At 44.7% G+C, this 71,387-nt stretch overlaps 6 protein-coding genes and 1 non-coding gene across 7 annotated transcripts in view; 3 read left to right on the forward strand and 4 right to left on the reverse strand.

Annotated features, from left to right (window-relative positions):
* LOC109734061 (HMG1/2-like protein) overlaps positions 1-1,281 on the forward strand; it is a 1,951-nt gene extending 670 nt beyond the window's left edge. The window contains exons 4-8 of the mRNA XM_040395263.3: positions 1-52; positions 235-279; positions 404-484; positions 585-707; positions 942-1,281. The exon at positions 1-52 is cut by the window's left edge and continues 6 nt beyond it. Of these exons, the coding sequence (XP_040251197.1) occupies positions 1-52; positions 235-279; positions 404-484; positions 585-707; positions 942-962 (322 nt within the window). The 3' untranslated portion in view covers positions 963-1,281. The remainder of the gene's footprint in view (positions 53-234; positions 280-403; positions 485-584; positions 708-941) is intronic.
* A 1,267-nt stretch (positions 1,282-2,548) lies between these two features.
* TRNAT-CGU (transfer RNA threonine (anticodon CGU)) lies at positions 2,549-2,620 on the forward strand. Its single transcript has one exon. It is a non-coding gene; the product is annotated as a tRNA-Thr (tRNA).
* Positions 2,621-6,642: 4,022 nt separating this feature from the next.
* On the reverse strand, positions 6,643-8,221 carry LOC109734063 (uncharacterized). Its single transcript, XM_020293288.3, has 3 exons — positions 8,093-8,221; positions 7,719-8,004; positions 6,643-7,558 (listed from the first exon to the last, which is right to left on the reverse strand). The coding sequence occupies exons 2-3, from the start codon at positions 7,884-7,886 to the stop codon at positions 7,358-7,360; spliced, it is 369 nt and encodes a 122-aa protein (XP_020148877.1). The 5' UTR covers positions 7,887-8,004; positions 8,093-8,221; the 3' UTR covers positions 6,643-7,357.
* An 8,387-nt stretch (positions 8,222-16,608) lies between these two features.
* Positions 16,609-18,542, reverse strand: LOC109734064 (probable LRR receptor-like serine/threonine-protein kinase At3g47570). The gene is given in 4 exon segments (XM_073505563.1): positions 16,609-17,200; positions 17,295-17,726; positions 17,798-18,341; positions 18,343-18,542. Coding segments are annotated over 4 exon segments (1,551 nt in total). The 5' UTR covers positions 18,535-18,542; the 3' UTR covers positions 16,609-16,817.
* An 8,594-nt stretch (positions 18,543-27,136) lies between these two features.
* Positions 27,137-31,455, forward strand: LOC109734065 (ent-copalyl diphosphate synthase 1, chloroplastic-like; the record flags this gene model as incomplete). Its single annotated transcript, XM_073504664.1, has 12 exons — positions 27,137-27,551; positions 27,660-27,843; positions 27,996-28,210; positions 28,320-28,440; positions 28,550-28,662; positions 28,778-29,004; positions 29,268-29,383; positions 29,428-29,526; positions 29,604-29,846; positions 30,161-30,287; positions 30,383-30,628; positions 31,092-31,455. Coding segments are annotated over 12 exons (2,331 nt in total), but the record flags the coding sequence as incomplete, so codon positions are not given.
* Positions 31,456-45,352: 13,897 nt separating this feature from the next.
* LOC109734066 (probable flavin-containing monooxygenase 1) lies at positions 45,353-47,917 on the reverse strand. The gene is made up of 5 exons (XM_020293292.3): positions 47,456-47,917; positions 46,821-47,058; positions 46,403-46,578; positions 45,934-46,286; positions 45,353-45,852 (listed from the first exon to the last, which is right to left on the reverse strand). The coding sequence occupies exons 1-5, from the start codon at positions 47,900-47,902 to the stop codon at positions 45,501-45,503; spliced, it is 1,566 nt and encodes a 521-aa protein (XP_020148881.2). The 5' UTR covers positions 47,903-47,917; the 3' UTR covers positions 45,353-45,500.
* Positions 47,918-57,725: 9,808 nt separating this feature from the next.
* LOC109734067 (tryptophan decarboxylase 1) lies at positions 57,726-59,856 on the reverse strand. Its single transcript, XM_020293293.4, has 2 exons — positions 59,570-59,856; positions 57,726-59,276 (listed from the first exon to the last, which is right to left on the reverse strand). The coding sequence occupies exons 1-2, from the start codon at positions 59,771-59,773 to the stop codon at positions 57,924-57,926; spliced, it is 1,557 nt and encodes a 518-aa protein (XP_020148882.1). The 5' UTR covers positions 59,774-59,856; the 3' UTR covers positions 57,726-57,923.
* Positions 59,857-71,387: the final 11,531 nt, after the last annotated feature.

The following is a 71,387-nucleotide window of genomic DNA, read 5'->3' on the forward strand; positions in this document are numbered from 1 at the left end:
GTTCCGCGAGGAGTTCAAGCAGAAGAACCCCAAGAACAAGTCCGTCGCCGCCGTAAGTCCCATCAAAATTCGACCCCCACTCCCGATTTGCTTTGTGTACCAGCATGTAGTAGATATTAATCCGCCAGGTGCTCTAGATAGATTAGTATTCTAGTCTAGAAAAAAAGGGTGCTGTAGATTGGATCATGATCTGGCAACTGACTAGCTGCTCCCGATGTAATTTTTTCTATTCAGGTCGGCAAAGCGGCCGGTGAGAGGTGGAAGAGCTTGAGCGAATCGGTAAGCGCTTGTAGCTGACCCAGCTTCCGGTTAATTAACCCTAGCTTGCTAGGCTTGGCTGATATGTTGCCCGATTTGTCCATGTGTATGCTGACACGCACGTTCTGGTGGGTGTGCTTTGCAGGAGAAGGCCCCCTACGTGGCCAAGGCCAACAAGCTCAAGGGCGAGTACAACAAGGCCATTGCCGCCTACAACAAGGGCGAGGTAGCCATGCTGAACCCACCCTGCGATTTAACCTTGCTGTTTTTGTCTGATTGACTATGTTTGAGTTAGCTAATCTGGGCTCTGTGATTTGTTTGTTCAGAGTGCTGCTGCTGCTGCCCCAAAGAAGGCGGCGGCCAAGGAGGTAGAGGAGGAAGATGAGGAGGAATCCGACAAGTCCAAGTCGGAGATCAATGATGACGATGACGATGAGGGTAGCGACGAGGTATACACCACACAACATCCTGTGTACCGTCTCTTCAATTAGTTTATGGAACTCGCTATGCATGCTAACTGCTTCAGAAGAATGCTGCATTATTCCTTAGCTGTTGATTGTAAGTGTAGATTGATTGTATCGAGTCGAGGGCTTGAGGCTGTAGTTGATTAGATCAACCATCTGTTAAGTAAGATCTGTTGTAGACTTGTATCCTATGTTCTGAACATGAAGTTGCCATTGCAGGACGAGGACGATGACGAGTGAAGCGGACAATGCGGGAGCTGCTGTGCGAGAAGCGACCTGAGCTGTGTGCGGTGGTGTCATAAGGAGCCTATCCATCTCCACTAGAATTATCCCAAGTTTCACTTCACATCGTGATGTTGTTTTACCTTTTTTCTTGTCATTGTCCTGCTATAACGGATAGCGCTCCCTGTTGGCGCCGCCGCCGGCGGGGATGCCCTTGCGGTGGAGGGTGTATGCCCTCTGCCGCGGGCGCCCCTGCTTGTACCTAGATGGTTACTCTTTCCGTCCATTGTCACCGGCTAACATTGTGATAATATCAGTCTGGGTAATGTTAGATTAAGCTGTTGTCGCCCCATGCCATGCATTTGCGTGTATGATTTGTTCCTTGTTATGCTTGCTTTGTTGGTTCTGTGATTGCTGCTTTGTTTCATGAGCTGCGTTTACAAATGTTGGTGGCATAGCTGCCGCGCTGTGCTTGGTACCTGGACAGCTCGTTGGTTAGATTTGTTGCTGTGTATTCCCTGTGCTGGAGTGCCATGCTGCAGTCCGAGTGGTATTACACAATGTATGTTGGAGTGACTGCTGCTAGTACACATAATCATTACAGTAGTTTTGTCTTCCCATGTTGGCTGGTACTAGTTGTAGTACCAATTATAGCGAAATCTTTCCTCTCTGATTGACGGTGGTACTACATGTTTCTCCCCTTGTTTGATTGACTATTGAGCTCGGACCACAGGTTGTTTCAATCAACTCGAAAGAACGTGCTTCCGTCGTGATCCTGTATCCCAAGGCCAAACTCTGAAGACGTTGGAGTGGGATTAGCATGCGCTCATCACAGGAGATTGCTGCTTGCTTGCATTGTTGTTGAGTACTACTGCTACTATCTGCATTTCTATCGCTGTCGCCTCTTTGCATCTCTTCCCTTTTGTGGCCAATCATTGGCAGTGATACCAGACCACCGGAAGGAATCGGACCATATTTTCTCTCAACTTGCAAAGATTCGGCGCCGCGATTTCTCCAGCGCTGGCCGACGTCGTTGCCGTGTTGCGTGGTACGTACGATCGTCAACCGTGCGTCGCCTCCCCAAAGGGCAGATGCCATCATGGCGCCAAGCTCTCGCGTTGAAAACAATGGCGGTGGAATGCCGCTCGCTCGTCAGTGAAGGAAGATATTTGTATAGTTTGGAAATTAATGAACGGAGGAGGAGCGGGGGGGCTGTAGGAGCCGTTGCCGTTGCCGCTGCCTGTATGTCTGCTGCTGCTGCTGCTGGAGGCAGGCATCCATGAATGCGACGCAGACGTACGCTCGGCCTCTGAATCTGGGCCCGGGCCGACATGTCGGCCCGGCCGCATTTACGAGCCGGCGCAGCACGCCTGCCCGCGGGAAGTACGTACGTACTCCTACCAAGGCTTTGCATTTTGATTTTTATTGCCGGTGACTGCTACTTTGGGGCCGTGGATGGATCTGTCCCCTGGTTTCGAATTCGAAACCGCTCCGGATGTGTCTGTCAGTGGTTAACCGTTCCGGTGGGCGGGAAGACTGGTGGTGGAAGGGTTAATCGGGCTGATTAAATTAAGGATGTGTCAGAGGGGTGAAGAGAACAGCGAGCCTCCGTAGCATAGTGGTAGTGCGTTCCCTTCGTAAGGGAAAGGTCGTGAGTTCGATCCTCACCGGGGGCTGTCATTTTTGTTTTCTAGATATGGTTATTATAGGCGCGCGTCATCGGCGGTATCTGCATTTGGGACTCTGATCTTTCCCACCACTTGGCCGATTGTTTTTGACTGAGTGGTGGCCACTTAGAACAATGCCATATGCCGATTGTTCTCCGTCCACTGCTGCCACTTCTAACGAGATGGTGAGCTATGGTTCTCCGTGTCCACTGCTGCCACTTCTCACGAGACGTCAGTGAGGCTGGTTCAGAGCTGGAGCTCAATATTGCAAGGATAACTCAATTCTAACATGGAGGCATCGTCATGGGGTCGTGCCTCTGTCACTTCGACTTTGGGCGTCAAGAGGCCCACTTCCTTCCATGGAGGATTGTCATGGGGTCATGCCTCTACCATTCAGGCTTCGGGCTTGAAGAGCACCACTTCTTTCCATGTAGGCATTCTCATTGGGTCGTGCCTCTACCACTCGGGTTTCGGGCGTGAAGGGCGCCAATTTCCTTCCATGAAGGTTTTGTCATTGTGTCGTGCCACTAGCACTAGGGCTTCGGGCATGAAAAGCCATGGCATGGGTTGCTGAAGTGGGTGTTTTCGGTGCCTTTACATCGTTCCCTCCTCGGAGGCTTATGCTCGGACCCCTGGGTGTGTATCAGCTGGCCATCGTGTGGTTGGTTCGTGGACCACAACAATATCACTCTCTTTGTGATTTACGTTTGTGGCAGATGTATGCCTTGGTCCAGTTATGGTGTCCATTCGACCTGTCAAGTGAGCTTCTTTGTATCCTAAGTGTCGGCGCCCTTCAAGCCAGGGCGAGGGGATCGAGATTTGTCCTCGGCGATAGATGGTGCTACATCGTCACTCCTTGAAGTAGGTGAGTACTTCTTTTGATATAGTTGGCTGACGTCCACTCTTTGGTACTACATCCACTTCACCCTGGGTCAACGATTTACGATGCATGTGATTGTCTTTTTTTTGTTGTTTTCCTGTTTTATTCTTGCTGTTTCCCTCAAACACCTCGTGCTCTATTCGCTACTTTCTGTTTTTTTACTAATATAATTTAGAGTCGGGATAATGGTTTTTTCTTAGCTTTTGTTGATTTGCGCCGGTAACCATAAGTACGTAAAGGATACACTAGTATCTTTGTTTTGCACTAATCAAATTTTCCTTTGCTGCGCAGATTTATCATGGCAAAAATAGTAATTAATACGGTTTTGCTAAATGTAGCGAGACTTGCACTGCAGGTGCCCTCTCTTCCATGCAGCTCCCCCTTCCCAGCGCAGGGTCAGTCGGCTTGCACTGCAGGTGCCCTCTCTTCCATGCAGCTCCCCCTTCCCAGCGCAGGGTCAGTCTGTATGCCGATGACGCTGCCCTCTTCGTCTCATCAACGGCTTCTGATACCAAAGTCACCAGGGAGATTCTACACCGTTTTGGAAGAGCTTCTGGCCTCACAGCTAACTCGGGGAAAAGCGGTGTCTTCCCCATTGCTTGTGATCAGGAGGATCTGCAAGTTCTCCTTCAGCACTTTCCAATCCCTGTATGCAATTCCCGTGCAACTGTGCAAGTGTCTAGGTTTGCTGTTCAACTATAAGAAAATTACCAGAGCTGATCTGCAACACACCCTTGATAAGATGGCCTTGCGTCTGCAGCGTTGGAAGGGCAGGCTCATATCTAACGATGCTCGTCTTTGGTTGGTTAACTCTGTCCTTTCAGCTATTCCTGCACATCTTATATCTGTATTTTGGCTGGACCTTTGGGCTTCCAAGCAAGTTGACAAGCTGCGGCGCAACTTCCTGTGGAGACCCAAACTAGATGCGGATGGTGGCTTGGCCCTGTGAACTGGGCAACGATCTGTCGGCCTAAGAATCTGGGAGGTCTTGAGGTTTTGGGTTTGAGACGTTTTGGGCGCGCTCTTCACCTCAGATGGAAATGGCTGGAGTGGATGGATGATGATAGGCCTTGGAGGGGTTCCCATACCCCTTGTGGTGCCGATGATGTTGCTTGCTTCCATGCTGCGATCACCATTCACCTGGGCAACGGCCGGAAGACCTCATTTTGGCACGATCGTTGGTTATTTGGCCAATCTCCAGCTAGCATGGCTCCGGACCTCCTGCCGGTCTGTACAAGGAAGAACATCTCAGTTCAACGCGCATTCAGCCATCAAACATGGATGTCTGGGCTTCATCGCATATCCAATACTACTCAATTGCGTCAGTTCACCCTCCTGTGGCATTTACTGCAACAGACTGAGCTGCGGCATGATATTGAGGATTCCATCAGTTGGAACTGCTCTGATTCCGGTACTTACTCTGCTCGCTCTGCTTACCTGGTGCAATTCCATGGCTCCTACTCCACCTGCAATTTCTCAAAACTGTGGAAGGCCAAGGTCGAGCTTAAGTGCGGGTTCTTCATGTTGCTCTGGATTTGTGGCCATACTCTCACCAACGATAACCTTGCTGTCAGGGGTTTGGACCATAACCAATACTGCAACGTGTGCAACCAAACGGAGGAGACTCCCCTGCATCTGATCTTCAAGTGCACCTTCGCGCAAGAAGTGTGGCTGCCCTATTCTTGCCTCCAATGCCGCCACTGCTCCCTCTGTTTCTTCCTGGTGGAATGAGCTCACATGCCCTTTTACCTGACCAGCGCATCATCATCACGATATACACCTGCTGGAACCTGTGGAAGGAACGCAACATGCGTGTGCTCAATTATTCTTACATGCTTGCTCCTGCAATTCTTAATCTCATTAAGCAAGATCTCCTTCATCTCCAACCGACTACTTCTGCTCTTTGGCTCCCGGACCGTGAGAACGAACCTCCACCCAAGCCGGATTAATAACTTAATATCTGCACTTAGTCCAGTCCTGGATGCGTTCGGGCAGCCTTAGGCAACTCGCCTTGTAATGTTTCCACGCATGACTTTCTCCTCTTAATATATATATAGGCAGTCATCTGCTAGTTCCTCAACAACAAAAAGTCACTACATCATTACCAATCGAAAATAACCAGTATGTTCGTGCACTAATAACAACGAATCTCGCAAGAAAAAGAGACATGATGATGAGACGAGACTGTCCTGACCAGTTAGTTCGTAGCTGTGAGAGTTTGTTTCCCATGATGTGATCCTAGCTGTCAAACTGGATGAAACACCTCAGGTCTTCACAAGGCAGTGCCTTGGCATCTTTCCTCCCAAGCTCGGTCAGTATGGGACGCTTGCCAACCAGGTCCCACAGTCAGCAAGGGCACTCGGAATCTGGATTAGAACCCTACTTCGGGATATTGGCCCCAAACACAACTGTACTATTAATCTCTTTGTTGGGCACCGGAGGTCTAGCATCAGTCGCGCCACCTGTTCCACACTTCTTTCCCTTGGCTGCATCAACCGCAATGATTCTGACCCCAAACGAATTGAGCTGCTGCATCTCTTGGAATAAGAATAACTCCAGGCTTCAGTACCCTTGTCACAGACAGTGCCATTCCTGGGTTGATAGTTCTTAACAACATATAACATCACAAGTAGCTGTCAACTGAAAAGAACCCAGTGAAAACACCAACTCTGACAAAAAGAAATTTCTGCAAATAATCAAGGCATTTGGAAGGTCATGTGAATATATGTAGACGAAGTATGTTTGAGTATATGAAACTGATACTAGGAAATTAGTTTTGGTTCCTTGCTATTGCAGGTTGTTTATGCCACTAAATTTTTATATACTGAAATTGCAATGCAATATAGGGCATTGCAGCACTGGAAACTAACATGTGATAATTACTAAGAATTATTTTGAAGTTACTAACTACTATGATTGTCATCAGACATTAAATACTTGTGTGCTGTTCTACTGAATACATGACCTGCAAATGGTTACAAGATGTGATAGGAGTAATCAGATATAACCCCATCACTTGAAGTAAGGTTATTGACAAAGTTAATAGCAGTTAAAACCACATTCATTTCAATTGGAGAAGGCCGAGGCCAAAGTTCTTCAGAACACCAACACCAGTTTCAGGAAGAAGCACAAAAGATGGCGAAAACAGAAGTACAGCGGGAAAAAAAATATGTTTGGGGTTATTTATTTTTGCATAATCCACAATCTGACATCGTTCACGGTGTTTCAGCTATGATTAACAGCTTTGTCTACATATCCAGGAAATAAGCCCTAAATTAGTCAACATGAGTGCAGTCTGTTGGCGCAGAGCCCTAGCTTGCTCTTTGCGCCGGTGCCCAGCTCCCTCTCGCTCTCTCTCTCTCGCACGAACGAAGGTAGAAGAAAGAGGAGACACAGGACACGGTGGTGTTTTTCCGGCGCACATACGCCTGCCGCACGAACGGCTTCTTCCTCGAGCACGAACTCAAACCCACACCCACATACGAGCAGTACAACGAAGGGCCTTTTATACCCAGGTGCACACACCATCCGGCCACCACACCGGCCACTAACTCCACGCACGCACACACGTCGGCCACTAACCAGCTAACCCATGCACACGCATGCACTAACTAACCATGACTCTACCTTACCTGGACTAACCAGATCACAACGGAACTAGCAAACCATGCACGCGAGTGACTCGGTCTCCAGTGAATGTGAGCCGCTGCTCACGCGAGACCTGGGCCTCCACACCTCGCTCTGCAACACACACAACCCGGCTAACTGACCACGGCTATGGACGCGGCCACGCACCGGCGTCTGTACTCGACCTACACGCACACACATGTTGGTCACCACCGTGGCGTGGCTTATTCCTAACACAGTCATGGCTTGGGATTCTCCCTGTTGAGCTCCCTCCTGGGCCTCTGCGGCGCATTCTTGGGGTTGGTGAACCATGTCGTGTAGAGGAATTGTTTGTGAGGTCCGTCATGGTCGCAAATGAGCCTGAGCTTCTGCTTCTCCCTCATCCACCGCAGCATGATCTTCATCTGCCTCTTGCTTGTCAAACCCCTCAGCCCTACGTCCTGAAGAAAATCAACACACGTTCTAAATGACAAGGAATCCAAAATGACGTTGCAAGAACAGAGAAGACACTGTCCGTCCAGCCAAGTTGCCAGAAAGACATTCCGTCGAACAGGTTGCGTGCGGAGATGAATCTTGCACAAGTTTCAGCAGCAGCAGTACCTTGACGTGCTCCCAAACATCGGAGATGGTGAGGGGGCCGTGCTCCTTGACGACATCGAAGATGGTGCGGGTGATGGACTGCGCCTGCTCCGGCGCCGTCGTGAGCTCGATCGGCGCCATCTTGGGCTTCCCCTTCTTCGCCGCCCACCGCGCCGCCGTCGCAAACATCTCGGCGCCCACACCCGCGTTTGCTTCGAGACTCGAGAGGGGCCTCCGCGAGTTCACCCACGCCGCGCCACAAGGCGTGAGAAGACAAGAACAGCTCGCCTCGGCAAATCGAAGTATTCTGAAGGTACTGTGAGTGTCAGCAATGATGTTTTGCGGAATGCATGGACCGAACCCAGGGAGGTGGCGGGAGAAGAGAGAGGACGCACCCACAGACGAGAGGAGTCGCCGTCGCCGCCGCCGGTTCCTAGGCCCCGTCGCCGCCGCCGCCGCCGGGAGGGTGAGGAGGTCGCGCCGGGAGGGTGAGGAGGTCGCGTGCCGATCCAAGATTTTTTAGGCAAGCGTACACATCAGTAACGGTGAGGGCCCATGGCGCGAGATGGGGCCTCGCAGCGAGGGAGTGCACGTCTATTTTTCTTTTTTCCTTTCTCCTCATTTCATCTTTTGTTTGTCAGTTTATTATTAATTTATAATTAAAAATCAAAAATATTTTTTTTCAATTTCTAAAACAATCATGTGTATTTAAGAAAGTTCATAATTCGAAAAATATCACCGACTTTCAAAAAATGTTACTGAATTAAAAGAATATTCAAAATTTCAAACAATATTCATGACTTCAAAAATTGCTCGTCGATTATAAAAACTGTTTCAGAATATACAACATATTCTTGAATTCCTCATTAATTCAATAAAAACAACAAAGTTACAAATTGTTCATGGATTTGAAATAATGTTTTTGAATTCATGTTCACAATTGCAAAAATTCTTCGTGAATTTAAAAGATGCCCATGAATTCAAAGAATGTTCGCGAATTCAAACAATTCTTATCCTGAAAAAATACCTGTGAATTAAAATATTGTTCATAGATTTGAAAATATGTTCACGGATGAAAAAATGTTCTTCATTTCAGAAGATGTTAGCAAATTCAAAAAATGTTCGCAAATCCAAAACATGTTAATGAAATGGAAAAAGGGTTCATGAATTCAAAGATTGTTTGTTTCAAAAAAATGATCGTGAATCTAGAAAATGTCTGCCAATCCAAAAAATGTTTACGAATAGAAAAACTGTCTGCAAATTAAAACTCACGAGTTTAAAAATTGGTTGCAATTATAAAAAATTGCGAATTTGGAAAAATGTTCATGAATTATAAAAAAATTGTGAGTTAGAAAAAGGTTCACATATTAAAAAGTAAAAAAAAGTAAAGTAAAAATGGAGAATGAAAAAGAAAAATAACAAAAAAGGGTGAAAAAGTAATAAGAAATAAAGGAAGAAACAAAAAACGTACGCTGCTTCATTCACACATGCTCACGAGACCAGGTAGTGGACCGGCGACGTCAGTGAGGCTGGTTCAGAGCTGGAGCTCAATGTTGCAAGGATAACTCAATTCTAACATGGAGGCATCGTCATGGGGTCATGCCTCTGTCACTTCGACTTTGGGCGTGAAGAGGCCCACTTCCTTCCATGGAGGATTGTCATGGGGTCATGCCTCTACCACTCAGGCTTCGGGCTTGAAGAGCACCACTTTTTTCCATGTAGGCATTCTCATTGGGTCGTGCCTCTACCACTCGGGTTTCGGGCGTGATGGTCGCCAATTTCCTTCCATGGAGGTTTTGTCATTGTGTCGTGCCACTAGCACTAGGGCTTCGGGCATGAAAAGCCATGGCATGGGTTGCTGAAGTGGGTGTTTTCGGTGCCTTTACATCGTTCCCTCCTCGGAGGCTTATGCTCGGACCCCTGGGTGTGTATCAGCTGGCCATCGTGTGGTTGGTTCAGTTATGGTGTCCATTCTCTTTGTGATTTACGTTTGTGGCAGATGTATGCCTTGGTCCAGTTATGGTGTCCATTCGACCTCTCAAGTGAGCTTCTTTGTATCCTAAGTGTCGGCGCCCTTCAAGCCAGGGCGAGGGGATCGAGATTTGTCCTCGGCGATAGATGGTGCTACATCGTCACTCCTTGAAGTAGGTGAGTACTTCTTTTGATATAGTTGGCTGACGTCCACTCTTTGGTACTACATCCGCTTCACCCTGGGTCAACGATTTACGATGCATGTGATTGTCTTTTTTTGTTGTTTTCCTGTTTTATTCTTGCTGTTTCCCTCAAACACCTCGTGCTCTATTCGCTACTTTCTGTTTTTTTACTAATATAATTTAGAGTCGGGATAATGGTTTTTTCTTAGCTTTTGTTGATTTGCGCCGGTAACCATAAGTACGTAAAGGATACACTAGTATCTTTGTTTTGCACTAATCAAATTTTCCTTTGCTGTGCAGATTTTTCATGGCAAAAATAGTAATTAATACGGTTTTGCTAAATGTAGCGTGTCTTCAATTTTTTCTTAGCTGATTTTCGAGACGTGAATGTATTCACGACAAGCAAGCAATGAAGCTTTAATAGATCAGAAGATTCTTTCGCAAGAAAGAGTAAATAATATGGCTTGTTGTTGCGGATCAACCTGTGGTTGAGTTGGTTAGGTGGACAGTGGTATCCCCAACCCATCAAAGTTCAAATCCTGGTGCTTGCATTATTGTTGAGTGTATAGGGGTAGGGTGTGCGTTCATAGGGGTGAATGTATGCACGTGTATACGAGCGCTTGTGTCTGTACTGATGCTAAAAAAAAATGGCTTGTTGTTTCGCCAATAAAATAAAAAGAGAGAAAATTTTCTTATGCCCAAGTCGTAGGCTGAGCCATCTGGCATCCAAGCATTGAGATTCGTGCAAAGGCTGCGGGGTCAAGATTCGATCGAATGGCTTTGACTCGGGCATATGAAATCCAAGCCGATGCTGGTGAGTTACAACTTACAGATGAACAAATGAAATGCAAAGCGATGGACGTGCTAGGATCAAACTGTCGACGTGAAATAAGCTTCTCGTAGTTTTTGTTGCCGCCCACCCAACTAATCCAAATGTTTGGTCGTGCGCGGGACGACTCCCCCCTCCCAGAATTCCATTTGGTGCCATTGCTGACACAGCCGGCGATCGAGCTGAACCAGAAACCCCAATCCTCCTCCTCCATCAACAGCCAGCACGGCCGCCACGCCCCAAGAATCCGATCGATCGATGCTCGGCCAGCCGAGCGTCATCGCCCGCCTCATGGGCATGGAGGACCACCACCACCACCACCACACGACGTTGCCGGCGACGGCGATCGTCCACGCCCCGGAGCGAACCACGACGATCAGCCTGCTGAGACCGTCGTCGTCCCAGGGCGAGCAGCCCAAGTGCGGCCCGCTCGGCGCCCACCACGGCCGCCGCATCGGCGGGGAGTACTACCGGTACTGCCTCAACAAGATGAAGCCGCGGCGGAGGCGAGCCCGGCGCGATCGCCGCCGCCGCGAGCATCCGCAGGAGGAGCTGCTGGAGAAGATCAAGGAGGACTTCCGCGCGTCCTGGCAGCTGGCCTCCACGGCCACGCCGCCAATGGGGACGGAGGAGGAGGAGGGGGTAGTGACGTCGGGGAGGAGGAGCGGTGGTCGGGTGGCCGGGCTGTTGGACGGCCGGTGCATCCAGAGGATCGCGCAGGAGAACCTGCGCCGGGAGAAGATGGCCAGGTACGGCTATGGCGGCCGTCAGAGCACCGTGGAGGTGGAGGAAGACGAAGGTATCAAGGCGCTGGTGGTTGGCCTGAAGAAGAATGATGAAGAGGCAGAGCAGCGCCATGGTGGTTCAGAAGTTGCAGCGTCTGAAGAATTCTCGGGTGAACATGATGAGATGAGCAACACGTCGGAGAAGCTGCGCGGCATGCCGGCGACACGGATAGCGATCCTCAGGCCGGCCACTGGTGCTACTCTCGGTGCCGCCGGGGATCATCGGAACGCCGTTCCGACGCCGTCATGGAAGGCGGTGCGGGACGGGGGCATGGACATGGAGGACTTCCTCCGGGAGGTGAAGGAGAGGGCCGAGAGGCTCAAGGCCGCAACGAAGGCCAAGACCGACGGCCCAGGCGACGTCGTCGCGAAGGCGAGGCGAGGCTGGGGAAGCGTCGGCGACGGCCCGGAGCGAACGGCACAGGACACGGCGAGGCAGATCAGGGAGGCCGTCGGCAAGAGGCTGAGCCGGCTGGAGTCCTTCCGCGTCTTCCGAGGCGACCGCGGCCGGCGCGACGGCTCGCCGTCCCCGGAGCACCGGATGCTGAGGAGCGTCATGGCGAGGACCGAGGCCATGTCGCCGACGAAGGTCACGGGCAGAGGACCGAGGGGCAGCAGGTGGTCACCGTTGCGGGCAGGCGCTGGCGTAAACGGCCGGCAGAGCCCTGACCGCGACCCGCGTCGGAGTCCGGCGAAGCTGCACGACGACGGCGTTGACTTTATTGCTGCGTCGCCGCGGGCGCTGCTCCGGTCGTTCTCTGCCCCGGCGGCGGGGTGTTCTTCGGACGCGTCGTCTGAAGGCGAGCAGAAGATGGTGGGCCGGAGCAGAAGCTTCAGCATTTTCAGAGGGACGGTGGCGAGTATGAGGCAGAGCCTCTGCCTGGGCGGAGGAGCAGGGAAGCTGCTGCTGATGCATCTGTCCAGGAAGAAGCCTTCCTCTCCGGCGCCTCCTAGCCCGGTGTCGCCGTTGGAGGTCCACGGCGGGCGACATTTCTCCGGCGATCTCAACTGCACGTTCCTCCCAGGTACCGTACCACAAAATGTTTTGCTGCGTTCCATATGATCTCTTTGCTGCAGCAATGCGTTTTGCTGATTCTTCTTTTGCAGAGTCGAGCCCGAGGTGGAGTCCCAGGTGTTCGTCGGAATTCGAGGCGTCCGTGGGCGGCGAGTCGCCGTGGGAATGGAAGGCCGACGCCGCGGCCGAGAGCGAGGACCCTGACACGGCGTACGTCAGGGAAGTGCTCGTCGCCGCGGGGCTGTTCGACGACGACGACGACGCGGCGGTTGCGAGGACGGACTCGATCGCCATCTCCGACGACGTCTTCGAGGAGGTCGAGGACGGGTACTACTACCGCCGCCTCCGGCGCCGCGACGACGGCGCAGGAGAGGAGGAGGAACTCGGAGCGGCGGACCGCCGCAGGCTGCTCTTCGACCTGGCCAACGAGGCGCTGCAGGCGGGCGCGAGGAGTGCCGTCTCTTCCTCGTCGCCGTCGTGTCTGCGCCGGTGGGTCGTCGAGTGCAACAACGGCTCGCCGCCGTCGTCGCGGGTGCGAGGGAGGGAGCTGGAAGACGAGGTGTGGCGGCACGTGGCGCGGGCGACGGGGGACGGCACGGCGGAGCGCGAGGTCGGGAGGTCGCCGTGGGTGCCGGAGGCGCTGTGCGGGGACGCCTGCGCCGTCGGGAGGAAGATCGAGCGCGCCATCTTCGACGAGCTGGTCGGCGACGTCGTGCGTCAGCTGTTTGTCTGACTGCACTTATTTTTTCCAACAGTTTTTTTTGGAGAAAATTTTCGAACAGGTTTTGCAGGAAAAAAAGGCTTGTAAGTGGGCTGGAGCCTGCATGAGTTGCAAGCAGAGCCCAACAATGTTCTCCACAAGAGGCCCAATTGTACAGTCCAAGTGTCAGTAAGCATATGCATTCCACTTTATCTAAAAAAATGCATTCCACTATTCCCTTAATTAAAAAAAAACACATTCACTTAAAAGGAATTGGTGTACGGTATTCTTTCTGGCATTTTTATATGCTTTCCCGATACTTTTTGTTGTATCAATTTTTATTTTCATCTTTAATTTTATTTTCTTCCTCTTACTTATGTCTATTTTCATTTTTATTTGAAAATTACCAGATCATTTATTAAAAAAAAATGACGACTTTTGAAATTTATATGAACATTCTTTAAAATGCATAAAACATTTTGAATTACATGAATCTTTCCACTCAAATACGTGATGGACAATTATTTCGTACATGATCCAATTTTGATACTGCATGACTTTTTTAATTACAATATCAACAATTTTTAGAATGAACAATTTTTCAATACACGTGAACATGTTTTTTGATATGCAATGACCATTTTTTCAAAGACGATGCTTTTGAAAATAACAATGCATATAGTTTTGTAGGATAAAAACATATTTTAATACGTTAAGAAATTATTTGGTATGTAATTTTTTTTATACACGACGAACATATTTGTCTTGTACGGTGATTTTTTTAGAAAACACAAAGAACAATTTACAATATGAGAGTATTCTTAGAAAAACATATTTAATACATGATTAACCTTTTCAAAATATATGATGAACAATCTTTAACATGAATGGACCTTTTTTAATATGTGACGTACAATTTTTTCATACACAACGAATATTTTTTTTCAATAAACAATGATACTTTTTTTGGAAACACAAAGAAAACAGTTTAATACTTGATTAATAAATATACAATCTGGGCTGAACATCGTTTCATACAGAATGAACCTTTTTGTTAAAATGTCGATGCATAAGAAATATTCATATAATTTAAAATATTAACACATTATCAACGAACTACTCAGGTATTTTTAATATATATACATATGTAAGTGAGTGTTCATTGAACGACGTGCGTATATATACATATGCACGTGGCGCGAGCGACAGTGGATGGCACGGCTGAGCGCGAGGTCGGGAGGCCACCGTGGGTGCCAGAGGCGCTGTGCGGGGACGCCTGCGTCGTCGGGAGGAAGATCAAGCGCGCCATCTTCGACGAGCTGGTCGACGACGTCGTGCGTCAGCTCTTTGTCTGACGGCACCTTTTTTTTCCAAGGGTTGTCTGACTGCACCTGATCGAGCAGGTTTTGTAGAAAAAAAAGAGAGGTCGTAAGTAGGCTGCAGCCTGCATAAGTTGCTACCAGAGCCCAACAATGTCCTAGCCACAGGGAAGCCCAATGCTCCAGTGAGCAAATCATGATGTAGTACATTGTTAATTAGATTTTTTTTTATGTAGGAGTACATTGTTCTTTTTGTTGAGAAGAATAGGAGTACATTGTTAGAAGCTGATAATTTGAACTCATGTTATTACCAAGCATATATTTTCATTCATATCAATTCTACTTTTGAGACTTTATTTTTGTGTTGTGTCTCTGAAACGATTATTATCTTTCTCGCCCGCCTAAATCCTGACTCCGCCCCTGCCTGGGCTTCCCCTAATCCTTTTGGATCGTAATCCTAGGTTTCCACATAGATTTAAGAGGTCTGCCGATAGAAAATAATCCTGGGCTTCCCCATACATTTGAGAGGTCTGCCGACCAGCCCAGAATTTAGGGTCGGTTTAAGGCGTCCGTTAGGATCGGCTTTTTTCGACCGGTCATTGACCCGGCTAGCATACGGAGGGAGTTTGGTGTGCGGCGGTACATGCTCTAATTTTTTTTTTAGCTCTGGACCCCCAAAAAGCACACAGGGCCTCGATTTGATGATGGGTTAAAAAGTTTGGACGGGTGAACTAGGATTACGAGTGGGCCTCCACCCCATGGTCCAGGGCAGAATACCCAAATTAGTCGGCACGACTGGCGGGCCTCCTCTTCCCAGATGGATGTAAGCCACACCAGCCGCCACCAAGCGGATATTACCAAGGATAAACCCACGATACACCCGGAGGATGCTTTGAAGGCGGATGTTAGCCCCACTAATTAAGGAATACGAATATCATGAGCTTGAAGGCAATGAGTGCGTAATTGAGTGTACAAGCTTCAATCATCACTTTACATGGTATACTTATTGTATACTAGTCCGCTAAGTTCCTTTATGTTATTTCAGTACTCTCCATCCGCACCTGAGTACCTGACTGAAAAATCTGAATTGGTTCTAGATGCTATTTTTATTAACCTTGTCATTCTGGGACTGCTGGATTTGATCATCTTTTCACAACAATGCCTTGCAAATGGATAATCTGATTATACACTCTTGGTAATATCATTTGCATGTTACATAGTTAAGACTTGAGAGAGCAGAGCACTTCCTGTTAAGCATTTACTGGATCTTGATTATAAAACCGCATGTTGTGAATGATAGACGTCCTGATTGTTTACGTGTACATGCAAGCCTTTCTTCCACTCTACTACCTCCGTCCAGAAATGCTCTTATATTATGGGAACGGAAGGAGTACATGTTAATTTGTTGATAAAGCAGGCTGCCCCATGAAATGTTTGCTGGACAATGTTTGACTTGTACTAGCATATCTGGGATCTTGCAGATACACATTAGCACTCATAGCGGTGAATTTGTAAGCTAGCAAGACACCTGAAAATATATAACCAATTGCAAATTTAATTAGAGCGTAGGCCTTGGAGTTCCCAGTCAACGGGACCATTTATCTGAAAATCATTCAAGTTATCTAAATTCTAAATATATTGCCAAGGTATCAGTTCTACGTGCAGAGTAAGGCTTTTCCTTGTTGCATAGATATCAAACAATATATGCATGACAATGAGTGGCAAACTAATCAGTAATCACCAGATATTTACATGACAACAATACATCTCACTGCGGGTTCTCACAGCTCTGTATGATGTGTTCTCGTAACAAACTTCTGGGTTTGAGTTGGATCAAGGTGTTGTGGTGCTCTTTAAGACGTACTAGTTGGAGGACTAAACGACTGAGAGCAGTGCATGAACTTATGAAATGTAAATTTGTATTGCCTGTGTCAGTGAATCTATGCTGAATTTTATGTTCGATGACTGTCCTAGGAATGGTCAACATGGGACTACAGAAGATCAGGTAGACCAACCGGCATTGTTACCCTGTCCTATGGGTACACCCGAGGGTGCTTTGAAGGAGAATGTTAGCTCCACTAAGGAGTCTGATTAGCTTGAAGACAACCAGTACGTAATTTACCAGTTCTTAGTACGGAACTTGACACATAAGGTGGAAAGGACAGATCAACAGGCAAACATGACGAGCCAGAAACGAACAAACCAAAACCAAGCTTACAATGCCAAACATAACCACCATAAAGCCAATTAAGTGTACATGGCCTGGATGTTTCAGCATAAGGTCTTGCGCTGTATACTGCCAACCCTGTTAGTTGCTACTCATTTTTGTGTTATTCTAACATAGCTATCCCTTATCCTATGGATCGCAGCAGCTGCATCTCCTATGCACATTCTCTCGGTGGGTGCATGCTTGCTGCATGACAGGGCAACCTCTATGACAGAGGATATGGCATTGCTGGTATGTTCCATTGGGTTGCTTCCATCCAGCAAACTACTCGCACTAGCTTCTTCAATGGACAGTAGGACTGGATCGACGATCTGCATCAGCATCCCTGGAAATGCATCCTTGGCATGTTTTTGCAGGGTCAACCCGTCTCTGAACATGTCATGAGTAGGTGCCTTGCCTATAAACAACTCGAGGACGACACTCCCAAAGCTGTATACGTCCCCACGTGAAGAAACTTGACCACCTTCGCCATATTCTACATTCGCATACACAAAAAGGTGTGATTTTGCATACCTGCTAAATTTATGCTGTGGACTGTTTGATTTAATGTTAGAGAAAATTAAAGCTACCTGGAGCGACGTAACCAATTGTTCCTCTTATTCCAGTCGAGCTCTTTGAGTTAATCAGTTGCTCGGCTGCTGGTTCGGAAATAATCTTTGCAAGGCCAAAGTCTCCAACATGAGCAACTAAATCCTCGTTGAGAAGAATGTTGCTTGGCTTCAGGTCGCAGTGAACTATTGGCGGTTCACAGTTGTTGTGCAAATAATCTAGTGCATCAGCAATACCGACTGCAATATTTAATCTCTGAATCAATGTCAATCCTTGCAGTTGCTGTGATGCATCATGTACATCCGGATGTAACCAGCTGTCCAGGTTCCCATTGGGCATGAACTCGAACATAAGAGCTTTGAAGTCGTTTTGGCTTGAGTCAGAGCTTGAGCAGCAAGTTATGACACTGATCAAATAACGATGGCGAACCTTACTAAGTGCCTCACACTCAGCTAAAAAGCTTTTGGAACAACCAGTGTATTTGACAGGGTTGATAGGTTAAAGATCTCTTTTGGTAATGGACCTGAAAACTTATTGTTTGAAAAGTCCGCTTCAGTTATCTCCTGGAGGTTCCCTAGGCCTGTTGGAAGGCCCCCCTTAAACTTATTGCTGCCGGCTGAAAGAACTAGCAGCCGTGTCAAGTTCCCGAGGGAGGATGGCAAGGATCCTGAAAACTGATTATTATTGAAATACAATTGCTGAAGCAAATTTAGCCTTCCGATGCTGTCAGGCAAGACATCAGTAAATTGGTTGTGAGGGAAGTCCAACACATTTAGTCCGACAAGATTGCTTATGCCAAATGGTAATTTGCCAGAAATTTCATTAAATCCAAAAATAAACTGTTGGAGATGTGCTGATAGGTTGCCAACTGAGCTTGGCAGCACGCCACCTAGCGCGTTGGCCTGGATGCAAAGGTTCCTGAGGCGTGTGCAGTTTGTGAGGAATGTCATAAACTCCCAGTCCTGAGCAGTGGCTGCCATTAGCTGATTACTCTCAAAATTGAGGACTTCTGGGCAGAGCATTCCAATCTCAGGAGGCACTGTTCCGGTGATGTCTAGAAACCTTATCTGAGTTGCATTGACGAGAGAAGCTGTTCAACCCGCCGAGGAACAGGCCCATGAGGCGCGGGACGTGATCCCCCAAGTCAGAGGGCAGTTTACCACCCAGCAAGGCATCCACATCGGGCTTATCGTCGAGTGCTGTTGCTGATGCCGATTGGAATGCGTAGGGCAGCAGAAGCAGTAGAAGATGAGGCCACATCGCCGATGACACTGAGAATGGTAGAATAAATGTAAGCTTGAGGTCATTCAACATATCGTATAGTGGAACTTTGTGCTCCTACATACTACGTACATTATATGCTTATTAATCTGCCTAATTTACTGCAGAGCAGATAAATCATGTAGGAGTAGATGATTTATTTTCACTTCGAAATCATAAGCTGCACTAGCCGATTGTTTGGTCAAGGAATAAGCCAAACTTGGTCCATTGGAGCAAGTTCTTTTTTTTATTTTTTTCTGAAAAAGAGGATAAACATCATGAACCTCTGGATTGTAGCGAGTTCCTTATCCGAAGCAACAGTGACCTAAAACGTCTTAAGAACGTTTACAGAGGGAGCATTTTCAGCTCAGCTCCTCCAATGGAGGATAAGAGTCCGGCCCAGGGGCCGGGGCCAGGGAGAATGAATCACATCACGGACCCGGTAGGGAAAAGAGCCATGCTTACAGAGATGGATGTAGGGGCCGGCCGGGAGGAGGACGTACGTGCGCGCAGCCTCGAGCGAGTGAGGGGGCTAGCGGGGTAGGCGGAGGAGAGGAAGGGCCGGCCTGCCGGCGGCGTCGGAGGGGCTCGGAATCAGCTCGCCGGGGAAGGAGGCATCAGACCAGATCACAAGGTGTGCGCTCGGCGGAGTCATGCCGTATATGTCGTCAGAGATAGTGGTAGGGACGGTAGTAACTCAGGGGCATCTGTCGGCGGGTTAGTATGAAAACGAAATCCATAAACATGAGGCGCGTGGCCCGGCTGCCGCGTGCGCGTGCGTGGTGCCCCCCTCCGGCCCTACACGGCTGCCACCCAGTAGCACACTATTTGCCTTTAAAAAAAAAAACAACTTCAAACCCGTAGCGTTCCTAGATACTCGTCCGCCAGGTATACCTGGCCATGGATACCCGGCCCGACCCGGTCCGGAAAAGCCCGACCCGACCCGGCTTGGAAAAGCTCAACCCAACCTAGCCCTGTCTTGCCCATGGGCCGGGCCTGGGCCTAGGTTTTCAGCTCGAAGGTTAGGTCGGGCCGGGCCTGGGCCTGCCATATTTGCGATTTACTAAGGAGGCCTGGGCCTAGGTTTTGAGCTCGAAGGTTAGGTCGGGCCGGGCCTGGGCCTGCCATATTTGCGATTTACTAAGGAGGCCTGGTGTAACGCCCCGGATTCGATGCGCCAGGTGTCTTCCAGTTATTCGTCGTTGTTGTCAGGTCATTTGCTTGCGTGTTGCTTTTTGCCATGTCATCATCTGCATTGCATCCTCATATTTTCAAAACTTGCATCCGTTCGGGTTCCCCCGGTTCTCCCCGTTGTCCGTTCTGAGCCCAACCACACTCTCCCTCGCGCCCGTTGCACCTCTCAGATCTTGTTTCGTGAGCGGGAGAAAAACGTTCTCGGAATGGGTCGGTATTTGCCGAGTGGCCTTGGTATAGCACCGGTAGAACGCCCGTCAAATTTCGTTTCATTTGGAGGTCGTCTGATGCCCCAACGGTTATCCGCGTAGACCGAAAGCCCCTTTTGTCTTGCAGCCCAACACCCCTCCAAATCAGCCTACTAGCCCATCTAAACCCCCTGCATTCTCTCCGCCGTTTGATCACAATCGTGTGGGCGAAAACCGCACCTCATTTGGACTCTCCTAACTCCCTCTACCTATAAATATGTGTCCCTCCCCGAAAATTCGCGGATGAACCCTAGCCCTCTCCCTCCTCGCGCCGCCGGACATGTCCGCGCCGTCGCCGGACGCGTCCACCCCCGCCAGCCACATCGCCCGGCCAATCCCGGGGCGACACGTCATCGCCGCCGTCGCCTGCAGCCAACCGGCGCCCTCCATGTCCCCCCCCCTCTCCTCCGCCGCCAGGGCCCGCGGGGCCCATATCCGGCTCGCGGGGCCCGAGCCGCCGCCGCCGCCCGTGGTCGCCCGCGCCCGGCGCCTGGCTCCGGCGCCGCCGTCTTGGAGCTCCCGCCCCGGGCCGACCATCGCCCGTCCGCCCCGCGCCCGGCGCCTGGCTCCGGCGCCGCCGTCTTGGAGCTCCCGCCCCGGGCCGACCATCGCCCGTCCGCCCCGCGCGCCGCCTCCGTGCCCGACCCCGGTGCCGGCCACCTCGCCGCCCGGCGCCGGCGACCCCTGCCGCCCGCTCGCCGCGGCGACCTCGCCCGCCGCCGCCTTGCTCCTCCGCCCTCCTCGCCGTTCGCCTCCGCCGCCGCACCTCTCCACCGGCGCCCCCCGCGCCGCCTCGCCCCGTCCACGCCGTCCCCGACCTCCGCCGTTGCCGGAGTCGCCTCGTCCCGGATCCGGTGAGGCGGGATCAGATCCACCAGTGCACCGAATCAAACACGCCTCCCCCCGCCCGGATCTCCCCGTCCCGCTTCGCCCCGTACAGATTTTCGGAGTGGTATATTTCTGCTAAGTCCCTGGAATTCAGCATCATGTGCACATGTTTGCCATGCCATATCTCCATGACTGTAGCTCCGTTTTGTGCGTGTAATATGTTGCAATGTTCATCATGATGTGATCTTCATTTTGTTCCATTGTGCCATGCTTGTTTGAGTCCATCTTGATGCCCTTATCATCGTTGCAAGAGTGCCATATGATGTTAACTGCTGTCTGTTATCAGAACTTGATGATTTGTCTTTTTCATGCCATTTTGTGTGTGCATCCTATGAGCATGAGCTCTACATGTGTTTTGATATACATCATGCCATCTTTACAGTGGTGCTTATCCTGTATTTTTTTGGTCTATTTGGTGACTAGCACAAGCATGCAAAATAGGCTCCGTGATATTGCTGATTTCTGTGACATTGTTTTCTGCCAAGTCTGAGTCTGTTACATTGTGATGCCATGTAAACCTGCTGCTATCATGAGTTCTACGCATAATCTGGAGATGTTCACTAAGGATATTTTGTTATAAATGTTATGCTCTACCCATCCATGCCTTTTGTTGCATTTATATCAGGCTGTAGCTTGTTGTAATCTTGCTCTCAAATTGATAAATAATGTTGCTGTCAGTCTGTTAACATTTAGTTCAGTTTTGCCATGTGTTTTGCTAGTGATCCATGCACCCTATGGTTATTCTATTGCCATGCTTAGCTTCATATTTATTCCATCTTACTTTTGGTTACCTTGTTATGCCATGTATTGCTCTGTGGTGAGTGGTACAAGCTCACCAACATGTCTACTTATCATTATTTTTGCCATGCACTGTTATTTTCACTGTCTGAATCTGTTTATGAAACTTGCTATGTTTACATGGGTGCCATCATATCTTCTGTGCCTTTTTGGCTCATGTTCAGTAAGGGACATTTGTTATATGCTTTGAGTAGAATCACGCCATGCCTTTGTTTTCTATGATCTGTTCCTGTAGCATGTTGTTTGATAGCTCTTTGCAACCTGATGTTATTTCTGCCATGTCCAGTAATTTCTGCTAAGTCTGTGAACTGTTATTATTTGTAATATGGCCATGTCCTTTTGAGTATGTTGTAGTGGTTTCTGGAGATAGCTCAGTGTTCATGTTTTGTCATGATTTACCTGTATTTCATGTCCATGCCTTTTGTTATCATGTTGGAGTGCTGTAGCATATTTCCATGGTGCTTGCAAGATGCCTAGTTGCTGTTTTGGACATATTGTTGCTATATCTTGTTTGGAGTGTATATGTTGCACCGTTGCTCCGTTTTGAGCATGCTCTATATGAAACTTGCTTAGTATTGCATGTAGATTCATGTTATCATGTTGCATCCATGCCTTGAGTGTGTTTGCTTGATGTTTGAATGCATTTTGCATCAATGCCATGCTTAACTTGTTTTGCTCATATCTTCTAGGCAGTAGCTCCGAATTAAATGAACTTTATATGAAACTTGACTAGAATTTCGTGTAGATCATCTTGGTGCATCTTAACTTGATGTTTAACAATTTGAACATAAGATTTATTCAGATCTGTACCAATTTCGAAATTTGCATATGAGGACTTACCGGATTTGTTATATGTTGTTTCCGGCCTCATTTAAACCTGCTTTGATGTGTTGCTCTTGTATGCCTCATCTCTTGCCATGAGTAGCTTCATGTAGCCTTGTCATGCATCATACTTGGTTGAGCATCATGCCTTGTTCATGTGTGGTGTGTTTACCATGTTGTGTGATTCTTCTCGATAGTTCCCGTTTCGTTGCGATCGTGAGGATTCGTTCGTCTACGCTTGGTTCGTCTTCGTGGCTTCATCTTCTTCATGTACTCGTTCTTCTTCCTAGCGGGATTTCAGGCAAGATGACCGTCACCTTGGATCTCACTACTATCATCGCTATGCTAGTTGCTTCGTTCTATCGCTATGCTGCGTTACCTACCACTTGCTTATCAAGCCTTCCAAATTGCCATGTCAGCCTCTAACCTTTTCACCCTACCTAGCAAACCGTTGTTTGGCTATGTTACCGCTTTGCTCAGCCCCTCTTATAGCGTGGCTAGTTGCATGTGAAGATGAAGATTGCTCCATGTCGGATTATGTTTATGTTGGGATATCACAATATCTCTTATATTATTAATGCATCTATATACTTGGTAAAGGGTGGAAGGCTCGGCCTTATGCCTGGTGTTTTGTTCCACTCTTGCCGCCCTAGTTTTCCGTCATACCGGTGTTATGTTCCTTGATTTTGCGTCCCTTACGCGGTTGGGTGATTTATGAGACCCCCTTGACAGTTCGCTTTGAGTAAAACTCTTCCAGCAAGGCCCAACCTTGGTTTTACATTTGCCTCACCTAGCCTTTTTCCCTTGGGAGTCGCGCATCCCGAGGGTCATCTTTATTTTACCCCCCGGGCCAGTGCTTCTCTAAGTGCTGGTCTGAACCGAGTAGACTGCGGGGCCACCTCGGGGAAACTTGAGGGCTGGTTTTACTCGTAGGATGTCTCATCTGGTGTTGCCCTGAGAACGAGATATGTGCAGCTCCTATCGGGATTGTCGGCGCATCGGGCGGCTTTGCTGGTCTTGTTTTACCATTGTCGAAATGTCTTGTAAACCGGGATTCCGAGACTGATCGGGTCTTCCCGGGGGAAGGAATATCCTTCGTTGACCGTGAGAGCTTATAATGGGCTAAGTTGGGACACTCCTGCAAGGTATTATCTTTCGAAAGCCGTGCCCGCGGTTATGTGGCAGATGGGAATTTGTTAATGTCCGATTGTAGAGAACTTGACACTTGACCTTAATTAAAACGCATCAACCGCGTGTGTAGCCGTGACAGTCTCTTCTCGGCGGAGTCCGGGAAATGAACATGGTTTCTGGGTTATGTTTGACGTAAGTAGGAGTTCAGGATCACTTCTTGATCATTAATAGTTGACGACCGTTCCGTTGCTTCTCTTCTCGCTCTTATTTGCGTATGTTAGCCACCATATCATGCTTAGTCGCTGCTGCAACCTCACCACTTTACCCCTTCCTTACCCATTAAGCTTTGCTAGTCTTGATACCCATGGTAATGGGATTGCTGAGTCCTCGTGGCTCACAGATTACTACAACACCAGTTGCAGGTACATGTTTTGCGATGATCATGACGCGAGAGCGATGTTACTTGTTTTGGAGTTCTTCTGCTTCTTCTTCGATCAGGGGATAGGTTCCAGGTCGGCAGCCTGGGCTAGCAGGGTGGATGTCGTTTGAGCTTCTGTTTGTGTTTTCATCCGTAGTCGGATGTTGATCTTATGTATGATGTATTGTTGTATTCTTGTGGCATTGTATGCCTTGTATGTATCTCCTTATATTATGTAATGTTGATGTAATGATATCCACCTTGCAAAAGCGTTTCAATATGCGGGTCTATCCTTGGTGGGACCTTCGAGTTCCTCTCGGATAGGGTCGCATATTGGGCGTGACACCTGGCCCGAGGCCCGACGACCTTTTTGTTGATGGGGCCAGTCTTGGGCCTGGATTCTAGGCTCGGGCCTAGGTTTTCTCATCGGGCTTTGTTAGGCCAGGCTCGAGGCCCGTCCCGGCTGGATGGCCAGGTATGCCGCCAGGTGATAATCGGATGCCGCCCAAAATAGCGGTTCGCTAGAGCTTGAGTGCCTTGGCCATGGAGCGCCGGCGGCCGCATGAGTTGTTGTACCCCGTTGACCCAACACCTCAAGCAGTTGCCTCTACTCCAGCACCACGGCGACGAGCGCTCACACCGGGCACTCCTCTGGCGATTTCTGCAACCAGAGCCGTGTTTCTGAAACGTGGGTCATGTTGCAATTCTTGGCCTCTCAAGCTCTAACGCCGGGCGCTCCTACGTCACTTTCTGCAATCGGGGATATGTTTATGAAACAAGATCCCTGTTGCAAAAGAAAAGATCTTCACCATCGAACCACTTTTTTTTCTTCTGAAACAAGACCCTGTTGCTGAAAAAAAAACTTCACCACTGAACCTTTTTTTTCTCCTAAAACAAGACCCTTGTTAAAGGGACTTGTGGCCAACGTGAGCGTTTGATCAGGATTGATCCGACGGCTACGCAGGCGGCGAGTGCTGCGTGTGCATCAGCCGGCTGAAGGGTACCGTTTTCCATATATAAATGACCTTCGAAGGACTAAATTCACCCAGTAACCTTAAAAAAAACTTATTTGGGGATCTGACCCCCTCATTGTTGCCAAACAATTAAGCGTGTAAACTACAAGCGAAGGCGCCTTACATGAAGACGCTTTTGACTGTGGCCGACGACTATTCACGAGTGTGGCATCGTTCCCTTCTCTCCCGCCTTTCCGTAGAGCATAGTCAACTTGAAGGACCTTAAGCAAATAACATAACATACTCTCAGTTGTGCAGGCAATCTGCTCCACTCTACTCTCACATTTAAGATATACGTATATCTCAGAGACAATTACCAAGACAACATTCTCAACCCTAGCCATTTCAACTAAGCTAAATAATGGAAATATACATCTACTGGTAACTCACCTGCACATTGCAGCCAACGAATCTCTTTCCAGTATCAACTCCTTCAAAAGCCAGACATTTCTTCGGCCTTTGCTTCTATAGGATGTAATTCGGTACATCATCCACAACAACATGGTCACCAACGTCCTTCCACGACGACATGGTCACCAACGATGAGAAAGGCACCGGCATGGTCGAGTAAAGAGAGGAGAACGAGCTGGAGAGTGAGGGAGAGGAGTTCTAGAGCCAAAGATCGTAGTTCTCGAACGAGCACTCGAAAAGATTCTGGAGGATCCTCATGATTAGGTATTCTTTTTCCCTGGATCGTAGCTGGTCAGCCGTCTTGAGTCGTTTGACCCGGTCGGAACGTCAGACTCTAACGTCCGCGAGCACGGGCGCCGTCTGTCGGCTGCCGACGTGGCCCTGAAGGGTGGGCCCGTCTTGTCGTGAAGAAAAGGGATCTGGCATCCTCCCCTCCCCGGACTGGACCGGCGGCTATGGAGTGGCATCTTGGCGTGATGGGAGCGGAGCATCTCACCCTCGCCCTCACACCACCCGTTCACAAAGCCAACGTTTCTAAGCTTTTTGTCCACTGCCAGAGGCCTTTGCCCCACGCCCATCTCTCCCTTTTCTTGTGTTCTATCCTTGTTGTATCCTTCTATATATGCATTGCAATCACACTGCACGGCACACACACATGTCCCTCCTGGATAACCCCGCGCCATTCTTGGCTCATTCCTTAGCTGACAACCTTACCCCTCCTTTGCTTTATCATCATCATCATCGTCATTGTCAACAACCCATCATCATCCTTAACACTCGGCGTTGGGAGGGATTGGAGGAGTGGTGTTCATTGCGGATCGAGGAACGTATACATTGCCGCAGCCAGCATGCAGCTACACATCTTGCCGCCGGCGTGGGTGCCATCGGGCTACGGCCACGCGTGCTCTCGTCGTCAAAGGTACTCGATCGATGTCGCTTTCTATCGTGCTTTTCGCGCGCGCGGCGCTGGTTTCCCTGTCGTACGATGTTTGGTGTGTAACGCGATTACTTGTGTGGATGCACCATATGTGATCAGTCAACGAATCAGGAGTTGATAGGATCCGGATTTTCGGAACACACAACACATTAATTAGTAGGTGAGACAAGAACAAATGATCTGTCAACGTCTCTAGGCCCTTTTTACAAAACGACACGACATGCCATTTGTCGCCAAGAGGAGTCGCAGTGATACTGATAGAGAAAAGGGTATTACTAGAGAGAAGGCTAGGATTAAGATTTTTCCTTTTGGAGCACACAACACGTTAACTAGTAGGCGAGACAACGGTTCGTCAACGACTATTTTTTTGGCATCAAGAAAAGAAGGAACCCGAACCTATATGAAGTTCACTTTAGAACAATGATGTAGCTTTCTTACCAGATCCCAAAGCATCAACTATACAAAAGAATGCTTCTGCAGTTTAAAGTCATGTCTGATGATAGAAAGATTCTCGACCTACTATTGTTCTCGTTACCGTCAGTGTCACTGCCATCGTTCTTTCATCAGCTAATAAAATCCTAGGTGAACTTAACCCAATCTCAGTCTGTATAGCTTGAATTTAATTTACAATCATGTAAACTGGACCTGCAGCTGAAATTTGGTAACATGTTAATGCACATGGAGGCATTATTATTCTAGTTAATTCAAAATGAATGTGATGTCTTACGCTGGATACATTTAATCATTCGTGTATTTCGACGTAACTGCAGGGTTGCAAACGAACCTTGTCAGAAACGATATTCAGATTCTAGAACGGACTGAGGAACCATGTGAACTCGACGACTACTGTGTGATTCCCGGGACAGAGTTCGAGCATGCACTGGTCGACCAAGTGAGGATGATGCTGGGGTCGATGAGTGACGGCGAGATCAACGTCTCGGCATACGACACCGCCTGGGTCGCTCTGGTGCCGAGTCTTGATGACAGTGACAGCCCCCAGTTTCCCACCACCCTCCGGTGGATTCTTGACAACCAGCTCCCAGACGGCTCCTGGGGAGACGCTGCCCTGTTCTCCGCCTATGACCGGGTCATTAACACCCTTGCCTGTGTCGTGGTTCCAACAAAGTGGTCTCTTGGCGCTCATAAATGCAGGAGAGGTATTGCAAATCTACAAACTGATACACACCACTGTTCTGCTAAAGTACCAAATGAAGCAAGGTCTTTCAACTAAATGTATGCATGATGCATCCTGGTTTTCTTTTCAGGGCTCTCTTTTCTGGAGGAGAACATGTGGAGGCTAGCGGAGGAAGACCTGGAGTCGATGCCCATTGGCTTCGAGATTGCGTTCCCTTCTCTCATGGAGGTGGCCAAGAGCTTGGGCATTGGGTTCCCGTATGACCACCATGCTCTGCAGCGCATATATGCCAACAGAGAAGTGAAGCTCAAGAGGTACCCCATATATCCCCTGATGCAGATTACTTCATAGTTTTCCTAGGTACTCCCTCCGTAAACTAATATAAGAGCATTTAGATCACTACTTTAGTTATCTAAACGCTCTTATATTAGTTTACAGAGGGAGTAATTATTAATTACTTCGGTAGGATTCCGATGGAGATGATGCACAGGATTCCAACGTCGATCCTGCATTCCCTTGAAGGGATGCCCGGGGTGGACTGGCAGAAAATCCTCAGGCTCCAGTCTAGTGATGGGTCCTTCCTCTATTCTCCTTCGGCTACAGCCTGTGCTCTCATGCAAACCGGTGACGCGAAATGCTTCGCATACATCGACAGGATCGTCAAGAAATTCAACGGAGGAGGTAAGAGATCCATGACCATTAACTGCACTGATATTGGATGGGATTGAGTTCTTTTTTTGGGTAATTCCTGATCCCGTGTGCATTGTTCATCTTGATTGGCGCATTTCAGTTCCCAATGTTTATCCTGTCGATCTCTTTGAGCGCATCTGGGCCGTCGATCGGTTGGAGCGTCTTGGAATCTCGCGCTATTTCAAGCAAGAAATCAAACAGTGCCTGGACTATGTTCATAGGTTTAATTTCTCCTTCATAACTGTGTCTTGTTAACAATAACATGGTAATCTTAAACTTTTGGTCGCTTCATGTGGAAAGTTTCTTCTAACCTCTATACTCTCTCTTTAGGCACTGGACTGATGAGGGGATTGGCTGGGCGAGGAACTCCACTGTAATAGACGTGGATGACACATCTATGGCATTCCGGCTGCTGCGGCTACATGGATACGATGTCTCCCCGAGTATGACCTCCTTTTCCCTGCAAACTCAAATATTGTATAGTGCTGTACATACTCTGCAGAGCAATAATAATTATTTCATGTCACAAACAAAACTGACATTTTGATTCATTCACAGGTGTATTTGAGAAGTTTGAGAAGGACGGGGAGTTCTTCTGTTTTGCGGGGCAATCAACGCAAGCAGTCACTGGGATGTACAACCTGAACAGGGCCTCTCAGCTAAGATTCCCTGGAGAGGATGTGTTGCAGCGTGCAGGGAGATTATCATATGAGTTCCTTAGAGAAAGGGAAGCGCAGGGCATGATTCGAGACAAATGGATCATTGCTAAGGATCTACCAGGCGAGGTAAACACGTCCATCCTGCCAATCAATCGGCTTAGATGGACTAGGAAGTAAACATAACCCTCACAATCTCTGGCTTGATTGCTGACGACACTTTAGAGTTAATTTTTTTTGAAACCCCTAAAGAATTATACTCCATATACAATATGACTATTTTAAACACTCTTGTTAGCATATTAAAAAAAATTATTATCTTATTTTTGTGAAACAAAATAACCTTATCTGGATACGAACAAGAATATAAATACCTTTATGTATGATTATAGGTAAAATATACACTGGACTTCCCATGGTATGCAAGCTTACCGCGTGTAGAAGCAAGAGTCTACCTAGATCAATATGGTGGTGATAATGATGTCTGGATTGGAAAGACACTCTACAGGTAAAAAATGGTCCCAGAGTTGATATGCTGAATGGTTTTGACAGGATGCCACTTGTGAACAACAACACGTATCTTGAGTTGGCAAAGCGTGATTTCAATCGCTGCCAAGTCCAACATCAGCTAGAGTGGCATGGCCTACAAAAGTACTCATTAATCTCACGTAACATCTTGTTAGTTACGTCCTATTTTTCCTGCATAACATGTCTTTCTATGTATTTAGGTGGTTTACTGAGAATGGCCTCGAGACTTTTGAGGTGACTTTAAGAGATGTTTTGAGAGTTTATTTTCTAGTCGCCGCTTGCATTTTCGAGCCAAGCCGTGCCACCGAGCGACTTGCATGGGCCAAGGTGTCAGTGCTGGCCAACATTATTACTGAATACCTTCATAGCGATTTGTTGGGTAATGAAATGGTGGAACGGTTTATGCATGGCGGTATCTATGAAGGAAATGGTAATATATTATGGTGAGCACATTAACTGAGCATCGCTACTCAATCTAAACCATCACACCAACTAATACTAGTAATTTGGTAGATGGTTTCCACAGTGGACAATATATTACTATATTAGATGTGATACAAACATAAAATCCACTATATTAGAAATTAAGACCTTCAAACTTGCATATATAGCTTTATATTTTGCTTACGAGGGATGATGTAATCTTTAAACACTACTATTTAATCCATTGCTGTGCCATTATGAAAACATGGACTTCCATTTATAATGTCTTTTCATTTTTTTAATATGGTTCACATGACACAATTTGTCCATCCAGGCGTAAAGGAGATGCAAAAGAGGACATTCTTGTGGGGGCACTTGAGCAGCTTATTGATTTATTGGCACAAGAGGCACTACCTGTTGGTGAAGGACCAATGTACATCAGCAATTTGTTACGCTGTGCTGTAAGTTGAACGACCAATTGCCCCTTTTCTTAGAGTTATTAATTGCTAGAATGTTCTCTTGGTAAACATTCTAATATATTTCTTTGGGCCTCTAGTGGATCGAATGGATGATGCAACAGAAAAACAGACAGGATGACACCTGCATTTTAGGTGTTGTTCAAGCAGGGTCGTGCATGGTTCCCGATAAACAAACATGTTTGCTTCTAGTCAAAATTATTGAGATTTGTGGTGGACGAAGTGGTGAAGCATCATCGATGATAAACACCATGGATGGTGCTTGGTTTATTCAACTTGCGTCCTCTATTTGTGACAACCTTCACCACAAGATGTTACTTTCTGAGGTAGCTCTTTTACACTCAAATAATATATATTTTTGCCATATTTTCTAGTGAACTATGTGATACTCCCTCTGTTTAGTGATATTAACGCTCTTATATTTCTTTACCGAGGGAGTACATGGTTGATCGTGTTTTTCCCATTTGAAGAACTGAACACAATGACAGATCACTGAAGTATTCTCACCCTTTCTTGGTTACTTGCGTGCAATGAATAACCCACATGTGTAAACTCAAGTGTGCTCTCAAGAAAGCTCCAAAACATTAGGGATCTCATGCTAGTTTTGGCTTGTAAATTAGCTTATAATAACTTCTTTTAATTCGGCGCTAGAATTTATTTTCTTTTTTCGTATCTGCTCCATGCAAGCAATATTCCCATGTTCATACCAAGTATGAACCAACACCTTTTCGTTAGAAACAGAGCCACACATCAGACATCTATCAAACTAACTATGCAATTTATTTACAGGACACCAAAAGGAACGAGGCGACAATGAGCCACATGGACGAGAAAATTGAGGCGGGCATGCAGGAACTCACCCAGAACGTTCTCCAGGCGCAAGGCGATGGAGCGAGCAGCGAGACGAAGCGGACCTTGTTGAGCGTCGTGAGGAGCTGTTACTACGCCGCTAACTGCCCTCCCCATGTGTTGGATGGACATGTCTCCAAGGTCATTTTCGAACATGTGTTTTGAAGGAAAGAAAGAAGAATTTGTCATGCAATGGTAGGAATGGGTGGAGGTGGGATCTGTATGTGCTGTACATAGAAAATAATGCTGCAAGGAGCGCTAGTGGAAGGACAATTGTCAAGTTGGATTGATTGTTAGGTTCAAATGTGTCGCAGTTCGTGTTTGGTTATTTCTTGATCAGAGGATGCAACCCCGACTGCACAGCGCACTCCATTTTTGTTTTTGATGGGATCGCTCCAACTAAATGTACAAACTAATTGCCCGGGTGTTGCAACGGGGCATACACATTCTAATGGATTAACATCAATTATGTCTAATATATACCTTTATACCCTCTCAAAAATTATATATCTTTATAGAATATACCCATGTACATTAGGCGGTATTGTAAATTCAATTTACTGCTGAATAAAAAACTCGATTATTAATCTTGAAGAAATAAACCCTGTGTATAGAAGCAAAAGAGGGGATGACCGACGTACGTGTGTGGGCAGCGGGCCGTTTTCCTCTGGTTTCTTGCGTGCTAACCATGGTTCTGACCAAGGTTAAGCCTTGTGGCTTGTCACATCCCTTCAAAATAACTTAGATCATGATATGTCTCATTTGAAATATTAGGGGTCTTGGACAACCAAGAAAAATTCAGTGCCTGTGTGATACTATTGCTAAGGCTAACCCAGATTTTATTGCTAAGGCTAACCCAGATTTTATTGGGTTTCAAGAAACAAAAAAAGAACTAATTTCTGAGGGTCTCCTCAGGGCTGTGGACAAACAGAACCAGTTTACCTAGCACTTTCTACCTGCTTTGAATACTGCTGGGGGTATTTTGGTAGGCATTAGAAAAGATGTGTTTGAGGTAATTGGCTTTACTAACAAAAGATTTGGTGTGGTTTCTACCATTAAGTCTAAATCTGATAAATTTGTTTGGCAGTTAGCTGTGGTTTATGGCTCAGCTTATCCTGAATTCAAGGTGGATTTTGTTGCCGAATTGCATGATATCTTGGAGTCTGCCTCTTACGCTGTTTTGGTGTGTGGTAACTTTAATCTTGTTAGGCAACAATTTGATAAAAGTAGTGGGAATATTAATCCACATTTTACCTTTCTCTTCAATGACTGGGTTAATAGATGGGCTCTGTTGGAAATCCCCATCTCCAACAGGTCTTTCACTTGGTCCAATAATCAAAATAATCCCATTTTTGCAATTCTTGATAGGGTGTTCACTTCTGTGGATTGGGATGTTCATTTTCCTTTATCTTTCTTGATTGCCCTTCCTAGGGTGGGGAGTGACCACACCCCCCTAGTTTTAGACTATGGGGCTAGGAAAGTTACTAGCCCTAAGATGTTTAGGTTTGAAAAATGGTGGTTAGCTCAATTTGGGTTCTCCCAACTTGTGCAAGATGTGTGGGTTAAAAATGGTGATGCTAGATCTTCTATTGAGAATTGGATGTGTAAAACTAGAGCTCTTAGGAAAGTCATTAAAGGCTGGAGCATTAATATAGAGGCTGCCATGAAGAAAAAGAAAAAGTCCCTCCTTATGGAGTTTGATATCTTAGATGTGAAGTGAGAGCAAAATCATCTTTCTCCCTGTGAGTTTGAGAGAATGAATTTGATTAAGAAAGAACTGGATGATATTTGGAAGAAGGAGGAGACTGCCTTATGGCAGAGATCTAGAGACAGAAAGATTTTGGAGGGGGATCTAAATAATGCTTATTTTATGGCCCTAGCTAATCATAGACACATGAAAAATCACTTGTCTGAATTAAATGGCCCTGATGGCCCCGTTACAACTACTGATGATTTGTTGGATGTTGCTACTAATTTCTATAAGAAGCTTTTCTCTTTTGAACAAAAACCTGACACATTTAGATGATGATTTCTGGGATGATTGTGACATGATCACAGAAGAGGATAGAGAGATCTTGGAGAAACCCTTTTCTGAGGAGGAGATTAAAAAGGCAATTATGAGTTCTTATGCTGGAGGGGCCCCTGGTCCTGATGGCCTGTCATTTATTTTCTACCAAACCTTCTGGGAGTTAATTAAAGATGACTTTATGTGGTTAGTGAAAGACTTTGAAAATGGTAATCTGGATGTTTCCAGATTAAACTTTGCTATTGTTACCCTTATTCCTAAGGTTAACAATGCTAAAGATATGAATTTTTTTAGACCGATCAGCCTGGGAAATTGTTCTGTTAAAATATTTTCAAAAGCTATGAATACTAGGGCTTCCCCTATATGTGACAGAATTATCTCTTAAAACAAGACTGGGTTTATTAAAGGGAGATTTATACTGGAAAGTGTGGTCATGGCTCATGAAGTGATTCATGAGATCCATAGAACTGGCTCTAGTGGCCTGGTGTTAAAGTTGGATTATGAAAAAGCCTATCATAAGGTGAATTGGGATTTCCTTGTGGAAATGCTTAAATCTAGAGGTTTTGGTGAGAAGTGGATAGGTTGGGTTTGTAGTTGCCTTCATCAAGGGACTTTTGCGGTTAAAATTAATGATACTATAGGTCCTCATTTTGTGGGAGGTAAAGGTCTAAAACAAGGTGACCCTTCCCCCCTCTCCTTTTTAACTTAGTGGCTGATGATTTTTCTAAAATGCTGAAGAAAGCTACTAGCCATAATTTGATTAAAGGGCTTCTGCCTCATGTGGTGCCTGGTGGTGTGGTCAGCTTGCAATATGCTGATGACACCCTGCTTTTCTTAGATGCCTCTATTGATCATGGTAGAAACTTAAAATGGATCTTAGCTTGTTTTGAAAAACTGTCTGGTCTTTGCATCAACTTTCATAAAAGTGACTTACACACCATCAATATTGATGAGGAGACTGTTGGGGAACGTAGTAATTTCAAAAAATTTCCTACGCACACATATGATCATGGTGATGCATAGCAAAGAGAGGGGAGAGTGTGTCCACGTACCCTCATAGACCGAAAGCGGAAGCATTAGCACAACGCGGTTGATGTAGTCGTACGTCTTCACGATCCGACCGATCCAAGTACCGAACGCACGACACCTCGGAGTTCAGCACACGTTCAACTCGATGACGTCCTGCGAGCTCCGATCCAGCAAAGCTTCACCGGAGAGTTTCGTCAGCACGACGGCGTGATGACGGTGGTGATGATGCTACTGACACAGGGCTTCGCCTAAGCACCGCTACGATATGATCGAGGTGGATTATGGTGGAGGGGGGCACCGCACACGGCTGGGAGAGATCAACAGATCAACTTGTGTGTCTAGAGGTGCCCCCTGCCCCCGTATATAAAGGAGCAAGGGGGGAGGCCGGCCGGCCCCTGTAGGCGCGCAAGGAGGAGGAGTCCTCCTCCTAGTAGGAGTAGGACTCCCCTCTTTCCTACTCCTACTAGGAGGGGGAAAGGAAGGGGGAGAAGGAGAAGGAAAGAGGGGCGCCGCCCCCCTTCTCCTAGTCCAATTCGGACCAGAGGGGGAGGGGCGCGCGGCCTGCCCTAGGCCAGCCCTCTCTCTTTCCACTAAGGCCCATAAGGCGCACTATTTCTCCGGGGGGGGGGGGGGTTCCGGTAACCCTCCGGCACTCCGGTTTTCTCCGAAACCACCCGGAACACTTCCGGTGTCCGAATATAGTCGTCCAATATATCGATCTTTACGCTCGATCATTTCGAGACTCCTCGTCATGTCCGTGATCATATCCGGGACTCCGAACTACCTTCGGTTCATCAAAACACAAAAACTCATAATACCGATCGTCACCGAACTTTAAGCGTGCGGACCCTACGGGTTCGAGAACTATGTAGACATGACCGAGACACGTCTCCGGTCAATAACCAATAGCGGAACCTGGATGCTCATATTGGCTCCCACATATTCTACGAAGATCTTTATCGGTCAAACCGCATAACAACATACGTTGTTCCCTTTGTCATCGGTATGTTACTTGCCCGAGATTCGATCGTCGGTATCTCAATCCCTAGCTCAATCTCGTTACCGGCAAGTCTCTTTACTCGTTATGCAATGCATCATCCCGCAACTAACTCATTAGTCACATTGCTTGCAAGGCTTATTGTGATGTGCATTACCGAGAGGGCCCAGAGATACCTCTCCGACAGTCGGAGTGACAAATCCTAATCTCGATCTATGCCAACTCAACAAGTACCATCGGAGACACCTGTAGAGCACCTTTATAATCACCCAGTTACGTTGTGACGTTTGGTGGCACACAAAGTGTTCCTCCGGTAATCGGGAGTTGCATAATCTCAGTCATAGGAAGATGTATAAGCCATGAAGAAAGCAATAGCAGTAAACTAAACGATCAAGTGCTAAGCTAACGGAATGGGTCAAGCCAATCACATCATTCTCCTAATAATGTGATCCCGTTAATGAAATGACAACTCATGTCTATGGTTAGGAAACTTAACCATCTTTGATTAACGAGCTAGTCAAGTAGAGGCATACTAGTGACATTATGTTTGTCTATGTATTCACACATGTATTATGTTTCCGGTTAATACAATTCTAGCATGAATAATAAACATTTATCATGATATGAGGAAATAAATAATAACTTTATTATTGCCTCTAGGGCATATTTCCTTCAGAGACTGCTAAAGAGTTTGCCCAATTTTTCTGTTGCCAAATTGGGGAATTCCCTTTTAAATATCTTAGTGTCCCCTTACACTTCAAAAAACTCAGGAGAGAGGATATCCAACCTATTATTGATAGAATTATCAGGAATATTGCTGGGTGGTTGGGGAGAAATCTTTCTTATAGAGGGAAATTGATCTTACTTACTACTTGTATTGCTAGTATTCCTTCTTACTTAATCTCCATTATGAAATTCCCTAAATGGGCAATTGATGCTATTACTTCTCAAATGTCTCACTTTTTCTAGGGTGATGTTGGGGATAATCATAAATATCATCTAGCCAAATGGGGGCTGATCTCTCAAAGGAAAGAGTGGGGTGGTTTGGGTGTCCCTAATCTTAGGGAATTTAATATGTCACTACTTGCTGCTTGGAGCAAACGTTTCTTTGACGATAGAGATAGTGAGTGGAAGAAACTGCTTAGATTTAAATATAACGTGGACAGGCCAAATATCCTTTGGTCCAGAACTGGGGTGGGCTCTCCTTTCTGGAAGAGCTTTACCTGGGCTTTTTCTGCTGCAAAGACTTTCTATAAGTGGATTCCTGGGGATGGGAGGAATATTTCTTTCTGGCATGATACTTGGGTGGGTGACTTTTCACTCAAGACTAGATTTTGGGATCTGTTTGTAATTTGTCAGCAACAAGATGCCTCTGTGGCCTAGGTTTGGGATGGGGAGAACCTACAGTTGACCTTTAGGAGATGTGTCAATGAGGCTACTCTGTGCTCCTGTAATGAGATGCTCAGTGTGATTAAATGTGTTGCTTTATCCAAGATGGCTGATAAGCCTGTATGGACCTTAGAAAGTAAAGGAGTGTATTCAGTGAAATCTATGTATAAAATGATCAATTGGGGGGGGGGGGAGTGGTCTCTATTTGGAGAGATTTTATTTGGAGAATTAAAGTCCCACCTAATATTCATGTGTTTCTTTGGTTAATGGTGCATAACAAGAGTCTAACTAGGGATAATCTGGCTAAACGCCAACATGTGGAGGACCTGACGTGTGTCTTCTGTGGTGAAGCTGAAAGTATCCATCACCTATTTTTTGAGTGTGTGGTGGCCCGACAAGTGTGGCTCATGATTTCTAACTGCACTAAGATGCATGTGCCTGAATCGTTTGAATCTTTTATTCCTTTTTGGAAGAAGAAAAAACACTATGATGCAATTAACCTGATCTCTGCTGCTACCTTATGGAGCTTATGGTTGTTCCGGAATGAATTTGTGTTTCAGGGGAGAAAATGGCGAAGCATCAAGTGTGTGCTGGAACTGGTGGGGAGGCATATCCATCAATGGAAAATCTTGTGTGTGCCCAAGCTGTGCTACTCCTCCAATGCTTGAAGTTGCTCGACCATCATCGCGGGGAGTTGCTTAGGATTGCCTGGCGTGTAGATGGCCCTGTGGGGATTACATAGCTCGTTGCTTTGCTTTTCCTGTAGGGGTCTGAAACTCAGTTATCTTTGTGTGTTCAGACTTTTTGTTGCATCGTCTGTAATAATTCTGCTGCGGCTACTTCTGGCTGGAGCCGAGAGCTGTTAACAGTATGCTTTGGTTGCCTTTGCTTTTTCCATAAAAAGTTGGGGCAGGGGGGCAACCCCTTTTATTTCAAAAAAAAAAACCATGGGATGGGGCAGGCAAAGATTGAGCGAAATGAGAATGTATGCTTTTTTAGGTAGTGTAGATGTAGCTAGATAAATTGGCCGTGTCTATGGTAGTGAACCGGATGGGGTTGCTGGAGACAGTTTTTGATTTAATTTTTTATGGCAGTGGTCCGCTAGGGAAACACATAAGTGCATCCTTAAAAAGACCGAAGATGTGATTGAATCGATACTTACCAAATTGGATGGGGTTACGATTGGTAAAAGAAAATAGTACTTCGATCGATGGGGCCCTGACGGGACATACAAACTCCCCTTTAATAGTAACTAGCTAATTGTATGTGCGTTGCAATGGGGGCACCACATTCTAATGGTTTAACACCAATCATGTCTAACATATACCTTTAGAATACTCATGTACATTAGGCTGTATTGTCGATTTGATTTACCTTAGATAATTCCTCCTCCACCACTAACCCCTTTCCCTTTCTCTAAAAAACGAAGAATTTATTAACTTGGAAGAAATAAACCCAGTGTTAAGAGGGGAGGACGGACCTGCGTGCGTGGGTTGTAGCGGGCCAATTTCGCCCGGTTTTCTTGGCGTTCTAATTAAGCGTGGGATTGAGGTGGATGAAGGTTGACCGTAATGGGAATATTATCTCTTTTCAAAGTAGTATAGATAGATAGATTTGCCGTGTATGATGGATTGATTTTCCTTTACATATACATCCCAACCTTTCTAAATACACATTGATTTTTTTATACAAATTGGATATTTTTCAAATACACATTGAAAATTTTCTAAATACACGTTGAACATTTGTAAAATACACATTGAACATCATTTAAATGCACAGAGAATATTTTAAGCACACGTTGAACTTTGTACAAAGTCATGAACATTTTTTTAAAACATGCATACTCTGTTTAGTGTTAGAACAATTTTTATATGTTATTAAAATTTTAAATTATGTGAACAATATTGTTTAAAAAAATGTCATGAAACATAATTTTAAATATTATCCACCCAGCGGGGACTAGGATCATGAAACATAGTTTTTACCAACACATGAATAGGTGGATATGATGAAACCCAGAAGTTATATATCGCATACTGTGATACATTTTTGAACACACATTGGGTTGTTTTCAAAATTTTCATTAACATTTTCTAAAACATGCCAACATTTATTAGGTGCTAGAACAGTTTTTAAATGCCATGACTATTTTTTATGAGTCATGGGAAAATTTTAAAATTAGACAAGCATTTTTGTATATTTCATGATCATATTTTTAAAATGTCATGAAACATATTTTAAAATGTGTGAATATTTTCTTGAATGGTACACAGTTTTTCCAGAAATTACGAAAACTAAATATGCATTTTCGTGATTTTTTTAATAAAATGTCATGGACAGAAAACTATACACGTGAACATTTTTTTGAACCAACTTTAAAAAATTGCGCGAATAAATTTTTACACTACATTAACATTTCTTAAATGCCCGGTGATCATTTTTTTAAAATTGACATAACATAATGTTTGGAATATATATATATATATATAAAATATTTTAAAATATATAGAAAAGAATAAAAAGAGCAGAACAAACTAAGGAATGAAGGAGAGTGCTAATGGGCCAACCCGCTAGCACATCGCTTGAGGCAAGGCTACGCTCGGTCTCGCCGGAGGCGATAGGTAGAAGCACCGGTGACTAAGGCATACGATTGTGTAGAGTGGACATACTTTTAATCTTTTAAGTTGAAAATGGGTTTCATTCCAAGCTGGGTTTCTAAGATAACGCAGTGTGTCTTGATAATTTCATTTAATGTTTTGGTGAATGGAAGCAAGCTGGAGGAGTTTAGACCAACCGACCATGTACTAACCTTTGGTATTGTGCTGGAAGCAGAGCTGGGGAGCGACCCCTCTTAAGTTTTGAGTTGGAAACAACCAGCCTACTCTATTTTGGGATGACAATTGGCAGCCACGAGATAATCTACTTAGAGCGCCGCATCCCCGTTTGGTTAATCCACTCGAGATTATCTTGGATATTATCGATATCGCGGTCCGAACATGGACCATGGAGTTGTTGTTAGAGCATATGTAGGATCCTGATGCAGAGTCATTTTCAACATCTCCCTCAGCTCTCGGAATATCATTGATAGCTAGGCATGGCATTACTAACGTAGTGGCATTTTTTGTATGGTGTACTTCCTGGCTGCTGCTGATACAAAAAAGAGGAGGCTGGACTGGCTAGAGGGACGAGCGACATCGTCGGACCAAGGCGCAAACCGAGGCAATAAAAAATGCTTTGGAATGTCAAAGTTTCGTAAGTTGTTCAATTTTTTTCTTAGAGGTGACCACGGAATTCTATCCCTACTGGTCATGTCAGATTTAGTATGAATGTGTTGGACATTAATGTTTGCTTGGTATGCAATGGTGCAAACGATACATGGCGATGTACATTAATAGATTGTAACATGCCAAAGTGTGTATGATCCCTTCTTGACAAAGATCTAGTTGAGCACTTGGTTGCATGCAAATAGTCAGATGCAAGTTTGTTGTTGCTTGATCTCACAGAGTCTTCAAATGATGGTGATTTCACTAAAGTTCTGGCCAGCTTATGGGCTATTTGGTGGCCGCGGCGCAAAGCCATACGCGAACAATAGTTCCGACCCCCAGTATCAACGTTGTGCTTTATCCAGAAATATTTGGCGACCTCCTTTGTTACCTCAGCATGCCAAGAATGCGAATCCATCCGGTCATTTGCAAAGGATAAAACGGTGTAAGCCAACCTCACAAATTTCTCTAAGATTAACCTGATGCGCCCGTTTCCAGGAATCAAGAAAAGGGCGCCATCGCTGCACTGTGTCGTCACGAGGACGGAACATATCTGGTGCTTCGATTGTGGTTTTGTTGAACTTAATTGTACCTGAGATTCTTGGAGCAATGACATCCAACGAGCGCCTGAATTCCCCCCTGATATGTATTTGAGAAAAGTTCAAGCGGAGACAGATTGCATGGCAACGGTGAAGCATTTGAAGGAACAATATCGTGGCTGTAGCACACCATGATTATTCAAGAGATCAAACCAAAGATTGGAGACATTAAAGCAACCATGATTGAGCATGAAATGAGAGAAGCTAATGATCTGGCTAAGGCCGCGCCATCCCTTGATCCTAGTGGTTATGTATGCCTCTTAAACACACCTGTGATTGCTTGTATTTTAAAATCTACAATAGTTTAATAAAGTGTTTTAAACCTCCTAACAACAGTCCGTGCATAGGGCGGGGTGAGAAACATCGCGCACCCGTACCCCACCTAATGGGTCAGCCCACTTGGGACTTCCCTGTGCAATTGTTTTGTTTCTTTTATCTTTTGATTTTATACTTTCTTTCTTATTTTTATTTCATGAACAATGTTCAATTCAATAACAAGGTTTTAAATTTTAAAACATTTTACAATTCGTGAATATTTTTAAATTCATGATTATTTTTATATTTTAGAACTTTAATGAGAATGTTTTTGTTACACATATTTATAAATTGTTTCTAACTCCAGGAACATTTTTTTAAAATCACGAAGAGTTTTTGAATATTGCAACAAAAATACCATGAATTTTTTTTAATTTCATGAAACTTTTTCAAGGTCCCATATATTTTTAAAATTCTTGAACACATTTATATGTTGGTGAGTTTTGTTAAAATCCGTGAACAACTTTGTAATTCATGAACATTTTTAAATGAATGAACATTTTCTTAAATTCCCTTACATTTTAATGCACAATCCTTTTTAAATTCAACTTCCTTCTCTAAATTCTGCAACATTTTTTAAACAATAGACTTTAAAATATCGATGATTTGTTTGAAAAGTTTGGAACATGATTTCCAATATTTTTATATTCATGATAAAGTTATAATTTATGAACAATTTTTAAATTCATTTTTAAAACCGCTTAACGTTTTAATTTTTAAAATCATATAACAAAGCTGTTTGTGAAAGAGAAAGAAAAAAAAACACTCAGTAAGCTTAATGAAGAATGCTTCCCTATAGGCTAATGCTTGCTACAACAGGTTACCGGGAGAAAAGCCAAAAAAAGACAAAGAAAACTACTTGGAAACCAGAAGATGGCCAACCCACCCGCAGTACGGGTATGTGTGTCCTCGTTGTTCGACGCATGGGCAGAGCTACATGTCCTCGCTATTCGAACTTCGACGCACAACACAAAGAATAGGAGGTGCCTATTTGACTCGTTACACGATGAAAATCAAGCAAAAAGGCTTTCGATAAATTTTTGTCTTGTCGTTAATTTGAACTGGTCAATCACAGTAGCAAAGCAACCCCCCGTGACATGCCTGGGCATAGCCATGTTCGGTTTCAAAGCCAGTTTAAATAAATATATGATAACATTTTTTGTGCAGTTTTTTCAACAAAACATTAAATAAGTATGTAAATGTTCGTGGATTTGGAATGATGTTCGTGATTTAAAAAATGTTCATGAATTTTAAAACATTTGTGAATTGGAATAATGTTCATGATTTTTTTAAATGGTAGCAGATTAAAAAAATACTCCATAGTTTTTAAAATTGTCCGTGAATCTGAAAACAATGTTCGCAAACATGAAAACTATTTCTGAATTTGAAAAATGTTTTTGAATTTTAGAAAATATTCACGTATTTGTTTTTTATGGATTTGAAATGGATTTTCAAAATCTTCATGAATTTCAAAAACAAATTAGAACTCGTGCGTGAGTTTGTCGCTATACCCAACCTACGCACGCAAAGAAATTGTTGCAGGAATCTAGAATATAATCGGGTCTTGGTCCATGGCTAGTGGAGGGGGCACCCGCGATCGAGGGACACGAATCACCATAAGATACACTCAATAGCCCACGACAATAACCCAACCGGAGCTTAGTAGTCGATGGAAGGGGCCTCAGCAAAAGAGCGGTAGCGCTCATCCTCATCATGGAAGAGGAGGATCTGGGTTCCCACTAAAGAAGACATGTAGGTGCTTGTCGCTGACCCCATCAATGGTACGCCAAATGCTGATGGTGAGATTGGAGGCCATCGACTGAAGGTTAGCCAAGGTCAGACGTGGTTGGTGGCGAGAATTTTAAAAAGTAAAAAATATTTAAAAGTTTCATCAAATTTAACTTTTTCTCTATGAAAAGTGAAAACTTACAAATATTTACTACATATCTCTAAAGTTTCATAAAATAATATGCTAATTCGTAAGCTACACAAAAATAAACAAATTTCTGGCGAATAAAGCCCTTTTTCTATATACTTCCTCCGATCCAAATTAATTGATGCAACTTTAGTACAAAGTTGTACTAAAGCTGCGTACTAAAGCTTTAGTACAAAGTTGTACTAAACCTGCATACATATTTTTATGTACGACATGCATGAACATATATTATTAGTGACATTTCGTAGGTACGTTGTATACATGTATATGTGTGCATGTACTTTTTGTCAGTTTTTTTAGATGAGACAATACAATTTTCAATAAATAAATAAATATGGGGCTCCAAGGAGCCTGTCCTCTGAAAGGCATTTTTCTAGCCCCCGCCCCCTCCATTCCAAGAGGCCAAAATATGAAATAAAGAGGAAAGCTTTTGGTCTTCCCTTGACATGTTGGTTGCCATCCTTTTTCTTGCATTGCCTCCTAACGTCGAGTCCTTGACCTGTGCCTGAGCGTGTCTCCATCACACGTTGCCCCTGCACGCGACGCTCTTTGTATCTATACGGGGTGCCAAAAGTATATTGTCCGGCGTCGATGCCACGACATTTTGATTCCAAAATTTAGCATGAGGTTGCATTTTTAAAACTTTGTGCAAGTTCTCTTTCATGACCTACATTGTATTTTGTTGATGCAGTCAAACAACATTAATAGTGCTAGATTGTTGTGGGCTCGCCACATGTTCGACACATGTTGATGTGGTGTACAACCTGACAATGTAGCAGACAAGGACAACACATCAAGCGGTTGAGCGGTTGGATTACACAAAACCATAACGTTGTTTGCATGGTGACAAAGGCTTAGATAGAGCAGTGCTTCTCTAGCTATTTGTACATGCTAAGAGGAAGAGTCAACTAAGTTTTAGATGGCTTGGTATGTCACACCTACCTTAGCTAGAGGGAGATAAAATGAGAAGGGTGGTGATGGCTATGGAATACACCGCCATAAGCGCAAGTACAGAAGTTTATTGCTGAGTTTTTCTTTGTTGACAAAGGATATCAGACACAAGGAAGTGTTGAAAAAAGATCAAAACAAGGATAAAAAGTAGGATAACCCAGATCACTCAGACTAGCTGAACTCTCCAGAACAAATACAACCTAGGTGGTTTGACTAACATAGGGGGTTTTCTAATTCTGTTTCATGGAGCATAACTCTATTTGTTTGTGCACTTGTATTTCACTTGCTTGCTGAACTTAATCTTTATCTTCAAAAAATACAGAAGATTTTTTTAAATCATGTCATCTACTATGTGAACTTCTGCTAAATTACCTAGTAAGAAATAATTAGATTCTCCTCTATTTTAAGACATTTACTTACTCTACCATCACATCCATCATTATGCACTTCATTTTTTTATGTCACAGTCATTTGAGGCTATGGTTATGTCTACCCATGTGTATAATATTTACCTCAATAGAATGCTCAGGTATATAATCAAGGTGCTCATTTTCATGATATGTCACCTTTACACCCTAGTTAACCTCCATCACCTATTACCCCAATAAAATTTGATATTGAATTTAGTAGAGCCTTTATTAACTTTGATATTGAAAATGGTTCTCATGTTCTTATTGATATGATTAGAAGGAAGTTTTGGGTCAATGCTTTCAACCTAAAGAATATTTTTGTGCTTCACTTATCTATATTAAATACGATGCTTCTGAACTTTCCATAGATTTATATGTTGCATACACATCTATTTCCTTTGAAGTTTAATGGCATGTCTTACTAAATATTTTTTGAACTAACCTACTAATAGTTGCAAGAAATTCACAATTTTTTCCTTTGGTGTGTAGGGTCTTCACGGATTTTGATAGATCACTAGGAAACTTCAAGGTTATGTGCAATTTGGAGTGACATAAATCTGTCCTTGTGGGATTAGTTCTTAGAGTTCATCTTATTATGCTTTGTAGATGGAGTCAAATGAAGAAAGTCAAAACATTAAAGTTGTTCTCCATATACTTACCTTCAAAAAGCACATTTAAACATTGAAAACAAGTTCCATATGCATTATGGCATCCAAATCATTATTTACACAAACTACCACTTTCGAGGGCCAGAGGGAGGAGGTGGCGCGATTAAGTTTATGACAATACACAACTTATGGATTTCGATGATCCTATGGACTCATGGGAATGTAAGGAAGACTTTCGAAGGCACTAAATATCACCACTAGATATCCAGTTTTAGTTGACGGTGATACTATACTGATAACCATTGGATAAGTAAATTGACGTTTAGGTGTTAGATGTACAACATGCTTGGTCAACCATTTCTACCGATAGCTGGTAATATTATCCTTCTAAATTCCCTGGTTGTATTTCACGGACATTGGCCTACCGGCAAAGCATTGGTCGACAACTTCCGGTCAAAGGTCCCTCATGACTGCTTCCAATGGTTCTAACTGTCGACCATTTCAATTGTTACGTGTTCATCCATAACCATTTCCCATTGGCATGCTTGTGAATGTATTCTTGATTGTGTGGTATTACTTTGGATGAGGGAACTTTTTCAATGTCAGCTATTACAGTTGCAATGCCAACCCAATGTGCTTATATATATTGGTATCAATATAGACATTTCAAATAGGGAACAATCAACGACAATGAGTTTTATTGAACATGATAAATATTATGCAAACTGGTAACATAGTATAGCCAGAAAGCATGTACATGTTTGAAGAAGCATAGACTAGTAATCAAGCCCCATAGATGAGAATCCTGGCTTAAGATCCGCCCTTACTTAGGGTGAAGATCAATATAATCGCTGGGACCATAGACCTCAAATAGTTCAGCAAAAAAACCATTCTTCCTTCTTGGGTTGCATCCCATGTCCCGACATAAGTTATCTTTGTACCAGGTATTAAGAAGTCCAATGCATGACGAACGGAATTCCCCACGAGAGTAGCGCTTCATGAACTTCTCCCATTCAAGGACATCCCTCTGCATTGCTTTAACATTTGGTAACCTAAATCCACCATCCATGAAATGAGCCAGCCACTTGGTCCGTAGTTCTGAAGTGTGCAGATTTGTATAGCTCTCAGAATATCCAATGACCGCAAGTTGTGGAATATTAGGATGTATGCACTCCCTATGTAAATAATTCAAATTAATTAACAAACTCTTCAGCAATTACTTGAAGAAAATTTAAAATTATGTCTATTGTGTTGACCTATAGAGTGGTACAGTAGTGGATGCCGAGCCAATGGAAATACTCTGGAAGTATTTCGATGTGAACATGTTCTTGATGTTTTCATCACCATTGAATCCTGTTCCGAAGATAACTATGTCACTCTTTACCAACGAAGGTTCACCTTCAACAAGCACACCTTCTTTGCAAAAGCTGAAGGTCTTTGACTTCTTCAAAATGATGCTTCCTTCCTCTAGATTCTTGTAATGATCGTTTGGTGCAAGTTCAAGCAAACACCCCACTATCCCCTCAAATAAACTATGGTCAGGAACCATGTCATGCTTCTTCATTATAATGGAGTAGTAGCTCTCAGCGAACTTCGAAAACATCAACCTCTTCACATACACAAAACGAGGATACACTTGTTAGGATTTAGTATAAAATAAAACCATTTACACTTTCAATAATATTAAGGTTAGCACTTGTATAAAAAGGTAATATGTTGCATTACCAGTGGAGTCAAGATTGTAGCTAACAAGCTAAGGAGGAAGCCTTCAGCAGGTTTGTGAATAAGGAGTTCAGCGAACCGAGTTAGATAGAAATTGGATATGTCGACACCCCAAGCATTGAAGTCTGGTACGATCCATTGCTTGGTTCGGACAATCATTGTACACGGTTTCTCGATACCTAAAGAACATGTAAATAATATGTGATACAATTATAATCGTATGGTTTCATTTTTATGCAGGAAACTATGAAAACTAAGAGCAGATAATCATTATAGACAATACACACGAAATGTATAATATGGAATGATGTAGAAAAATGGATATAATAGTGCTTCAGTTTACATGCTCTAAGTCTTATATATTATCCTATGCGCAAGAGAAACAAAGGTATGTTTAAAATGAAGGGTCATATATTTGTACCATTCACATCTACACATTCATTAGCAATGTCAAGGGCTGAGTGTCCATAGCCAACAATAGTCACACGCTTGCCCTTGATCATCTCCTTAGCTTTTTTGCTACCCATTTTAGAGTAGTCAATGGAGTGGATCACTTCTCCATCAAATGCTTCCGGGCCTCTACCAGGGGGTAATTTAGGTATGTTGGGAACATTGCTGAACCTTCCAATACAAAGAATCACAAAGTCCGCCATGTGTACCTAGAGAATAAATGTTTATGAATAATCACACGTGAAAAGTAAAGTAGTATAGTACTCCCTCCGTCCGGAAATACTTTTCATCAAAATGGATAAAAGAAGATGTATCTAGACGTATTTTAGTTCTAGATACATCCCTTTTCATCCATTTTGATGACAAGTATTTTCGGACGGAGGGAGTAGATGATATGTGTTGGAGGAGAATATCTAGTAACAAACTGTAACACCCCGTCAAAATTTTATATAGCACCAACATTACACTTCTGTCTTTGCTTCTTGTCAAAGGGTTACAGCTAGCGGGCCGGCAAGATTGGATTTTTTGTTGCTGTTGTTGCAGTGCAGGGGACAAGATTGGATGCGTATCTTCATCCGTATTACCAAAATGTAGTATATTCGTTACCTGCATGTGACCTTGGTCGTCGGCCACAGTGAGGCGCCACTGTCCGTCGCCGGAGCCAAATGCGTCAGCGCAGCCAGCCCACTCCTCCCACGCCTTCACCTCCTCCTCGGCGACGCCGACGTACTCCATCCCGGCCACGCGATGCCCGAACCTGATGCAGTCGAGCACCCCGAAGTGGCGGGCGTAGGCGTGGAGGTAGTCGGCGACCTGGTGGTTGTTGGGGTACTCCTCCGTGACGGAGTCTGGCCACGGGAAGTCCGTGTACTGGTACATGGTCCGCGACGTCTGGAGCCTGGTGCAGTCCGGGGTGTGCGCCCACACACCGCCGACGACGGCGTCCGCCTCGAAGACCACTGGCCGGCACCCACGCTCCAGCAGGTGCTTGCAGGCCGCCAGCCCGCTCACGCCGGCGCCGATGATGGCCACGCTCTTCTTCTCCATGCCCATGCTGATGCCAGTGTGATCCATCCATCGGTCGATATGTGCGTATTTATAGCTGGCATGTCCCTCGTCTACGTTGGCTCCACATAGCCATATTAATAACATAGCCCCTAATAACACGATGTGGATTTTTACATGGCAAAGTATTTTTTGCGGGAATTCAAACCTTCACACGGGGCCATATTTGAATCATTGGCAATGGCGAGAAGGTTCACATTTGCGAGGATCACTGACCATCTAGCCCCTCCAGGAAAATAATTAGACCGAGAGCTGTAGTTGTGATCACAAAAGTGAATTAACTGATCGCCCCCCTGACTGAAATGTGGGATGAAGAACTATCGTGGGATATTTCCAGTGCAGTTGAGCTAAAATTTGTCTGTGGATGGCACAAACTCTGGGTATTTTGTGGTCAAGTCTGCATATCCTTGCGAGTGGAAGCACAAGTTCATTAACAGAAACCTACCATCGTTGAGACTTGGCACCGGTGCTCGCATTTTTCTGAATTTATTATAGTATTTTTGGCGATGTTCGTTTAGTGGGAGAAGACGTCCTATGGACTACGAGGCTCCTACGGCGACTTCATCAATATCAGGATTTGATGCCGGCTCACTATCTCGGAGGTGTTCACAGGGGTAGGGCGTGTGTGCGTCAGTGGCGAACCCACGTTATCGCTGTGTGGTCAAGTGACTACACAGGATTTAGGCAAGTTGAAGGAGCCTGTCGTAGGCTTACCTCACCACTAAGTAAAAATTGACTATGCAAGCCTAGTTCTCATCTGCTTCGTGTGAGATTTGGCTGGCCCATGTAGCAAAAAGAAGCAACACAAATCCTAATTAACTACCCTGATCAGCGGATCCTCAAATCCCGCGATTGTTCCTTCAAGTTCTCTCCTTTCCCCCTTCATGATAATTAGTTATCTTGTAATTTGGTCGATGAACCTCCTAATTTTCTTATAAATTCCCTCGCAAACAATGTAACCATCATGCCAGTTCAATGAAGTGAGTCATGATGGCATTCCCTCAAAAAACTTGGTGTGGATTTTCTAGACATGGGTCTACGTGCACCCGATTTGGGAAAACAAAAAAAATATTAGCAAAAGGAAACTAACTATTTATTTTCGTATCTGATATAAAAATAGAAAACATTCAATAAAAATATTTCTTTGTTGTCAAAGTTCTTAGAGTGCCGTTCATCATAGTATATATATATATATATATATATATATATATATATATATATATATATATATATATATATATATATCTTATGTGATATAAGTTGGTGATAATGACCAGTCAACGAAAAAGGGAAACTGCTTACAACAAAAAAAACATAAACTTTTTTTAATAAGCATGTGATACGAGTTGATCATCACCAGGGGATAGAAAAAGGAACACGACTATGACCAGGCGATCACCTGTTGACCTCGTGTTGCACACACCTTCGTGTAGCTGCGTGCAGCGTGCCTGCAAGAGCCACCCGGTCGCTAATAATCTATTCAGAGGGAGTATCCGAGCATTGTTTATAGCTAGTAATATCTGACACAGCTATGTTATTTATATTTCTATATGCTCGGATGCCATATTGAATTCATGCTCCAGCCAACTCATTCAAAAGAATGAACTGATGGAGAGAGGCAGACAATATACTCCAACACCATGGTGTAACCTGAGAACGACCCATCAACAAACATGAAGATGATGGTAGAGACACTAGCTAGACCCATCAGTCAGTAAGCACGGAATGCCCCCTCACATGCATGCATGACAAATCAAGATAATTAAGAAGATGATTAAGAAGAGCAGGTGATACAAGCCTGACCGATGCCAGCGAAGAAATCTCTTTCTGACGTCCAATCATGGATACAAGTGTAGCTTTGTCTGATGATTGTACATACAAACAAAAAAGTTGTAATAATGGGTATCCGTCCCTTCAACACACTGATATGCTCCAATGATATGTGAAAGACAACAGATCCATGACAACACATGACAGCAACTTGTGATTGCATGCTAATATAAAGTATACAAATGACAGGGAGCCAGAGATCGAACACAATCGAAACTGACCAGAATATAAAGTATACGTTGTTTTTTCTTTGCAGGGATCGAACACAACCAGCTCTAGTGGCCTTTTTTCTGTTGCCCCTCGTGTTGCACACGCTAGTCTTTTTCTTAGCAGATCATGCGCTAGCTGTAATTGGTGATTGCATGGTAATACATACATACATATCACATACCAGAGATCTAACACAATGAACAGAGACCTCCATGTCATTTTAGGTTTCTTCTATTTTAGATTTTTGTGTCTTTCATAACAATATCTTCATGGTGGACATGTCTTTCCACTGCAGTCGGTTGAGGAGGGGCTTTGCAGAGGGTCCGACAGAAGAAAACACTCAGCAAACTCGCCATTCCCGATCGTGACACAATGCAGGGGCAGACCTATGAACCTCCTAACATTTTTATAAGTGCCCTCGCAAACAATGTAAGCATTATGCCAAATCAATGAAGTGAGTCATGATGGCATTCCATCAAAAAACACGGTATGGATTTTTGAGACATGGGTCCTCGCGCATCCGATCTGGAAAAACAATAAAAAAATATTAGAGAAAAAGGAAACTAAGTATTTATGTTCTTGTTTGATATTTAGTCGTGGTGATAATGACCAGTCAGCAAAAAAGCGAAACTTCTTACGACCAAAAAAACATAAACTGTTTCAATAAGCATGAGATATGAGTTGATCATCACCAGAGGATAGAAAAAGGAACACGACTATGACCGGGCGATCACCTGTTGACCTCGTGTTGCACGCACCTTCGTGTAGCTGCCTGCAGCGTGACTGCAAGAGCCACCCGGTTGCTAAAAATCTATTCGGAGTGAGTATCGAAGCATTGTTTATAGCTAGTAAGATAAGGGTTTGCCACTTGGTTGCAAGCTACTGATACCTAACACTGCTACTAACAAACACTCTACGTGGAGGGTATCAGTGATGGAACTATGTTATTTATGTTTCTCTGCTAGTTAAGCATCCTCCGTCATTCCTCGTGACATCATAATATCTTGCACAAGATGGCAGCCTGCATCTTGGATGGGACAGAAAACACATACAGGTAAAATATATTTTGGCCGGGCTGCGGCGGAGGAGGAGGTGGACCGTGTGTGGTCATTTCTCTTCTCATGCTCCACTAATATGTGAGAGATAACTTCCTATATTTCGTCCAATAGAATTGAGGGGTCTGACAAACATGTCCACGGCCCAACCCAACACATATCACATCCATGGTGTAACCTGAGATCGACCCATGAACAGACATGACGATGATGACAGACACTTGGTAGACCCATCAATCAATAAGCACGGGATGGCCCCTCACATGCATGCACGACAAATCAGAATAATTAAGAAGATGATTAAGAAGAGCAGGTGATACGAGCATGATCAATCGCCAGCTAAGAAATCTCTTTATGACTTCCAATAATGGGTACAAGTGTAGCTTTGTCTGATGGTTGTCCTTAAAAACAAAAAAGGTGTAATAATGATATCCATCCCTTCAACACACTGATATGCTCCAATGATATGTGAAAGACAACACAGAACAACAAACTGTGATTGGATGCTAATATAAACTATACATATGACAGGGAGCCAGAGATCAAACACAATCAAAACAGACCACAATATAAAGTATACATGGTTTTTTTCTTAGCAGAGATCAAACGCAATCCACTCTAGTAGCCTTTTTTCTATTGCCCCTCGTGTTGCACGCGCTAGGCTTTTTCTTAGCAGATCATGCGCTAGTTGTAATTGGTGATGGCATGGTAATACATACTACGTACCAGAGATCTAACACAATGAACAGAGATCACCATGTAATTTTAGGTTTATTCCATTTTAGATTTTTGTGTCTTTCATAACAGTGTCTTCATGGTGGACATGTCTTTCCACTGCAGTCGGTTGATGAGGGGCTTTGCAGAGTGTCCGGCAGAAGAAAACACTCGGCAAACTTAAGCGAAAGTTTTTTGGGCCACAACTCAGTACGGTCGTCTGTGAGCGCCGACACGCGTAACGGGCGCCGAACTCGCTGATTAGGAGCTCCCATACAATTCCTCTTTTTCGTTTTTCTTTCTAAGAAACAAGATCGTGGACGGTCGTACAGATTCTCGGGGATGGGCCGGCGGCCCATGGCATAAATCTTATCGGAAAAAAAAATCACATATACATAGCCATATTAATAACTTATTAAGCACTAATAACATGATGTATATTCTCAAAAAAAAAATTAATAGCATAATGTGGATTTTTACATGGCAAAGTATTTTTTGCAGGAATTCAAAACTTCACACGTGGCCATATTTGGAGGATTGGCAGCGGCGAGAAGGTTAACCTTTGTGAGGAACACTGGATACCATCTAGCCCCTCCAGGAAAATAATTAGACCGAGAGCTGGAATTGTGATCACAAAGGTGAATTGACTGATCGACCCTCTGACGGAAATGTGGGATGAAGAACTACCGTGGGCTATTTAGTGCAGTTGACGTTTGAGCTACAATTTGTTTGAGGATTTTGTGGCTTTTCGCGCGGCACAAAATCTGGGTATTTTGCGGCCAATTCTGCATATCATTGTGAGTGGAAGCACCAGTTCATTAATAGAAACCTACCATCGGCGAGACTTGGCACTGGTGCTCACATTTTTATGGATTTATTTTAGTCTTTTCGGCATATTCGTTTAGTGGGAGAAGACGTTTTCGTCGACTACGAGACACCAATGATGACTTCATCAATCTCAAGATACGATGCCGGCTCATTATCTTGGAGGTGTTCATAGGGGTAGGGTCTACATGCGTGCGTACATTGGGATCGGTATATGTGCGTATATGTGAACATCTGCTAGGTACTTTGTTTAATAAATAATAAATAACATGGTGTGGATTTTTACATGGCAAAGTATTTTTGAGGGAATTCAAACCTTCAAACAGGACCATATTTGGAGAACTGGCAATGGCAAGACTGTTAACATTTGGGAGGATCACTGGATTCCATCTAACCCCTCCAAGAAAATAATCAGACCTAGAGTTTGAGTTGTGATCACAAAATTGAATGAACTGATCGACCCCCTGATGGAAACGTGGGATGAAGAACTACTGTGAGACATTCTCAATCTAGTTGTTAGCGGAATTCTTTGGATCCATTTGAACTATATTTTATTTGAGGATTTTGCGGCTTTTGGCACGGCAGAAACTCTGGGTATTTTGTGGTAAAGACTGCATATCATCGCAAGTGGAAGCACCGGTTCGTTAACAAAAACCTACCATCGGCGGGTCCTTCAGCATCTAATCCAGTATGGTCCATGTTATGGAAATTAAGGATCTGAGAAAAAATTAAAATTTTATGTTGGAAGGCTCTACATGGCATTTTACCTCTTAAATCAATTCTGGCTAATAGGCATCTTGGAAGCACTGGTCAATGTCCTATATGTTCACAGGGAGCGGAAGGTTTTTGCAGTTGCTCCCTGGATGTGCATGTGCGAAGGAGATGTGGCGCTTACTGGGACTATCACAACTGATTTCTGATGCGATTCGAGAGGATGATCTGGTTCGATTATTCTTGAACATCTTTTGCACCTTCCTGATGCTTGCATCCTGAATATGCCAGGTGTAGGGCTCAAGGAATGAATCACACCAACATGTTGGTATCTTGTTGGATCCGTCGTCAGCAAACACATAATGAGAAGATCCCACATTCCGCTAGATGTGCGATGGTTGTGCGTGCTATCTGTCTAAATCACCAAAGCGCAATAGCTTCAAAGAATGGACCTCTAGACCGCAAGGGTTTGAAGTGGAAGAAACCATCCAGTGGAGCAATTAAAGTTAATGTCGATGCATCATTTTTATGTGGAAACGAGGGTTGAGGGATCTACTGTTGCAGTTATCAGAGATGTCCATGGAGTTTTTCTTGCGGCAGCATGCTCCCATATTCGTCATGTTACAGATGCACACACGGCAGAATCCGTGGCAATGAAACATGGCCTGCTAGTTGCAAACAAATTGGGGTTTTATTCCATTCAAATTGAATCTGATTTAATGAAGGTGATTAAAGCTTGTACGGGATGGAGAGGCTTTGGAACGAGCCTGCGGCAACCTATGCATAGTGCTTCATCATGGCTGGAACGATATCATCGGTTCACTATCTGCATTGTGTTCATGAGGTCAATGAGGTAGCCCATACTTTAGCAAAATTTGCTTATGATAATTAGTTATCTTGTAATTTGGTCGATGAACCTCCTAATTTTCTTATAAATTCCCTCACAAACAATGTAACCATCATGCCAGTTCAATGAAGTGAGTCATGATGGCATTCCCTCAAAAAATTTGGTGTGGATTTTCTAGACATGGGTCTACGTGCACCCGATTTGGGAAAACAAAAAAAATATTAGCAAAAGGAAACTAACTATTTATTTTCGTATCTGATATAAAAATAGAAAACATTCAATAAAAATATTTCTTTGTTGTCAAAGTTCTTAGAGTGCCGTCCATCATAGTATATATATATATATCTTATGTGATATAAGTTGGTGATAATGACCAGTCAACGAAAAAGGGAAACTGCTTACAACCAAAAAAACATAAACTTTTTTTAATAAGCATGTGATACGAGTTGATCATCACCAGGGGATAGAAAAAGGAACACGACTATGACCAGGCGATCACCTGTTGACCTCGTGTTGCACACACCTTCGTGTAGCTGCGCGCAGCGTGCCTGCGAGAGCCACCCGGTCGCTAATAATCTATTCAGAGGGAGTATCCGAGCATTGTTTATAGCTAGTAATATCTGACACAGCTATGTTATTTATATTTCTATATGCTCGGATGCCATATTGAATTCATGCTCCAGCCAACTCATTCAAAAGAATGAACTGATGGAGAGAGGCAGGCAATATACTCCAACACCATGGTGTAACCTGAGAACGACCCATCAACAAACATGAAGATGCTGGTAGAGACACTAGCTAGACCCATCAGTCAGTAAGCACGGAATGCCCCCTCACATGCATGCATGACAAATCAAGATAATTAAGAAGATGATTAAGAAGAGCAGGTGATACGAGCCTGACCGATGCCAGCGAAGAAATCTCTTTCTGACGTCCAATCATGGATACAAGTGTAGCTTTAATTTGTCTGATGATTGTACATACAAACAAAAAAGTTATAATAATGGGTATCCATCCCTTCAACACACTGATATGCTCCAATGATATGTGAAAGACAACAGATCCATGACAACACATGACAGCAACTTGTGATTGCATGCTAATATAAAGTATACAAATGACAGGGAGCCAGAGATCGAACACAATCGAAACTGACTAGAATATAAAGTATACGTTGTTTTTTCTTTGCAGGGATCGAACACAAACAGCTCTAGTGGCCTTTTTTCTGTTGCCCCTCGTGTTGCACGCGCTAGGCTTTTTCTTAGCAGATCATGCAGTAGCTGTAATTGGTGATTGCATGGTAATACATACCACATACCAGAGATCTAACACAATGAACAGAGACCACCATGTCATTTTAGGTTTCTTCTATTTTCGATTTTTGTGTCTGTAATAACAGTGTTTTTATGGTGGACATGTCTTTCCACTGCAGCCGGTTGAGGAGGGGCTTTGCAGAGGGTCCGACAGAAGAAAACACTCGGCAAACTCGCTGATCCCGGCAGTGACACAATGCAGGGGCAGACCTATAGACTATTTTCAGTGGGGAAATATATAGGAGTGGAGGCACGTTTTGTTTAAATTCAGTGAGTTTTAGCATCTTTGCTAGGTGTATCAAAAATTAAATCAAAATTTCATTTTTTTGAGCAGGGCCCTAGGCCCCCATTCCTCTCAACATGGGTCCACCCCTGAAACAATGCCGTGTGGAGTAAAAGTACCACACTTTTTATGTTTTTCTTGTTTTTTTTCATCGTGGCAGACACTAGATAACAAGTGGTGTTTGGTCATGCGGGTCGATGCCTCTCGCACTACCGGAATCTGCTTGTATGTCAAGTGTCTTTCTGTTTGTCAAGTGCCGATGCTTTGGTCTGACTTGTATTCCAGTAGTACCTGTCCTACCAATTATCATCTGATGGTCTTACTTGGTGTGGAGGCGGAGATGGTTGTGTTGAGTTTGTTTTTGGCAGTGATGCTCCTATTTTGTTCGTTTATGATACTAGTCTACTGTATCATGATGATCAACGGTTAAACATTCTTCCTTTTTTTTTGTTGCGAATAGGTTAGACAGTCTTCCTTGTAAGTGATCTGTCCTGGTCCACATCGTGTTCAATGATACACGCTTCTTACCTATTGGGGTGGGTACTGAGGCGGCTATCGAAACCTGTGAAAACAGCCTAACTTTCCCATGTTTAGTTTTATGTGTTTTTTTTCACCGGAAGCATAGAGGAAAACCGAGATGCAAAAGGTAGAGCTAGCAATGACGACTTCAAAGTACCTTTGTTGTAACTTTTGGTTTTAACATGGATCTTGTCATTCTGTTCAATTTTAACAGGGATGTGTCTTTTCTATATTCCAACAAAGCTTAGCGTAGGGGATTATAAGGACCATCTATTTAATGACTGCTAGCTAGAATAACCTTAGAAGACATCTGTGGTGACAGTGGGATGAACTCTATAAACGGGAAAAAGGGGTGCAAAAATTTGCACTTCAAATTTAGGCCTCACCATGACATAATCATTGCTAGTAAAATAATTTCTAAGATCTTCCGCCCTTAGTAATTCGAGCCCTCTGATATATTACTGGTCTTTTATTTACTATTTGTAGTACTTTATTATTCTGTAAATAGCTTTTTGATGTTGCAGTTTATATGAGTGGTAGAAACTCTAGAATTGTTTATCTTTTGTAACTTTAGGAAAATCTATGTTTGGTTGACAAATATAAACAAGATAATAGGAGGCTTACTTGCTATTCTAACGGCTCAAGACTCATTTCTCACACGACGGATGTGTCACACCAATCCCTTACACCAGAGGGCATCAATCTTTAATATAGCGTACACGAGTTAAAAGAGTGTATTACTAAGTCCATTGAGAAATTCTTAGCCATGTTCTTCATCACCGAGTTAAAAGAGTGTATTACTATGTTTAGTTGCATTTTTCTTTTCAATTAAGGTGGCCTCACATTGCGACCTCAGTATTAGGAATGAACTGAATTTCTACACCTAAAGTTGCATGAATCTTCGGAGCAACTCTTGCTCTCACAGTGTGCATGCATGTTGACGACAACTTTTGTCCTGCACAAAAGCTTCCTAAATATGACATCAAATGGAAAAGTGCTCAACATGAAATTTGTGCGTCTCGTCCAGATGAATAACTTCTCTTTGTAGATTATATTATTCTGAAGCAGTATGCAAAAAAATAGAATTGTGCAACCATGTGCTAGGAGGACACTCGGAGGCTCCAAGCGAGCTCCGAGCCTAACAAAAGCACACGTCCATGTGATCGGAGGCCAGTACAAGATCGAACCTAACGATAAGTGTGGAACCTTCATATGAGACACACCCATGCTCCGAATGCCCATCGAGCCTCCTTGGAGCGTACCCACGAGCCTTGAGCCATTTTCTTATACAGAAAGTCCATGTTTCATGGCCTGGGTGTGTGAAGTTTCAGATCTCCAAGTGACCTTGTAACGTGTCCTGTGCATCGCATTCTCGACGAAGCTCCTCTAACGAGTCCCGCGTACCGCTCTCGGCATCACGGGCACACGATGACATGTTCGTGTACGAATAGTGCAACTTAGTCAGACCTAGAATAACAATTGGCTTAGTAATAGCAAATGCACTATTTTAAAACTTGAATTCATATCTTGCATTCATGTGAATTGAGTCCTTTTGCTGCCATGGAAAGTTTTACACATAAAGAAGAACCACAGTCACAATAAAAGGCAAAGGTAAAATTTATTAAAATGTAGGATGTACATGTAGTTGTGTCTTCATTTGAAGTAATTTCCCCCTCTCAAATTCTGTGCAAGTGCACACCACTTATTCCATCATCATCTTGTTGGTTGTGCTCTTGATGAGCTCCCAAGCACTCCTCACATGCCTCTCCTCCTGCAGCGATGACCCCACCGCAAACCGGAGCACGATCCTATGACCAACCACTGTGTGCGCAATGTATGCCTTACCGGTCTTATTTAGGTTCTTCATCAGCACACGGTTGGCCTCATCGGCATGCTCCTCGGTCATGGCTCCACTGGCCTTGATCCTGAAGCATACCATGGCAAAGTTCCTAGGCACAACGATCTCAAACCGGTGGTCTGCGCGGACAAGACCTTCAAACATTTTGGCCATGGCGATATCACTCCGGATGTGCTCCTGGAGCTTGGCGGTGCCATAGGTGCGCATGACCATCCACAACTTGAGCCCGCGAAAGCGGCGGCCCACGCCGACCTGCATATCTTTGAGATCGGTGACCTCGCCAGAGTCGGTGGCATCGTTCTTTAGGTACTCTGGGTTGGTCTCCATGGAGTCACTCAGGCGGCGAGCGTCGCGGACGTAGAGGCAGGTGCAGTCGAGGCAGGTAAGGAGCCACTTGTGTGGGCTGACACTAATGGAGTCCACGCGCTCGACTCCATTGAGGTGGTGGCGGAACTCTGGACATATGCAGGCGCTGCCGGCGTAGGCGGCATCGACATGGACCCACGCGCCGAACAATGCGGCAACCTCAGCGACAACGCCCACCGGGTCGACAGCGTTGGAGGACGTGGTACCCACCGTGGCGCATACGTATGTCGGCACGAGGCCAGCATCAACGTCAGCCTGCATTGACTCGAATAGCTTGGCCGGGTCGAGCTCGTAGTGGTTCTCTGCCGTTGTAGGGATGGAGCGGATGTTGGCGGGATCAAACCCAGCGAGGCGGCATGCCTTGAAGAAGGTGGAGTGGGTTTGGTCGGCGGCGTATACTGCCAGGCGTGGCAAGCCGGAGACGCCTATAGAGCCACTCCGACGCAGCGCGGCGTCACGAGCGGCGACGAGCGTGACCAGCATAGCCTCGCTGGTGGTACCGAGGATGATACCACCGCCGGTGCCACGACTGCCAGTGCTGGTGCGGTTCATGAATGTGGCGGGCAGGCGAAGGAGTTGCGCAAGCCAATCGAGAGCAAGAACCTCCATCTCGGTTGCCGCGGGGGCGGCCTGCCACGTGAAACCGACGGTGTTCAGGGCAGAGGCGATGAGGTCGCCAGCGATGGCGGCGGCGCTGTTGGTGGCAGGGAAGAACGCGAAGAAGTTTGGGCTGGCCCAGTGCGTCATGCCAGGGACTACAGAGGCCCCGAGCTCCTTCATGGTGACGTCGAACGGCGTGGAATAGGTGGGTGGAGACGACATAAGTTCGCCCTGCGACAACAACATGATTCAAAATTTCAATGAAATTCAACAAAATATCGGTAGGTTTTTATAATCTCAAATTCATAACCAAATGCAGACAATTTTAAATCAAATTTGAAAAAGGTTATATTATCAAATTAAGCAACTTTAAGATGCGTGTAAACTTTAAATTACTTAATTTAAAAAATATCGATCTGCTCCTGATGCCACGTTACTCCATAGGCCCTTCTTTTTTTGCATGCGACATGCCGAAACGTCCGCTCGACTGAAAATTCTTCATTTGCCGAAATTTTAAAGCTTGCCTGCAGGTAGCCCGGCTTGACGTCCGGGAGGACGGGCATGGACTCAACGTTGGCGTAGTAGTCGGAGACGAAGTCGACGGCCTTGTGGAGGTAGGCGCGGACGTCCTCGGGGTCGAGCGGCTGGAACGCTGGCTTGTCGTCGGGGACGGCCAAGACAGAGGTGACGCTGGCAGTGACGTCGGCGATGTCCACGGAGCTGCCCATTATCAGGCTGCCGGCCGGTGATGAGAGTGAAGAGAGGAGAGGAGCTAGTGAGCTACGTACGTGTGCGTGCCTAGTCGGTTGCCTGGGCTGGGTTGAGTTGCCGCTTCCCATGTGAGGTGTATATATACACAAGAGGGAGGAGCAGGAGCAGATCGATCGATGGAGTGCACGAGAACGGCGTGGTTATTAGAAATTGTAAGCAGAGATTTTATTCGTGGCATGTTTTTTGTCTGTTGTCAGACAATCTCAAGGCCACCCCCCTGTAGATGCATGAGCCAAAAGAGGAACGATCCTCTATGGCAGTCTGGCTCCCATCTGGAGCGATCAAGGCCGTTAATCATGCTTGGGCCCATAAGTTGGGGCGCATATCAGTGCTTGCTCCTTTTTTTTTGGGTACACGCAAATCGCATTTTCAGCGAACGAGCACCTGTGATCAACTTGAACCTGCAAGGCCGGTATCTCGTCCGGAGAGACATTTTCTTTTCAAGAACATGCAAGAGCATTGCATGTCTTTTTCATTAAGAAGAAGAAGTAGGCTTTAGTACAAGTATCATTACAGGGGCAAAGCCACCATGTAGGGGCGTGGCGCGGCGCACGGCGCCTTTTAGTGGATTTGAAAGGGGTGTCGGCCCTCTACCCTAGCATGAGTCCACAGGCGGAGCTCTGCACGAATTAGTGCGACGACGTCGGCCGGTAGGGATGCCTTGCGTTCAAGGACACCCGCTGTGGTCCAAGCTTGCATTACAGTCCATGCGGCTAAGCTAATCATAGTAAAAACAATATAGGTAGTAACACGCATGCCACATAAGTAAAAAAGATGATGTGATAAGTATTTTTCTTCTCTAAAACTGACGTGACAAGTAATTAAAGAGAAGAGAGACAAATAAAGTAACGTATAATACGCTAATATCGCATAGCGCTTCTCAACTAATAATAGAGGGACACTAGATCCATCGTGACCCGACAAGGGAGAAAAAATAACCGCCCCCGTGTCGTCCGCCAGGGCGACTCGGGAGGCCTCGCGATCCACTTTTTCCGGCCTTCGTTCCGTGCGCCCATCCCTCACCGTCGCTGGTCAGCACCGCCGGGCTTGCCCACGCGGCCGACGGCCGCGGCAAGGTCTGTCCCCGTGGCGTTTTAGGCGGCGTTTGGTGAGGTACGAGAGTGACTAGACGCCATGAAGGTTGGAAATTGCAGCAGCGGCGGCAGATCGTGGACGTGGGCTGCGGCTTCATTCCTGACATACCATGCGGAGGCAGGTCGATCTTGGCTGGGCAGCGGCCTCGTTGAGGGCAGGAAAACTGCACAAGAGATGCAGCCGCCATGTTTCAACACGGGGAACACGCCCATGCTAGGGTCGCTGCTGGTGCCGCTTTGCGTCCGGCCCTGCGTTGGCCAAGCAGTAGCTTTCGCTTGAACTCGACGGCCTTGGATTGGGCTCGTGCTAACTTCAAGCTGGCATTGTCCCAACAACGGCACCATGGGCTAATGACGATTCAGATCGGTCAAATTGGATGAACCGATGACTCGCGGTCGATGCATGACAGCGGTCGTGTCCTTTCCCTCGACGTGATCTCCTACAACAGGTGAGGATAGAGCAGCTAGTGGCAGCGCACGGTGGTGTGTCTTCTGATGCAGATCAACCATCGATTCCCACTTCTGACGATGTTGCGGGGCCTCCAAAGCGTCCCAAACATGCGATAGTGCCCTTCCTCGTCATCAATGACTTCGTCATGTTGTGGCGAGCACCTCTTGACGCGGCTCATCAGCTCGCTCGTGCGAGCATGACCTTTGCTCGCGTCAGGACCGTGCGCGTATGCAACTGCTGGGATCGTGGCACGTGGAGGAGACAACATAGGATGACTCGGATTTTTTTCTTCGATAAAGGGTAGGATGACTCGGATTGTGTGGTGCTTCTCGAGTACCTGGTCTCGGGCTTCGGGGTGAAAACCCTAGGTCTGACCCTTGTTGGTTATACCTGGCAATGCTGACGCTCTTTGTCTTGTTACCCTGATGAGAGCATTGCTTGGAGTATGCTCGGACTTGTTCTTCGGGGTGAAAACCCATGATCTGGCCTTCGTGGTTGGATCCGGCGACGGCGGCGCTTGCGCGTCGTTCCCTTCCTGAAGGCGTCGCTTTTCGAGAACCTTCTTCATAGTCTTTATGATGTCAAGAGATGGTTGGTGCCGATAGTCACTGTTGTATATCATCAATTGTTGTTTTCTTTGCTTCGGTTTTTTTAATCTTTTTTCCCTTCACCTAGGCAGAGCTTCGGTCTCGTATGACTTTGCTCTCTGCCGACGTGATCGTGTGTGTGTGTTGGCTGTGTGCATCGTAGTTATGCAGAGGCTGGATGTACTCATTGTGATTGTATCCCTCGATGCTACATTACGAGTCAATAAATAGCGCCCTTTATAAAAAAAATTAATAATTGAAGTCTCTATGTAATATCACACTTATAACACTACCCACTATAGAGCTGGTAACATGGACTTATAACCTATGCATGTTACTCCTCACTATGACTAGCTTTATACAACGGGCCGAGCTCCTCTAAGACTATGCATTCTTTTTGAGAACCGCGGTTGCTTCCATTGAGAGCATGGTTAATAAGAGTGGTAGCAGGTGGCTCTTCAGCATGTTCATGTCGCTTGTAGTCTTTATAAAGCCAAGACCATATAATAAGATCGCTATAGGTTGGCTGTTGGGTTAGATTTAACTATTATTTTTTGCATGCTGGGATTGGAAGGAAAGGCAAAGCACCAGTTTACAGCTAGCAGCTCGGGCTGCAATCCAGCTACTGTGCCTCGTACCTTGCGTATAGGGTATAGGCGGCCGACTAATGAAGCGCCGGCTCTGCTCTCTCTCCTCATTTCTCTTTCTTCCACATAGAATTTTTGTGACATGGCAAGTTTTGTAGCCTGCTGTGTAGGACTTATTATACTTGCTCTGATGGTGCATCGTGGCATAGTCCCTTCAAAGAAAAGGACTTTTTAGTTTGCTGAGGAAACAGACTAAACAAACTGACTAGTCAGGATTTTGTAGCTGCTGATTGCGTCTTCTCATTCTGTGCCTAGAGTTGTTCAAAAAAAGGAAAAAGAGAAATGGTGCCTGGTCCCAGACAAGAGGGGCCAGTGCTTACTACTACGAACAGCCAACTCAAAATTACCTAGAGTATTATGCTTAAACCAAATAATGTGCATAGTTTGAAACATGTGGGATTGGTGCTTACAACATAGTTAGAGCATCTACCACCGGACTTGACAAATACTCTACTCCAAACACCTGCACCACGGCGCGCGGACGCATCTGGACGGCCCTTCATATCTCATGCCCGACATCCACACATCTTAAATTCGGACTCCAAATACATGCAAATTCATGCACGTCCATATACACGCCAATGTCGCACGTAAACGACAAATCTTGGTAGCAATAATACATAGTTCTTACATAAAATTATTTTAAGTGCAGAACTTAAACATTAGCTCTTTGATTTCCATTATGGGTCCACATATGCTCCACAAGATATCTGAGTAGCTGCGCGTGCACCTAATGATCTTGAAGATTCCGATGCATCTGCAGAAGGTTCATAAGCTGATTTGCATCTTGATCTTCTGGGATTGAACTTGTTCTCCAGGTGCTTCAAAATCATTGGTTTGGGCAACATCATCAACTCATCCTCGACAATCATATTGTGTAAAATAACACAACATGTCATCAACTTCCACATAGTTTTTGATTCCCACATCATCGCAACTCCACGAACAATTCCCCAACAAGGTTGAAGCACCCCGAATACCCTCTCCACATCCTTCTTGCTACTTTCTATATTGTTGCAAAGTGGCTTTGCTTGTTGTTGTGTGGTTCAGATATGGTATTCACAAACACCGCCCACCGAGGATAGATGCTATCGGCAAGATAGTATCCCATGTTGTAGGCACCGCCGTTGATGGAGTAGAGTAGTTGCACGTCGACGATTCCCCATTATAAAGTCTCCTGAACACGGGAGATGGCTGAAGCACATTGATGTCGTTGTGAGAACCCGACATTCGAAAGAAAGCATGCCACATCCATAAGTCATGTGTTGCCACTACTTCAAGTATGATTGTGGCCTCTTTGGTGTGACCTTGCTACATTCCCCACAAACCTTTGGGGTAGTACTTCCATTGCCAATGTATGCAATCAATTGATCCGAGCATTCCTGGAAACCTTCTGACCTCCCCAATAGCCAACATCCTTTCTATGTCCTGCACATTTGGTTCTCTCAGATACTCTACTCCAAACACCTGCACAACGGCGCGGGCAAACTTGATAGTAGTCTTCATCCATATGCTCTCCCTGCCAGGACGATCTCACCAACGACATCTGCACATACCAAGTGCAAGCATCCTCAGATCACCCGTGCATTTCTGCTTAGAAGAAAAAGGAAGTTGGCCACAACAATCCCTTGTGAGCTTGAAGTAGTCAGTGTGCCTCCACTCCCTCCACAATGCGCAAAAACAATGGTTTCCACGTGCGAAAACGGTAACGAAACCATGGATTTTCTAGGAAAGTTAGGTTCAGAGCAAAGTAGTCCCTGTGAAGTAGCCGTGCACTGGAGACCCTATCCCGATTGATCACTCTACACCTTTGATTGTGCCCTTGAATTTGAGAATATGTTCCACTACCGGTCCATCTCCTCTTGCATGCTCATGTCCACTTCTTCGTCCTAATCCGACGAATCGAAGAACTCATCTTGAATAATTTGATCAAGCTCTGTCAGTCCATACTCCTCATCTGATGAAGCATCCGAATTCATTGTTTTCCCTACAAATAAATCACATAAAACCGGGTCGGACAATGAGTCGAACACATAGAGCGTAAGGGGCAGCCCGAGAGTTGCCGGATGTAGTGCGGTGGCATCCGGGCCGGCGATGACGTCCCCGGGTGTGAGCATGGGAGAGAGGATTGTTGTGCCGATGCTGGCGGCACAGAGGCTCGTAACAGCCGCGGAGCAAGGATGGCACGGAGCTGCAAGACCTCTGACGTGGAGGAGGAAGAAGAGAGGACAGAGCAAATGGATCCGGTAGGTTGAGGGGGTGGATTTTATGCAATTTGGGGTGGGGTAGGGCTGTCGGGTCTGATGTGGCAGACGTGACCGGGCGCGCTCGAGCGCCCCATATTTGGGTTGGATATGAGGGGTGCCAGTCAGCTTGGGCACTTGAGGCCCATTTGAGGCGCCTGTCTGGGTCAGTTTTTTGTGACCGGTCACTGACCAGGCTGTTCGCCCAGGCATTTGAGATGGGTTTGGGGTGCCTGGCTTTAGATGCCCTTATATCTTTGGCGCGTAGTAGTGATTATTTAATGCTAGTCTTACTTTTGAGGAAATCCCAACGCAGCTCAGAAGTAGCACATGTTACTATCCTTTTACCACACTTGTTCTCCAAAGTAGCACCATGTTCTTCATATAGAGAGTCTTCATGATTTTTCACTTCCATATACTAGTGGGAATTTTACATTATAGAACTTGGCTTGTATATTCTGATGAAGAGCTTCCTCAAATGCTTGAGGTCTTCATGAGCAAGCAAGTTGGATGCACACCCACTTAGTTTCATAGGGAGCTTTCATACACTTATAGCTCTAGTGCATCTTTTGCACAACAATCCCCAGTCCACGCATTGATATCAATTTATAGGCCTCTCCATTGCCTATTGATCTGCCGAGTTGATGCGAGCCTTTCTTCCCTTTTGACTTCCCTTATGGATCTCTACCACCGTATTCTATTCCACCCATAGTGCTATGTCCATGGCTCATGCTCATGTATTGAGTGAAGCTGAAAATGCTGAACCGCGTGAAAAAGTATGATACAATTTCTTGGTTTGGCACTGGGGTACTCTTGATTTGATATATCTATGCAGGGAAGACTGAGCATGTCATGCTTACCACACCTAAGTGTACAGAGGTTGTTTCCTTTAGCTCCATTATTATGGGAGGCAATGATGAATTACATGCACGTTGGTATTATTGTTTCAATATCAAATCGATAGACTATTGCCTTGAATCACTCTTATTCTAATATACATTACATGATTATTTGGTTAAGGTTATGCTAGGTAGCATTCCACATCAAAAAAATATCTTTTTAGCATTTACCTACTCGAGGACAAGTAGGAATTAAGCTTGGGGATGCTGATACATCTTCGTCGTATCTATAATTTTTGGTTGTTTCATGCCAATATTCTACAACTTTCACATACTTTTGGCAACAATTTTTATGATTTTCTTGGACTAACATATTGATCCAGTGCTCAGTGCCAGTTGCTGTTTTTTTGCATGTTTTTTGTTCCACAGAAAATCCATATCAAACGAATTACAAACACAATAAATTTTATGGAGATTTTTTTTGGAATGTATGTGATTTTTGGGAGGAAGAATCAACACAAATGGATTCCCACAACCATCACAAGGCAACAGGGTGCGCCCCCCACCCAGGGCATGGGCTGTTGCCTTGTGACCACTTCGTAAGTCAGTTGAAGCCCTTCTTCGGCCGCAAGGAAGTTTATATCGGGGAAAAATCGTGTTAAAATTCCAGCCCGATCGAAGTGACGGATCTCGGGGAATTTAATAAATGGCTTTCGGCCAGAAACAGAGACGCGAAACAGAAGAGAAACACACACACACACACACACACACACACACACAGAGAGAGAGATAGATAAGATAGATAGATAGATAGATAGAGAGAGAGAGAGAGATCCAATATTGGAGGGGCTCCTGCCCTCCTCGACCAATGGCTGCCAAGGACCAGAAAGAAGAAGGAGGAGGGGAGGGGGGCTCTCCCCCTCTCTCCCGGTGGCACCGGAACGCCGCTGGGGGAACCATCGTGTGACGACGATATACTCCAACAACACCGTCATCTTCATCAACACCTCCATCACCTTCCCTCATCTATATTCAGCGGCCCACTCTCCCGCATCTATACTCCAACAACTCTGTCACCTTCATGAACACTCCTTGAACATGGTGCTTTATGCTTCATATTATTATCCAATGATGTGTTGTCATCCTATGATGTTTGACTGGATTCTTGTCCTATGAGTAATTGGTGAATTGCTATGATTGGTTTAAACTGCTGGTTATGTTGCTGTCCTTTGGTGCCCATCATATGAGAGCGCGCGTGGATCACACCATAGGGCTAGTTGTATGTTCATAGGACTATGCATTGGAGGGCAAGAGTGACAAAAGCTTCTTCCTACCATAGAAATTGATTCGTACGAGATTGAAGGGGGACCAATATATCATAATGCTACGGTTGGGTTTTACTTTAATGTACTTTAGTAGTTGCGGGTGCTTGCTAATAGTTCCAATCATAAGTGCATAGAATTCCAAGTAAGGGATGACATGCTAGAAGTGACCTCTCCCACCTAAAAACTCGCTATCCGTCTAGTAACTTAGCCAATTTCTTAGGGACAATTCTGCAAATCCTACCACCACTTTTGTACACTTGCTATGCTAACTTAATTATTCTTTTAGTAAAACAATACCTAACTTTTATTTTCACGTTCTTTATTATCTTGCAAACTTATCCTACTACACCTACAAAGTACTTCTAGTTTTATTACTTATTTCTAGGTAAAGCAAACATTGGTGTGCGTAGAGTTGTATTGGTGGTCGATAGAACCTGAGAGAATATTAATTATACCTTTAGCTCTTCGTTGGGTTCCACACCCTTACTTATCGAAAAATACTACAAACGATACCCTATACACGTGGTCCACACCCTTACTTATCGTTGGGTTCCATTCCCACATAAGATCAACTGATCAAATTGGCCAAAAGTGATAGATAGATCTAAGAGAAATACAAAACTATATAAATTACACATAATAAAGTTCAGAAAAGACTCAATTATTTCAATGAATAATCTGATCATAAACCCACAATTCATCAGATCCCAGCAAACACACCGCAAAACAATTACCGATGAGCGGTATTTTTGCACTCATTTCACCTTTGTTTAAATCAAGATATTTCATTTAAAAAGAGATATTCGCTTTGATATTGCCAGCGATGACAAATGAATGGAAAGGATTCCGCAAATCCTCTCTTTGACGTGTTTCCACAGGAAATGGGCTAAAAGGGGAAGAAATCATGAGTGGGAATGGAATGGAAGGAAAATGGAGGAACAAAGAATTAACGAGAAGCGTGTGCGTGAAGATAGAGCAAACGATGGTGTTCCATACGTGCGTGCGCGCCCGTAAGGGTGCTGGTTTGGCACCGGTTTCAAGGCAGATCGTCAACCTGAACACTTTTATAAAGGTGACCCAGGTGAAATGCAAAATGGGAATCGCACACACGAGCACTAGAACCTCTTCATCATCATCCTCATCCACAAACCCTAGCCGCCACCATTTCCATCTCTGTAGCCATCACCACCACCATAGTGCTCTCTCATCTAGTTCATACTTGTAATCGTGCATCATACAAGGTATCCATTGTAAGACATATTTGCAATCAATCAATCTCAAGATGTGCTCTTCAATGTTTTATTCCCATGATCTGATCTTCATGTGTGAGTAGTTCGGTAAGGTATGGGTTGGGGCATGAGCCTTGCAACCCGAGGTATTTGTTGTGGAGATCAATGGAAGACTTTGACATAACGTCCCGTATGTGTGAAAAAATTGTACCATGAGATGTCTCGTGTCTTGTCCCTGGTCTTTCATCCCTGCAAGTACCCAGGATTACGGAGATCGAGCACCGGTGAGGCTAGGAGCAAGGAGACCGTGAAGTGTTATACCGAACACTGGTGACAGTAAGGTTCAGTAGGGTAACATGGATCCTACCCTTGGGGATAAATGATGTGTAGTCATTAAACGCCCAAAGCTATTATATGATTTCATTATCTTAATTACCAAGGCAACCCTGTGATGAGTGGATTTTATGTACACTTTTTAGAGTATATTCTAGAGCAAACATCCCACGAAGGCCATGCAAGTGGAGGAGAAGGAGCCGCCGCCGCCATCACTAGGCGCCGGCCATAGGCCAGGCGCGCCGGCGCCCATCTCCATCTCCATCACCATCCTTTCATATGTATTTTGTAAGATTGAACATGTTGATGGCAGCAATAAGTCATTCCTCTTTCTATGCCTATTCATCTATGTGTGAGTAATTGATACGGTTCTAGGTTGAGGTATGATCTAGTACGCACAACTAGTCTTTGTGGCCTCATTTAGTATTTACTCTCTTTCATGTTGCATGTATGCTCCTTGCACGTACATGGAGTAGATAGATGAACTTCATGATCCTTTGGTTCCGTTGTGTATTATTAACAGCCGCGTGTCACCTTGACGCGATGTTATGTCTAGTACACTTAGGACTGACAGACCGCGGATGCAAACCAAAGGAAAATGCTTAGTAGTCTATAATACTTGTATGCCATAGAGATGCTCCTCTAGTACTAGTCAGACCGAAAGTCTGGATACCACCTTTTGCTCTATTCAATTTTACAAGTACAACCCCTTTTATTTTGTGTTCTAGTTTAGTATATTTCCTGTCCAAGTTTGTAGTCTAGTTAAACCCCCCTTTATTATCGTTCTGGTAGCAACTATATTTTTAAATAAGCACTCAATAAAACTGAATCTGTATTATCTCAAATTAATAAAACTAATCAATGGTAAATTTGCAGTTGCAAGAAATGTGCCCTTTTACCAAAATATTACTCAATTTGTATCTTTCTATTTTTCAATCATGTACGATTTTGCCAATAATTTTTTCAACTTAGATAGTTTTTGGTCAATTTTTGGATTACTACCATGAATCAGGATCATTTCCTCGTTTTGTACTGAACATACATAAAATTTATACATCAAAACTAATCATGGTTGTGCCTTGATTCAAAGGCTAAACAATGTCAATACTATTATGATGCACGGATCTGCACTGGTTGATCACTAGTTTTACTAATCAAAATATCTCTGTTTGGTCCACCCAGCACGCCTATGGCGTAACAAGAGATCGAATATAATCAAGAGAGACCACGATGACTTATTCATGCATGCAGCTCGACGCTGCTCGCAGACCAGGCTCCACAACCGGATACATTATTAGTTCATCCGCCAGCTGGAGCTGGAGTTTCATGTGAGAGCCAACACAACTGGATACATTATTAGTTGATCCGCAAAAAATTAAAAAAAATCCATTATTAGTTCTCTATTGGGTGAGGACCATCCAGATCAGCATGCATTTGGTTCGCAGCGTATATGGAGATTTTTTAGGCACCGGGAACCAACCTATTTGAATATCATGTTAGTTTTCTGTCTACTTCAGATTTCTATGTCTTTATTGATAGCATCTTCATGGTGGATACAATGTCGTGCAACATAAAAGTACAACAATTTTGTCGCTCTCTTCGTGTTATCATCATGGCTGACACAAGACAGACTGTGGTGTTTTTGGTCAAGCAGATTGGTGTCTCCTAGTCGTGTTGATTGTCAGCCGGTGCTTCGGTCTGACCGGGGATGGTGGCGGTGATGGTTTTGTTGTATTTGTATTGATCAATGCTCCTGTTTTTTCAATGGTTAGGCTGTCTGTTTTGTAAGCGAGGGGTTCTGGACCACAACATGTTCAACGATATAATCTTCACACCTATTGGGGTGAGGTACTCATGCAACTAGTCAGTCTACTTGTGTGTGTTCCGTCTTCTGCAGTTTTTTCACTGGAAACATGGAGGAAAACCAAGAGGCGACAGGTTCAACCAAGCGATGATGACTTCAAAATACATTGACGTAAAACAATAGAGACCACGATGACCCATGCATGCAGCTCCCCAGCCAGCTCTTTTTAACAATAAAACACGCGCCAGCTGGAGCTGGAGTTTCAAGTGAGAGCCAACACAACTTGATTCATTATTAGTTAAGCCGCGAAAAAAAAACATTATCAGTTCTCTCCAATCAAGGCTATCAAGATCAGGATTTGATTCTTCACGTATATGGGGATTGTTGTCTTGAGATTGTATTTGTCAGTGTTCCTCTTTTGTTCTTCATGATGCTAGCCAATTGGATGGCGACAAAGCAACGGTTAGGCAGTTCGTTTTGTCTGCAATGATTCCTGAACCATGGGTGCTAAAACACAACACGTAGGGTGGGTACTTATGTCGGCATTCAAAATCTATGAGAATAGTCTGCATGTTTGGTCTGTTAGTTTTTCACCAGAAGAATGGAGGAAAACCAAGATGCAAAAGGTCTTCTGTTTTTTTTTGGTATTTTGTTGTTTATCAGGGATTTTTGCTGGACATGTTCTTTTAGTATCTCGGGTCTGATGTACTTTGATTGCAATAATTTTTTTTTGAAAATCGTTGGTAAAACAGTAATCCCACACATGTCTAATAAAAGTAGTATACTCCCTCCAGTTTATATACAAGGCCATAAATTCAAATTACAGCTACAAATCTAGTAAAATTTTATGTCTGCTTTGCAAGCTAGCTTTTCTTTTCTTTTTTGAGAGCATTAATACGCCGCATGCATACAAGGAAGGAATAGCAAACTGAGCAGATGTTGAGCGAGGAAGTAGCCGAGTGTCATTATGCTTGCATGCACACAAGTGTTAAACAGTTTGCTAGCACGAGGGACAATTA

The sequence above is a fragment of the Aegilops tauschii genome, chromosome 7 (assembly GCF_002575655.3).
Source record: "Aegilops tauschii subsp. strangulata cultivar AL8/78 chromosome 7, Aet v6.0, whole genome shotgun sequence".
In the NCBI taxonomy this organism is placed as follows: Eukaryota; Viridiplantae; Streptophyta; class Magnoliopsida; order Poales; family Poaceae; genus Aegilops; species Aegilops tauschii.

Coding starts and splice junctions, on each gene's coding strand:
- LOC109734063 (XM_020293288.3), bottom strand. CDS start 7,886: ATGTTTGCGACGGCGGCGCGGTGGGCGGCGAAGAAGGGGAAGCCCAAG. Junction 7,559..7,718: donor ATGTTTGGGAGCACGTCAAG/GTACTGCTGCTG, acceptor GATTTTCTTCAG/GACGTAGGGCTGAGGGGTTT.
- LOC109734066 (XM_020293292.3), bottom strand. CDS start 47,902: ATGGGCATGGAGAAGAAGAGCGTGGCCATCATCGGCGCCGGCGTGAGC. Junction 46,579..46,820: donor TGAATGTGTAGATGTGAATG/GTACAAATATAT, acceptor CATGTTCTTTAG/GTATCGAGAAACCGTGTACA. Junction 45,853..45,933: donor ACTACTGTACCACTCTATAG/GTCAACACAATA, acceptor TTATTTACATAG/GGAGTGCATACATCCTAATA.
- LOC109734067 (XM_020293293.4), bottom strand. CDS start 59,773: ATGGGCAGCTCCGTGGACATCGCCGACGTCACTGCCAGCGTCACCTCT. Junction 59,277..59,569: donor TCAAGCCGGGCTACCTGCAG/GCAAGCTTTAAA, acceptor TTGTTGTCGCAG/GGCGAACTTATGTCGTCTCC.